The sequence below is a fragment of the Corvus moneduloides genome, chromosome 2 (genome assembly GCF_009650955.1).
Source record: "Corvus moneduloides isolate bCorMon1 chromosome 2, bCorMon1.pri, whole genome shotgun sequence".
Classification (NCBI taxonomy): domain Eukaryota; kingdom Metazoa; phylum Chordata; class Aves; order Passeriformes; family Corvidae; genus Corvus; species Corvus moneduloides.
In genome coordinates this window covers 110,913,280-110,985,368 of record NC_045477.1, presented here as the reverse complement: position 1 = coordinate 110,985,368, position 72,089 = coordinate 110,913,280, and positions in this window count along the sequence as shown.

The window sequence follows — 72,089 nt, the reverse complement described above, 5'->3', positions numbered from 1 at the left end:
GCTGTAAATTGTCATAATTTGAATAATTTTTATTTCTACCTGAAAGTTGATGCAAATGACAGGAATTTTTTTTTTTTTTTTAATAAATCTTTGAGGAAGCTCTAGGGTTGAACCCCAAAAATTCTAGAGACACATTAAGCTGCCATATATTTATATCTGTGAGCACAAGACTACTTGCACAAAAAAATAATGGTTGAGATGCTAGATTAAGCCTACATATTCTCAGAGTGACCATTATTTGCAGTTTTCATCCCGGTTTCTGGTTTGAGATCACACAATATTTGATCCCATCATCCTAACTGTTCTCATATTAAGTCTGAATATGGTAAGATTAGCTCACAAATCAATATCAAAATTGCTGAGCAAGAATGATCTGGATGAATTATAATATCCTTATTTTCTTGATGCAAAGAAACTACCCGCAAGATACTTTCACTTTCACCTGGCCTTTATGTGGAATTGAAATATGAATCTTGTTTAAAGGTCCCAAAGGAGCCTCATCTGATTGCAGTAAGACAGTATTTTTTTATCGTTGTTTAAGTACCATGACATCAGTGGGAGATAATTTTGGTGACCTCAGAGGATTTTCTGTACCGCTGTGTTTCAAACCAAGTCTTGCTCTGCTGTTGTTTCAAAGTGAACAAAGATGCTCCTATTCTTTATACAGCAAGAATTTCAGAATATGCTTAAAGGGGAGAACAAAACAAAGTATGGCTTTATACAGAAAAGTTTGACCACTCAATTTTTTTGACAGGGATTCCAGAGTCATTAAGCTGGGCTGACTACTCTGTGCTCTCTGCTGCATTTCTGGCATGCTCTGCCAAACTTCTACCCCCACTCCTGTTTAAACAATCAGTGAAGCAATTCTGGTCCAGGTGTCAGAGTCATGTAAATACCAAAACCCTGTGCTTTACACCAGCTGAGAATATTACCTGTACACGGAGCCCCACAGATGTCAATGACAAGGCAGAGGATACTTCATGCTGTTCCCAGGCGGAGGTTTATGCTGTCAAACCTCAGTGCTCAGTGTTTTCCAGACACCAGCATGAGATACTCCTGTTAACACTAACAAAAACGTCAAAGAGGGGAAAATAAAAGTGAGAAACTTCATTAATTTCAAAGGAATAAAACCGAGGATGACTTCATTATTAAGTTTACTCTCATCTTTTTGGAAAGAATTTTTTTATCCTTGAATAAGAATGATTTTTAGTGTTATAAAGCCAGAATCTGGGTTCCCTTTAAAATTCCTGACTGTGAGGCAATCTCTACTCACAGCTTGCTGACACAAATGAAAGATAGGATGGAAATAAATCTCAGGTGATGAGACTTTCTCTGACCTGTGTCTTGAATGTGTGTATGCTCTTTCAAAAAAAAAAAAAAAAAGATTGTGTGGATTGCATTGCTTGTAGATTGATAGATGCCAATGAGATGAGTCAGGCCAATTTCCTCTAACGGTTGTTTCGTTTTCATGCCAGTATCTGCACATATCTGCTCAGCCAACTGTCTCAGACAGTCAGGAACTGAATGCATTAATAATGTTCGTGCCTTTCATAAGACAAGAGAGTCTCTTCCTTCTCCGTTCCTAAGTCAAAAAAGATTCTTGTAATAGATATTTGTATAGGAAAAAATCAACACCATATAATTGTATATCTTTTCCAAGAGCTTTTTCATTACAATGTATTAAAAGAATGCAATATAAAAACAGCACTGAAATAAGGTTAATTTAAATGAAAACACATATCTGCAATCTGTATTGTTTTAGTTGGGTATAATTTTAAAAGAATATTACTGCAGATACAAAATGTTAGAAATACATACAAAACTCCTCTGGACCAGCAAATTCTACAAGAATTCTAAAGTATGCTTTAAACAACATGGGCTTTTCTCTAGAAACAACAGACAAGGTTCCTTTAGGTTATAAATTCGACCTTCTTCCTTACACGTTGTAAGGTATTTGATTACTAAATATGTAAATACATTGAAAACATCTATGACTTGTAGTAGCACAATGGCAGCAATAGAGCAGCAGAAATTTTAGCCAAGAGAGAAAAATCATTAAAGGAGAAAGAGGGGGAAAAGAAAAGCAGGTGAGTCACAGATAGAAAGCAAACATATCAACTGTCATGCACATTGCTTTACCTGGAAGGTAAATGTTTGTGGATTTAAGAGCATGTAAGCAGTTCTAAAATAATTAAACTGCCTTTTGTATTTCTTGTATTATAGAGCTATAGAGAGTTATTTCAGGCCTATTTCACTTCCTGTTGTGCTGGTTTAATTGAATAATTCAGATTATTAGAACTGAAAATGAAATGTCAAAATCATGGCTTCACCAGCAATAATCAACAAAAACACAGTTTAAAAAATAGTAACTCTAGTAAGTATTTCTTTCTTTGGATATCAAAAAGAAGTATCTAAAATATCAACTGTCAAAAACATTTTGTCTTTCTGCTAATAAATACTCTTGGGACCATTGAGTATTAGATTATCATAGGGTTGAAGGACTACATTAAAATCAGGTTTCACTAACAGCAGTTGGCTATTAAGTAGGATATTGTGGACTCAGTAGTCAAAGATAATTATGCATTTCAGTCTTCTGATTTTTCTTGCCTAAATTTAAGCTGTAGTTCAGAAATTCATTATCTGCTGCAAACTGAAAGCTCATCAGTATGACCCAGCCAGAAATATCTGATGTGTTAACCTTTGTGGCCTTCTTGGACCACTCATGAAAAGAACCAAAAAAATTAAAAAAAATAAATAAATAAATAAAATAAACCCCACCACCACATTTACATCCTTCCTTTTCACAAACCTACACCCTAAACAAATTTTTACCCTCCCTGAGAGACCCTGGCCTACTTTTGAGTAAATAAAATGAGATTGCACAGAGGGGTCATCTACATTTGGGTTTGATCTGTGGGAGATGGGTCAGGGCTCATGTTGCTCTTCAGTGATGCCTGTGAAGTCTTGGTTCTTATTGTATACTGCAAGTGCAAGGGCTGTTCACATAGACATAGAGCACATTATGGCAAGAATGACAGGATGGCTGAGGCCCGGAGCAGAGTCTGGGACAAGCTCTGCTCACAGATGCCAGGTGTGCAGAGGTGAGATGTGGGCTGGCATTTTATGGCAGGACCTCCTCTGGTCATTAGAAGAAAGCATCCAGTAAGGAAGAGCTTTGAACTAGGTTGCAACAGCAGAGGCTTTGGACTTTTTTGGGTTTCTGCATCCTCCAAGTCCTATAGAGCTACAGTCCAAGTTCCCAAGTACTGCTAAGGTGAGAGACTGACCAAGAGTGTCTGAACTGATGATTTAGTGTGGGCCTACAGTATCCACCTTGTAAATGTTCTACAGAGGTATTGGCATTCATTTTTTTTATTCTTTAACATTCTTAGACTTAATGACCCTTAGGGGTCCCTTCCAATACGAATTATTCTATAATTCAATGCCTCCCACCTAAATCCTTGTGAACTTGTTGCTATATTTATTACAAATAAGACTGTTGTAGACAGTTTCTCTGGACACATCAGAAGCTGCCAATGATCTCAATTTTGTATTTTATGTATCAGTGAAATATGATATTCATAGAACTAAATAATGGAGGACACTTTTTAAGCTGTCATAGATACTGGAAATCTATAAGAAACTTCCATTCTAACCATCAAGATGACTCCCATGACGGTATCAAAGAAAATTAGCTTACAGATGTAATCTTCCTTGTAAGATAGTAAAAGACCTTGTTACAAGAGAAAAAAAAAAAAGTTTGAAAGTCAGGGAGAATCTGAATCAATAGTGAAAAAAATTGCTAAGCACAGTTAGAACTGTAAAGCTGAAGCTCACTTTTATGTTTTATTAAACGTAACTCACTTGTACATTGTGTGAACTGCACATCAAATTTGAAATAACAGACCCATTAATCATACCTGAAAAGTTAGCAGTAGATTTAAAATACCTACCAAATATGATGATAAACTCAGGATTTCCTGTAACAGTCACATACTGTTCTAAGACAATTTGCAAATGTCATGAACACCAAATATGACAATTTCAGGATAGATTTATCATAGAAAACAGTATTTAAAGCCTCATATTTTCTTCTTATGATGTATAATCTGCTCCTTTTTAAACCTTTATCTTTAATAGACGTTGCAAGTTTTAGAGCTATGCCTAGCTATTGCTAAGTAATTCATCTAAATCAGACATGGTGTCTCAAACTACAAACAAAAAGGAACTCTTTTCCAGTGGCTTGATGAACTGTTAGGACTTGCTACATGGTGATTTTCTTTTAATTTCACAGAATCACAGAATATTCTGAGTTGGAAGGGAGCCACGAGCATCATCAAGTCCAAGTCCTGGCCCTGCACAGGATGCCCCAAAAATCACACCATGGGCCTGAGTGCATTGTTCAAATGCTTTTTGAATTCTGTCAGGCTTGGTGCTGTGACCACTTCCCTGGAGAGCCAGTTCCACTTCCCAACCCACTCTGGGTGAAGAGCCTTTTCCTGATATCCAACCTAAATGTGCCCTGACACAACTTCAGGCCATTCCCTCAGGTCCTATCACTGATCACCACAGAGAAGAGATCACATTCAAACTATCTTCAAATTCTACTTCAACTAAAAGGTATTTTTTTAGAATTAGAGAATATTTATGTGATCAAAGTTATCGAGGAATCCTGACATTTATCACGGTTATCACCAAACTTGTGTTGTGTGAATGTGTAAACCTGGAGCAGTGATATACCATTACATTAACCATATCATAGAGGTATCAGTTAAATACCAGCTCCTCCGTAGTAACAAGGATTATGTCTATATACTTGCAATTAGATTTTTAAATATATATAAATATAGAACATTTGAGATGTCAGCAGATTTCACTCTATCTCTACTGGCAGTTGGCTATTAAGTAGGATATTGTGGACTCAAACATAATTATTATACATTTCAGTCTTCTGAGCCACTAGCTGAGAGGAAATGAAATAAGGGAGAATAAAACCAAGTGCCATGAAGATGTGATGGTATATATTAAAAAAATTATGCAGTGAAATACTTTTATTTTTCTTCACAGTTTCAATCAAATTGAATGTCTTTGGAATTTCTGTCTCCCAAACTCATCCTTTCTAAGTCACCATTTTCAGACTGTTATCCTGCCTCTATAGTTCTGCTGAGGGGAAGATCTGGTAACTAACATTTCTTTCTCCTAAATATCTTCTGCAATTTCAGTAACGACATGAGAAGGAAGATGAGTAAAATGTCAGGGAATGACCCCTTGATGCACAAACACTTTTTTTAAGAGACATGGTATTTGAGGAAAGCTTATTCTTTCTTCATGTTGCTTTTCCATGATGAAGCAGAATGTTCCTGCAGCAGTCACGATGAACAAACTCCTCCAAAGTTCCTGTCTTGCTAAAGACTTGTTGTCTAATATGCAAGTGGTCCCTGTGGAATATTTTATTTCTTAAGACATTTTATTTCTTATTTCAAGACATTGGCAAGTTTCACCTTTTTAAAGACATACTTCTCTAACTATTCTATACATCAAATAAATGAATAGGTTGGCAACTCTTGGTGGTGGAGTTTGGGGACAGAAGCATATGTTATGCAAAGGAATTCCTCTTGGACATTTATTTAGAATGTGTTTGCACTACTTCCTTCACCCATTTATATTTTACTTTCTAGAATTGACTTAACATAACCCAAATCTTCAGAAATCTCTGCAGAAAATAAAAATATGCTACAAATAACCAGGAAATACTTAAAAAAGAAAAAGTATCTTCTAGGGACTTAGCTGTGCAAGTGTAAGCCCTGCTGTTGGGGAACAACCCAAAGAGTAGTTTGCAGCTCATTAATAAAAATGGTACAAATAGGACAAAAAAGAGAAACACTGTACTGTATAAAATAATTTTAAAATCAACACAACTGTTCTCTAATTCATTTTTCTCTCTCTTTTTCACTGTTGCTTAGCAGAACTACAAATCCGTAAAGCCTGCATTGTTTCCAGGTGCATGGCACATGACTGCACAGCACTGGGAGAACTTAGCCTGGTACCGATGAAAAAAATAGAAAACCTGAACCTCCATAATGAACAAAACCCCTCTGATTTTACTCAGATATAATTTCTCAACTGTTTTGGAGTAGTGAAATATAAATGATCTGCTCAGAATACCAGTCACCTCTCTTTCATTCTGAAGGAAGACTTATTTCCATTTTCCTTTGATAGAATGTCATTATTTTCTTTCATTCCACTGTTACTCCTCCACACTTGCTTCTGTCTAGTTTAATCTTTCTTCCTATTTCAAACCTGCTTCAGCTCTTTTGTTTTTTTATTTTTTCCCATCTCTATCTTGCTCTCAGAGATAAAACAGTACAAGACATTTCTGACTTTCCTTTATGTTTGGTTCTGCTTACTTTTGCCTTTGAAAGATGGTTAAGCCTTGATCTGAATTCTTTGTTTCTCTCTCTGTATCAACAACATGTTAACCTGTGCTGATGTTTTAGTTCTTTATTTTCTCCTTTCAGTATCATATTTGTGATGAAGTGTTTATATCACTTGCTGTGCTTTTTCAAAAATTTGTCTATTTTGTATATATATTATAGCAGTGGTACAAGAATCGTGGTGTGCATAGTACACATTGCTGTGCACTATTACTTTGATATTTGTACATTATTAGAAAATGTTTGAGATAGAGGTATCTAAAATAATTATTATAAGCCTGAAGAAAATGAACAATGTGAAAATCTCTAATGACTTGGACAATAAAAATAGACCTATGTACTTTTCTGAATTCATTTGAATAGCAGAGAAAATTACCATTTGCTCAGAATAAGGGTGGAATTCACTTGTTTATCCCACTGCATATTCAAATAACACTCATTATGGGAAGTTCTTTCCAAATAGGTTTCTGGATGATCCCATCAGTCCAGCTGAAGCTAAACACAGTGCAGCAAACCCAATACTGTGCCAGTAAAAGCAAACATACCTACGTCTCTGGATGGAGGCTGGAAAGAAAACAGGTGAGATTTACTAACCTACTACAAATGATGAAAATCATTCTTGCTGCTTGTTTCTAGCTGTATAATTGAAGCATATAAACTTCCAACATTACTCCACGCCAGCTTCTTTTATTCTCTAAATATATTTGGATTTTAAGTCTGACCTCTACTGGCTTGTTTAGTGTAATCCATAGTCAACAAAGACAGTTATTTACTTCCAAACCCTGAAGTGCAGAAAAGTGTTTCCAGTGTAATGAGGACAATATTGAGGATGAAGTATTGTGTTCAATTTTATTCACCCACACCAAAAAATTACCTCATACTGTAAGAGCTACACAGAACAGCTTCTAGAAAAATTCAAGAAATGCTCCTCTTGTATAAGAGGAGACTGAAAAACTCTCTACTGTTCAGTCTAGTAAAAATAAGACAACTGGGAATATAATTGAGCTCTGCAAATGCAGCTGAGGGGGTAGCTAAACACCAGGAAAAAAAGAAGGGCTGAGTAAGCTAAAAAAGCAGTGCTGACTTGAGAATCCAAAAGTGTAACTGCATGTGAATAAATTTAGGCTGCAAGCACGTCACAGGCTCAAGCACCTTCCAGCTTCTGGCTGAGCACAAGGACAGCACCGTGTTGGCAAGAGGAGCTCTAAAGAGAGCTGTGACCATGGTCTGCCCCTTCTGCCCTCCAGGGCTGTTGCAAGCTCAGTCTCTCATGCTGACCCTTGCCAGAGCTGCTCAGCACTGCTGCTGTACCTCACCACTCTGCAAATATCCCTGCAGAACCTCCCACATGGAGTCACCAAGGCAGGGAAGGGAACATTTTCATGGTGAAGTTTATGTTGAGCTGTGTCAGTAGGAATGAAGTCCCAGTGGCCTGGCAGGTTCTGTCCAGCGAGTTGTCCCTGTGATAAGTAACAGTGCAATGACAAATATCATAACCAATGGCTGCTGACAGATATTCCCAAGAAACCCACAGGGACACAGAGAGAACTGTGCTCAGAAGGAAGTCCTGTCAACAGGCGAGCAATGGCTCAGTGCCCACTTAACATTTTCTGAAAGCATTCAAATAATTCATAAATTTCCTGTATTCATTTTTTATGACTGCTTATACCTTCTACAAAAGGTGAATGATTGACATTGCAGGAATACAATCTCCATTTATCACTGATCCCCTGACCCCAATTAATCGAGAATAAGCAGTCCTAGCTCTTAAAAAGAGCAAACCTCAGGCACAGGATAGCAGAGACTAAACACACACTGTCCTCCTGCTCCCAACTTACCTACAATTTTCCTTCTCTCTGTATACCCTTGTAAAAAGCCTTCAGCAGGTCGGAAAAAGAGGCGTTTAGTTGTTGGTACATAGACTTCAGCAATGACAACGGTATACAAGTTGTTTGTGTACTTGAACTACAAACAAATACTTGCATTTAGTGCTGAGAAGAGCACACTGTTTCCTCTAGAGGTGAATATTATCAATTCCAAGATTGCATACACTAGCCCAGAGCCTTCTGCCTTCACTCTGGGTTTTGCACTTTAGGAGGAAGATCATTTCATTCTGCTTATATGTTCACCTTCTTTTTACTTCATCCTAGTGATTTTTCCTAATCCTATTCTGTGACAGCTGCCAATATTGTCTTGAGTCAAGTCATAACATGACTTGTGAAGTTGACAGACAATAGCTGCAATTTGCAGCTGTGAGAGGTGGCAACAAATATCTGGGGAGCTAATGGGAAAGTGAGAAGGTATTTTCAACCCTGTTTGTCAATGTATAAAACCACTAAAACAAGGATGTGCTATTCTAGTTTCATCATAGCATTTGGGGTGAAACACTATCTTTTGATAGCTGAGACAAATTTCTTCATAACTGTACAACCTATGCCTGTCCTTAGCAACCCCTTCAACCTTTTTCTTAATCCATGCTGTTGGTAGGGGATCTCTGCTGCCTCACAACTCTTAACAGAATAGATCATGGGGAAAAACAGAGGAGTAGAGCTCTGTCAGGAAGGGTGCTGCATGAATTTTACACACAAATGTAAAATCAGGCGAAAGGATGCTTAGGTGTGGCAGGGCGGAGAATTCAGAAATGATGGTATTTTATATCCATTATGTGGAAAGTGCAAATAATTACACTACTATAATGGAAAAGCACAAGGAAATTTGATTTCGGGGAGTAGTCCCCAAATATTTGTATTCTTGGCCTCTAGATCTAAATGAAGTATAGGTTATACCCATGGCTAATGTTAGAAGGAAGTGTGGGGGGGAGGGGGGAGGAATGAAATTATGACAATTAATAACCTGAGGTTATACAAAATGTTCACTGAGGGTGTTTTGTAACAAAATACACTGATGTGCTAAGTGGGTTTTGATAATCCAATTCAGATTTCAGTTTTCATTAATCAGAAGTGTGAAGCATGTAGTAGTGCTCTGTTCCAGTAGTATTCAATTTATTATTTTTATGGCTGTGTGATTTTTATTGTGACTGTTGCCTATCCCATAAATATCTGACTCTGTAGGGTAACATACTGAGCTGTTCAGAGCCCTTCCTCTGATATGAATTCCATTTCTTCAAATAGCATGAGATCTCCCTTGGTTTTTTTTCCTGTTTCAGCTCCTCAAAGCTGTGAAGAGAAAAAAAAATTTGTCTCAGAATTAGGCAGTTGCAATATCTGTTTTCAATGTAACAAATTAGACATAACAGGCACAGTCTTCCCAAGAGAAATATACTCCTAAAATGGAAAACAATATGTAATTCTCTTTATACACTGTGGAATTCAATAGTTCTAGCTCTGAGCTGAAGGGATGGGTATTTTTCCCCAATAATCACATGGCATTTGATTTTAGTAAATTGAGACAACATGGAAAACAATGATGAGCTTAGGAATGTACCTACACTCTTCATTCTTAAATAAGCTAGAAACTCTTATTGATACAATGCTCATTCCGGCTCAAACAAAATGAAAAGTTTACCAGAAGATGAAGCAACTGAGTGACTTTTCAGCTGGCATCAGTGGCAGCAGTTTATCTTCTGACAATTCCCTGAGAGCCAGGTAGAGAACATTTCTAGTTTATATTTATAACTTGAACAGAAGCTGTTCGTTTTTTGTTGTTGTTGCTCTCAGGAACTGTACCTTGCAGCTTTCCCTTTCTTAAAAAACATTTCAGCTGTAACTTTCTTCCTTGTCATTCAGTCTTTGACTACTGAGTCTTGTAGATGTCATAAGCACTTCTGAAACTGAGGTAGCAGAGTTCAGTTCAAAGGAGGAACTTCATGTTTTGATGCCTGTTTGAATCTTATCTAAACTATCCAGCTTTCTTAGCTCTCAATTTTGCTATGGAGACCTCAGAAGAATGATCTTTTCTCCCCTGTGTCAGACTGCTCCTTCTCATTTGACAAACATTCATGGTTTTGGGAAAAAATTTTCATATTTTGAATCTGAGAAATATTGCATTAGATTTTAATGTTCCTGCTTTTAAGCAGAGCTCATTAAATTAAAAAAAGTAATGAAAACCAATTTTTTTCTGGTGCTTTTAAATCAGAGAAGCTGGACTCAAAAGTTTAATTAGATAGTGTCATGTACTGCTCTTTTTTTACTCCATGTTCACATAAATTAACACCTTTTTTATCTGGACTTCTCAGCACATACTTGTCTTCACACTGCACTACTAAAGGAGAAACTCCTCTGCATTTGTGGGCAGTGTTTCTTTGTTTGAACTCAACAGAATAATTTACTTTTTAAAACTCCATACCCTTGTCCCAAAAGTAGAAGTGCTCTAACTTCCACAGCACAACCACAACTTGCCTTTTTTTTTACAAAAGGCGGGTACTGGTCATTATTCTAAATCCCACAATTCATTCTGTCTTTGTTTTGGAAACACACATGCTCCAGAAAGAAGAATTTTTTCTCTTAAGAGAGTTTATAAATGATCTGGGTAATCTAAGATGTGCCGGTTCTCAAGCTTTTCCATATGTAGTCTCATATTGCAGTTTTTTCCTTGTTTTTCATCTATCCTATGCACAACAGATGATGAGGATCTGGACCAACTACAGCCTGTTACGAGAACAGCAAGTGTCAATCAAGCAAATGAAAAAGAGCTATCAGTAAGTTTGACTATCAAGGTAAAGCTCTTAATGCTTCTAAAAGCTTAAGGATTATGCTGAATTAATGGTAAGGTCACCACTTTTTCTAAGTCCCATGGGTTTATTTGCCTTTCAGGTGTAAACATAAGTTGCAAAAGCCACCCTCTGTACAGGACAACTCCTTGTGGCTGTTGGGATGAGTTCTGTAGTTACTGAGGGCGCTTTCCAGCACTGCTGAAAACTTTGGGCCAGATTCAGCAGCATGGTAGGGCATACTCTTGAAATAAGCATTAAAAAAGGAAAAGGCCAGAAAACAGATTCCTATTTTTAATTTTCATTTAAATTTTTATTTAAAATCACATTAAATGAAGGGGAAAAAAATCCTATTATCCAATATCTATCTTCCTTTTTTTTTTTTTTTTTTGCTTTTAATAAAAAAAAATCATGACTGTCTAGCATTTTCACATATCGCACTAATATCCCCTGCACATGGCCATTAAAGTGACTGTCTTCAAGGGCTGATAGCTGTAGCAAAAATTGCTTTCGTAACAGTTATGGAGCAAGCTTTAACAGAAATATAAACAGCATGAAAATATCCACAAGCTGGTTAAAAGCTGAAAACAGGTTTACAAACTATACCTTGCTGGCCTATCCAGAGTCTTTTAATGAAATGTTTAGCTTTCTATGCTGACTTTAGCGTTTCAGCCTCTCATGAAATCTGGCTAAACTGAGTATGGTTATATTATGCACCTCTCTTTGGTAGCTGTAAACTGAGAGCTCCTACTGCCTTCATACATTGTAAAATCTGAGGAAATCCAGGACCTAATTAGGTTTTACTGACATCCATATAGTATTCCTATCTTCGTATAACGTTATTACAGTCAAGTGCAGTAGGTACATGGAGTAGTTATTAGCTATTGTCCTAAAAAAACTAACTTCTGCTGTCTTTTCTTGTTTGCCCTAATGCTTTGCAAGCACTAAGTGTACAACTCACCCAGGGGTTGGTCTGCTCAGCACCAAATAAGGTCTCTGCCACAAGGGTTTTCCAGATGCTGCCTTAGCAAATAATCATTAGTCTCAAAAGAACTAAGTGGATTATCAGAAGTTCCTTCAAATGTGCCAGGCAGAAGGGAAAAGCTCCCAACAGAGGCTCAAAAGGCCTCTGAGGACAAAGAGAAATAGTGACAGTGTTTTCTTCTCCCATGAACACTCTCAGAATACTCTTAAATTGCAGTCTCCAAGCACAGAAGGAAGCACCTTCAAGGAATAGAGTTTTGAGTTCAAAGCTGGGTGAAGTGTGAGGATTTCCATGGTAAAAAAAGAGAGGCAGAATTACCTGCAGTTGCTTAGTACAGAAAAAAAAAACAAAAACAAAAAAGCAGAAAGCATTGCACGCAGTCTAAAATAAATGCAGAAAGGGCATTTCTTGAAACGAAGATGAGCTCTCTCTCTGTTCCCAAGTGCCTGATGCACCAGTAGTGAGAGATTTCCTATTTTATTTTTTTTCATTTTTTTTAACAGTTTGTGGCAGTGGTTATCTGGACTGGCAGAGAGCAGGTCCAGCCCAAACTATATAAGAGGTAGCTGTATTCATGTGTATTTTCAAATGCTGTTAATTAGAGTACAGAGAGATTAGAGATGAGTCATCATACCTGTCATTCACACTCACCTTTCCTTTTTCAGCTTTCTTAGGAGCTTGGGAGCAAATGATAAACTTCAGTCTAGTCCATCTTCTTAGCAAGATGCTCTGTAAAGCTGCCAGGGGAAGCGAGTCCTCTCCATTCCTCATCTTATGTTATGACTGTGACCAGGAGCTTGTCCCTAATTCAACCTTGAGTTTACTGTGGAATCAGCTAGAATCATCTGACACTTTAAGTCAGCTGAGACCTCTTAACATTGGACTCTGAAATGGTTAGAAACACAGATCTTGAGGAGAGATAATGGCCCCTCTTCCAGAGATAGTATCCACTTCATGAAAACATGAAATAGGTTTGGGGTTGGTTTTTTTTAAATAATTTACTCTGACTAAAAGCACGTGTTGTTTCACAGTCATCCTCTTTATAGGCTGTGGCTATTCGTCTAAATTTTCCATTATTTTTTTGGAAATATGTTGTTTGAAAAGATTAAAAAAATTATCCCAGAAGGGTGAAAAAAGACTTCACAGATTTGTTTATCCAGAAAAAAACATGAACAAAATACTGGATTTTTTTAAACAAACGGCTAAAAGGGTGAGAGGGTTGAAATCAGTCTTCCTATCATCCAGAGATATCCCACTCATGCAGGGAACTCGTGTTGATTTTTTTTTCTGTTCTGGTGAAGTTAGTTTGATTTGTACAGTTCAAATCCAACCCACAGTTTGTTTGGTTTGGGGTTGTTTTATTTACATTCAGGAAAAGTATTTCCTGAAACTTCTAAGAGACAATACAAAGAAAAGAACCACCATAAAGGAAATGAGAACAAGAAATTCACTGGAAGAATAGTAAAGTTTCTTAAATCTTTAAGTTCATTCTGAGCAGTCTCGAAACAGGTCAGATTCTAGCAAGATATGTAAATTGAATACCCATCCTTTTAGAACAATCTAAATTCAGCTAGTCTAGTATAGCAAGTACCCTACAGTATTTGGGATTATCTGAATGCATGAAATTTGTTTCTAAAAAGTTAATACAAATACAAAAAAAATCTGAAATGTACTGTTTATAAATGGAGGTAACATTAAAGAGTTTACACAGGGTCCAGCCATATTTGCAGAAGAGGTCACAGCCACCAGCTCTCCACCAATGCACAGAATCTAGATTTGATCTGCTGTAGGGATTTGTTTCAGTGGATCCTCCTTTGAGCAAAATTCAGCAAGTTAAACCAAATGTTTGAAGTATTTCATCTAATCCAAATTGATTAACTTGACAAAGCTCAGGACGAGTGTCCCACACTACTCTGCTAAGCATATACACATACAATGGTGAGCCTCTACCTAGTACAGAGCCTATTTTTCCACTGGAACTGCCAAGCTAAAAGATTACTTCCATCTACATCCTAGTAAGACAATTTATAAAATTGTCTTACGTGGAGCAAAGCATTTTACTAAAATGGCTTTGGACTTTTGTGTGTTTCTCTGATGACATAGAATTTCACTCACAGGTAAACTCCACTTTGTGCAACTATGTTTTTCTCTACAGCCAAGCCATTTTTCCCTTGCTGAAAGAAGTTCAAACACATAATTAACAGTCAAGCCAAAAATCTATAGTTAGTCAGAAGAGGCATGGAAGATTTTACATGCATTGTTGTCAAATGCAATGGACCCTCAGATTTTCCAAACTAATGCCTGAATTTCCTTAAGGGCTTCCGGTTTCTTAAACACAAAAGTTTTAAATTATATATTTGCAAAAACATCAGAGATTAGTAGGCTCATTGCCTATACTGTTGAATACAAACTTAGATTTTTCTGCAGCAATAGGAAGAGCTTGTGAAGGAGTACGTATGACTTGCAAGCCACTTATTTCAGTGTAAATAGACTGAATAGAATAAAACTGAGTCATGAGTTTCATGTATTTTTAAATTCCATTTTAACAGAATCATTAAGACGTAATTCTGTCATTCTATAATTCTGTAAAAAACCACTTCATAAAGAGAAAAACACCAGAATCATGGAACACTTAAATGAATGACAATTTTTCACTGTTGGCATTGTTTTGTTCTTGAAACAGAAAGTCTGTAGGTTGTCTGAGTTCTCTTCAGCAGAGTGGCTGGAGCCACTTGCACTGCTGCAGTTCATGCTATTTCTGTGTTAGTTCAAGAACAATTCTGAAACTTTTCAATTGGGAAATCATAAGAAGACTCTAGACTTTTATATAAAATCTTATGCAGAGAGTCACAAAACCTGTCCACTTGCGAGCTCAGGAAAGGTTTTAATCTTTAGTAAACAGCACCATGTTCCTACTCCATCTGTGACCAGACTGAGCTAACTTCTCACTCTTGTCATTGGTGAAGTTCTTCTTCACCTAAAATCAGACTGAAATCCAATTTTTCCACAAGCCCTAAGATGATGGGTACATTTTCAAAAGCTTTAAGAAGAAAAAGTTTCTCAACTTCTGGCTGATGATTGTGTGTTTAGGATAATATTGAAGGTATATCTCTGTATAGTTTTATAATCTTCATCTGGTATCTTCTAATACAAATGGATACCAGCATAAGCAAACAGTGTTGGAAGAGTTTTTTCCTAAATTTTCTTTTTCCTTTTATATTTTTCCATGGCCTGTTGCATGATTTTAAGGAAAACATTCTGTTCAGATCTTTTTTCTTCACATGATTCTCGTGAACTTCTATAGTTTTACTGAAAAGATAAAGACATTTTTAAGATATTCTCAAGCACCAAAACACATAATAAAATCCATTCTAGCAAATCTCCTTCCATCTACTCTGGCTTCCCTATAGAGCAAATGCAAAGAATTTTTCAAAGAATAATCACCTACATTTGGTGACAAAAAGCAATTTGGCCTTACTGTCATTCAGATAATGTAGAAACAAAATCCTTGCTGCATTATCATTTTCCTTAGGATTCACTAACTCCTAGATGTTCTAGGATACAGTCTACCAGGATAATGTTTGGATTTGTGTGTAATATACTGAGATCTACTGCAGGATGGATGTGTACATGTAAGTCAAGACCAACAGGAGAATATCAGTTAGTGGGCCTGCACTTTACAGTGATATTCTGTGCTAGAGTATGCCAGTTTGTTTCTTATCTCAATTTCATAGTTTCAGCCCCATTTTTTCCTGAACCACCACAGGGATGGCTCCTCAGGCCAGACAAGGACAATATACAAGTGCTACATAGATCCAGAATAAATAAGCTGCTTTACTGAAGTGCTGCCCTAAGGCTATTTAGCCCTTCACCTAAGGGCAGGCGACTGGGCGAGCTGACCCAGGAACACTGACGCCACCAGCAGTTCCACCAGCACTCACTTGGCATGTCTGAATCACCCTGTGCTGAGATGCCAAGGCATATGGGACTGGAAAAAAAAAAAGTGTGTTCTGTTTTCCTGGCTGAGAACACGACAAATATAAAACCATCATCTTACCTATGGGGTGGGAGAGGAGGAGGGCAAGAAAGTGAATTTCAAATGAGTGACATCTTGGAAAGAGTTAGCAGAGCTTAAAAATACTTGCTTAAAGCTTGGGGGGAATTAAGTAAGGGTAAAATCCCTAAGGCCCGGAACAAACAAACCAGTGAGTGATGTAAAGGCAGGGCGTCTGTGCAAAAAGTCAATGTTCAAAGTCTGGCAATCGTCACGGCAAATTCTTAAGACTCATTTAAAGGTTTGGGGTGTTTTTTAGAACTCCTCTTCTGAAATTGAGTGTTTTTCAGAAAACAAGTGTCAAGGATGAGGATTTGTTTATTTTACATGGCTTTAATTAAACTGTGGCTATTTCTGGTCCAACATAGGATTTCCACATTTAAATCAACATGCTGAAGAACAGGACTTACCTTGTTACCACAGCTTCTCAGCCAGCCTTGAAAGCATAATAAAATACTTAGATGCCTGAGGTACAATCTCTTCCTTCCAGATCTGCAGCTTTTTTTATTTTCACAGGCATTTTTGTACACAATTGTAAGTAAAAATATGGAGATGATTAAAATTCAGCATTTGCTATTATATTTAAAGTGTTTCCTTGAAAGCAGAAATAAGCTTAAATCTTGAGATGACAAGCCAACCTCCAATCAACAGATAAAGGGAAAAAAACATGTCTAATGAGATGGTCACTGCAGAATTGTATGCATTTTAATATTTTTCTCTGTTCTCTGAAGCACTGGTAGCTGCTTCCTGTCAAAGACAGGATAACAGAACAAATGAATTACTGATTTAATTTGCTATGGCAGCTCCTATGTTCCTGACCCCGCTTGCCCTGCTTTTTCTCATCAGATAAGACTTCTGATGTCAGTACCATTGTGTTTTCTCTGGTGATTTCTTCATACCAACATACTGGTAAATTGTAGGCTTTGCAAGCTGTCTATTTTTGTCTGGGATACATTCATGCTTAAAGGTCTGGGACACATTCACATCTCTTTGTATATTCTTGTTTCATAATTGACACAACTCAGTTTTGCACCCTCCGTTTCTCTGTTCCTTCACTTTTACTTAGGTAGGAATACAGGATTTTAAAATGACAATGGCAGGATTTGATTATTCTTATTTTCAGTACTCTTTCTACTTAATGATATCTAAATGACAGTATGATAAGCATTCTGATCCATTACTAGTCTGTAGATAAAGTAATTTTCTTTTATTTTCTCTTTGGATTTTCTCATCATTCAGCAATGGAACAAGCAGTTACTTTGTCTAAGTTCTTTGTTTGCATTCCATATTTTATCTGCTCTGAGAATGGATTGAGTGCAGCCCTGAGGAGAAGGACTTTGGGGTGTTCATTGATGAAAAGCTCAACATGAGTGTTCACAGCCCAGAAAACCAGCAGCGTCCTTCCTGGGCTGCATCCAAAGCACCATGGGCAGCGGGTGATGGAGGGGATTCTGCCCCTCTGCTTTGTCCTCATGAGACCCCCACCTGCAGTGCTGCATCCAGCTCTGTGCTCCCAGCACAGGAAGGACATGGACCTGTTGAAGTGAGTCCAAAGGAGGCCACAAAGATGATCAGAGGGATGGAGCACCTCTGCTATGGAGACAGACTGAGAGAGTTGCAGTTGCTCAGCCTGGAGAAGACTTCAGGTTGACCTCAGAGCAGCCTCCAGTACCTAAAGGGGATCTACAGGAAGGCTGGATAGGGACTTTTTACAAGGGTATGCAGAGATAGGACAAGGGGGAATGACTTTAAACAGAAAGAGAGTAGGTTTAGATTAGCTATTAGGAATTCCTTACTGTGAGAATTGTGGGGCACTGGCACAGGTTTTCCAGAGAACTTGTGAGTGTCTCATCCCTGGCAGTGTTCAAAGCCAGGTTGGATGGAGTTCTGAGCAACTTGGTCTAGTGAAAGCTATTCCTGACTGTGGCAGGGAGTTTGGAATTAGATGATCTTTAGGGTCCCATCTAACTCAAACCATTCTATGGTTCTGCATGATAGAAATTAATCTGACTGATCAATCTTTTATATTTATATCAAACTGTCCTTTTTATCCATTACTCTTACAATGTTCTTCATCAGTCTTTATTTATCTTCTGCCTTATTGTTTACTCTTACTCTTCTATCTCAACCTCCAGTTCTTTTTTTTTTTTTGGTCCTGATAGTTTAAGACCAACTGTAAATTATTACTGCAATTTATTGCAAGTAGGAATTTACAGGCTAAGATACCCAGGTATAATGAGTTAAAAAGCCAGGAGTCTCTGTATCTTCATGAATGTTATCACAGCCCTTCAATTATTGCAAACACTACTTCTGGGGTTTCAAAAATGGATGGTTTCCTGGCAGTATCTTTGCAAGTATTACAGAGTATACTATTGTTTTTAGTATATCTTACCCACCTCGTCCATAATTCATTTAGAATAAAACATGGGTTTATTGTACTCAGTTTTGTTCTTTTCTGTTTGTTTCTTTACACTGAAAAGGGGCAGGAAGTTCAGGACTCTGTAGGGACTTTCTAAGATCCTCTTCTCTATGATGGCTTTACTTTCAAGTCAATGATGTGTCAGCTTTTTGGGCTTTATCCTTGTGGATCTTTTACAAAAGAAACATCTGTAGTGACCTCACCAGTTTATTTACATCATACACTTAAAATAAGGTCTTTCATTGGCACTTCTTGTTTTTTAATGAATATTTTTAAAAAATTATGTTAGACCTTCATTAAATCTCATGATTTCTAAATGTTACCAAAAAGCCAAGGCACTTCAGCTCAGAATTTTCAGAATTTTCTGTGATGTTTAGACAACCACTTGGGTCTACCAGAAAGAATCTCCCTCCTCTCTGTCAGTGATACTCTCATGTCTTTCTTCAGTGGGGGTGATTTCAATGCACTCAAATTAATAGCCTTTTAGACCTCTACTCTTATTTTGTTTGTCCATCTTACCAGTGAACAATGCCTCTTCATTCATAGGTTTAAAATTATCAAATAGCCCCTCAATGATTCCAAACTGTTTATTTTTATTTTAAAGCCATGTGAGTCCCGGTCAATAGGACTGTTCTCAGTCCATAGACTCTCTCTCCTTTATTCCCTGGTTTTATATTACTTTTCAAAAGATTCTTCTCATGCAAGAGAATTCTGGCAGGTGCTAACCAACAGAGTCCATTGATGTGAAAGCACAGTGAGGAGGTGGGAGAGTGAGATTTTGATGTGTTTAGCAATCCCAGTATATAATTCAGCACCATTAAGTTGGTTAGTGTAATGTTTAGTGAATTACTAAAATTTATCTCTCAGAGGTAAAGCATAAAACTAGACCAGTACAACCCATCTGGATGTCATTCTGGAGCTTATTTTCTCTATGCTTCTCTGCATGGAAATCATGCAGTGATTTTCATATAAGGTTTCCAATCTCTGTAATGTCACACTGTCATTCGAGACAAGGATTCTCTGACTCACAGGGCAGAAAAGAACCAGTATTCTGCCTCCTTTCTCTGCTACTCACCAAGAAGAGACCACCTGCACACAGGAGGCTGTGGGGAGACTGCCATGGTCTGAGTCCTCCGTGTCACTCAAAGGTCTCCAGCCTTGGAAAGGAGATGAGAACTGAAGCATTCATGTGGTGCTTTCCCTGGTCAATCTTTGTGACAACACAGAGGTACACAAACAGCAGTGGCTGGAATTCACAGCAGGTTAATCAGGTATGAGCACTTCCAGATAGTGGAAAAAACCTAAGCCATCCTTCCTATGGCTTTTTCTTACTCACCTGTAAGAACAAAATGATTTATGAGTCAGATGTCTCTGTGTAACTTAGAAAAACTCCGTGTTTGCACATACTTGCAGAATAAGAACATTTTCTGCTTGTATAGCCAGGTGCTGAATGCCAACAGGACAGAAAATCTTTAACACTACACTTCAGTAACTCTACTGAGACAGATTGACTGGTGAGACAGTGCCAATTGGTTGCCCTCTCTATGATCAAACACGTGTGGCTGTGATTGGCAACCTCACAGATGTTTGCAGTGGTCATTTGGGGGTGTATCAGTTTAGTACCCAGTGTTGTCAATAAATCAGTGCCTCTGTTCCTGCACTGAAGCAGCTTACCTTGAGATAAATACATCCTTTTTTCTCTATGAATTAGAAAAATACACTTTCTAAGGTACGTTTTCATATCAAATGTGATAGTTAGAATTTGAGCTGTACAGTAAGAATCACAGAATATCTTCATCCAGATAATATTTTAAATTTTTTTACAGATGACAAATTGCATTAATTTCAGTGAAACTATTGGGCACAGAAATTCCAACATAATACCATTAATTTGTTATTTATACCAAAGTTAACCATGTTTTGTGCCTTTGATGGCAAAATTCAAAATCTATGACAAAAATTGAAAGCATATAGCTCAAGAAAAAAATTAAATCAAAGATTTACTTTTTTTTTAGTTAATATATTCAGTTTGAGTCTTATTCTGTCAAAAGCATGCTTCATCATATAGAAAATTAGACCTGATAAAATCTGGAGTCATCTGTAACAAAGTGTCAGAGATGTTCCTGGTTTTGACACAATTTTAAGGCAAAAAAAAAAAAGCTGGAAAAATTACAGCCCTTTCTGAAAGTTCTCCGATCAAAGAGAGGATAACATTCAGTGAAGAAGATACTTTGAGTTGGCAAGTCTGTTAGCACCAGCTTTTGCTCTGGATCCTGACTGCCTTCTCAAGTCTGAACATTGCACATTGCTGGGCAGTCAGAGACAATCCTTTCCATTGCAGCAAAAGTTTTGTTTTAAGGAACCAAGGGGACTACAGAAGACAAGCACAATGACTTCAGAAGTCTTTGCTAGTGACCATGACTTGTCTACAACTACAGCAGAACATAACAAGATACAAGCACCTTCATACCTCACATCAGTGACCAAAATAGCCACTCCTCAACCTGCCCGAATCAAACAGGTCATGAGCCAGACACATTGTTCTTTAATGTGAGAGATGGGATCTTAGACAGTTTTCTTTCTCTCTTCTTAAGGGGACTGCCATCATTCCAGTGTTTCCATCACCCTACCTACACAGTCACCCTCCTGATCTTCCCGTGAATGGCCACCAGACAAGCAGCCTGGTTAGGATACGTGTATTGGGCAAGACACTAAGTCCTTCTAATTCCAGGCCCTATTTTCAAAGCTGTTCATATCAACTACAGTTTCATTTCAACAAGCTAATAAAATTCTCTAAAATCCCATATATCAGCAGGAAGTATTTCCCCCAGCTGCAGCTATCAGCAAAACAAGCTATTTAAGAGTTTATGGTACACACAGCTGAGCGATGAGAAAGTGTACACTGGTCCATACTAATGCACAGGCCTGTGTTAGACTGTGTAGCTTCTGACAAGGATTTGGCATCGTTATAGCTGCATTTTGGCAGTGTTTATAGATGAGGTATAATTTCAAAGTGGACAGAGCTGGGTGGACAATTTTACCTCATCATATTGATGTTGTACAGATGTATTGGTCTCAATAGCAGTCAAAAACCTTACAGAGATAGAGAATGGAGACAGAAAAGCAGAACAAATCATATTTCAAGTGAAACATAATTATTGTCCACATTACTCCTGAGCTCACTTTTTAACAAAAGAAAAGAAAATAAGGAACTGATCATCTTCACAGTATTCATTCAAAAGTTAGGCCTAATTTAGAATAAATAACCTTTTATCCATTCATTTCCTGTTTTATTTATGGGCTCTTTTAACTGGTTTCCATTTTGCTGTAGTTCTCAGATGACATCAATAGACCTCTGTCTGAATTACTGCCATTATCTGTGATTCCTTTTTGAATCTCTTGCCAACATTCTTTATCTTCAACTGTTGTTTATGTCCTTTCAGTATATTCCTCAATTGAGTTCACAGTTCAGAAAATCAAGAAGCAGCATCATCTCTCTGCCTGCATCTCAGAAACATAAGAATGTGCTGATGGAGTGCACTAATTGCTAGAAGGGCAGACCATATCATGTCCCTGTGACTGCAGCTCTGTATCTAATGTGTAAATGGCCTGGAAAAACAATGAGTGCATGCACCTCAACAATAAATTCAATTTTCCTGTCACTGAAAGAAAGCACTACCTGCACCAATACTTGGTGATTTTAAAAGCAACACAGTGACTGTGGCATGTATGCAAGCCCTGATTGAGTCGCCACTCTCTGAATCTGCAATGCTCTTCAATTCTTGTGAAATCATACTGCCATTTTAAATAGAATTGTTTGGAACTACTTCTACTGTATCCACTCAAGCAAAAAGGGGGAATATTAGCTAGAACACTTCACATATTTGTGAGGTGTTAAAATTCCCATCTCGAAAACAAAATCTCAAAAATAACAGTACGCACTCCAAACCAAGGGAGAACCTTGTTTTATTTTCCTTGGAATATTATATCTATCCATCTGAGAGAGGTTTCCTTCTCATTGCAAAAAATATATTTATTAATATCTATTATTTAGTAGTTTGATAGATTTAGTTTTTGAGTCCAAGTACAAAGTTGAAGCAGATGAATGTAAAAAGAGGTTTCAGCTTTACAGAGGCTGAATAACAATCATATATAGAGCAAAATAAAGCCATCCAAAATTATTAACTGCAGCAATTCATATATTCAGTTCATCTTGCCAGAGGTAGCAAGGCCATGTCCCATGTTTTGCCAGAAGAGGAAGATGTTTAAGTGATGGAACCACAGTGACTTCCTCTAAGAAGGACCAGCTTCAAACTAGCACTCCAGGCTGAAGAATAACACAAAATGTGTAAACTAACTACATGATCTCTTTCTAGCTTTTTCTCCCTGGACAACACATCCATCTGTAGAGCTGTGTTGATTCCTGGATAAAAGTTCATCACCACAATGGACATTGTAGGCTATTTTATCTGTACAAAATTTCGGTCCTTGAGTAATAAATAACCCAAGGTTGAATCAAGATTCATAGACTAGATATTTTCAGTTATGCTTGCTCACATTTGGAAGGGCACCACCCCAAAAGGCATGGAGACAGTTGACTAGCAATGTTCAGATTTTCCAATCAACTTATTTTTTTGCACAAGATACCTAACAGTCATCCTGTGCATTATTATAGGGAGACACTAAACAGAAAATATTCACCAAAAAGCAGTAAAATGCAACGAAAGCCATCCTTTTCCAGAATCTAAAGCTTTCTCAAAGTTACTTTCCTGTTGTTTTATGGGCAATAAAATCTTTAACACTCCATTCTTCCACAGATTGCTCTTTAAGTTTAAGTATGAGCTCATAACAATGAAATATTTAACAACAAACTGTTTGTTAATGGACCAGCTCTGTGGTAGACCTGAAGCTTGTAGCATATCTAATGAGAAGCCACTTGTGTAAAACTTTGAGACTGGTAAAGGGGGAGAAGGGTGTCTTCAGGTTTTCTACTAGCCTGCCACAAAAACACTCCATATTTGCAAAAGCATTTCTTAATGTGAATTTGCATAGCGGGATTCTTTTAATTAGCAAATTCATTGTCTTTCTCTCTTAAATTTTTTATGTTCTAGATTTTGTAGCATAGTAGAAACAAAGAAAAAAACACAGATTAGTTTTGTGTTTTATTAATACAATTTTTCTGTTGGTGCTTGAATAATGTCAGTACTTTCCTGAACAATTAAATATTGCCAATAGATGTATTATATCATGCTAGTATTTACACAGCTGTTTTTTTATAGGAAAACTCTATTCCATCCAGGATTTAGTTGAAGGTAGATTCCTTCAAGAAAAAACAAATGCCTTTAAACTTCTACTTTCTGTAATTTTGTCTTTGCAAGCTTTTAACCTCCATATTTGCAAAGAAGTAGCTCTCAAACTCATAGCTTCTTTAGGAGGACACCTTGCCAAATTCTTCTTGCAATGCTGATGACACAAATATAAAATGATGAAGAGTAGAAAAAGATGTGCCAAAAGCTCTTCAACTGTGTACTTTGGCTGTACAATTTTTAGTTGCTATCAAGTAGCTCAAGATACTCAGAGCTATGGTAAACATTTTAGACTTATTTACAGAAAAGCTTTTTCTTTCTTTTTGTATAGCAATCCTCCAACATTTATTTCCTCTAATGCAGTTTTCCATTTACATGATTCAACTTGAGCCACACCCTAATTTTAGTAAATCACTTTGCATAGAAGTATTTTAAAAGTTAAAGTACCTTGACCAATGGAAAAAAAATATAAATACTTTTTTTCGCCAAAAAGAGAGTGTTGATATTCATGTAGTAGTGTCCTCAGGTATTGCAGACACCTAAGCTACAATACTAAAATCATACTTCAAAATACATTGTGGGTAATGCTAGCACTGCATAAACAATCAACATGAACCTAGCAGAGGTAAATACCAGATGCTGAACTACATTTAGAATTAAGAATGTGCACTAGATCCTTCCAAACTATGTCTGTTCTTTTTATGTCTTATCTTGTTATATTCATTTTTAACTTCTTATTTTCCTGTATAAAATATGGTCCCTCAGGCTATATGGTTTACAGATAATGATAACAGATAGTGGACTGCTGTACTATTGGTAGGCATTCAGAAAAGAAGCACTATTAAATTATGTTCTGTGCACACCATGAAGCTCTATTATTGTAGGGTAATTTTTTCCATTCCCTTTATCTGATCTCTGCAGGACTCAGATAGCGTAAGTATAAAATAGACAAAATAATTTCTTCTATCTTTTATAAAGAAATATTTTTACATTTTAAACCACAAAATTTTCTAAAAGTGCACAGCACTACTGTGTCACACACACAGACACACACACACTCCTGATAAACAATGCTGGAAAACTGGTAACAACCTGTGAGGAGAAGACTTTTTTGTTTCAGTCTTTAATGGCAACCTCTCTTCCTGCACCTCTAGTGGATGGAAAGCAGGATGGGGACTGGGGGAGCAACGTCCCTCCCACTGTAAGTAAAGATCAGGTTCATAATCATTTGATGTATGTAGATCTATGGGACACAGTGAGATATATCCCAGAGTCCTGAGGGAATTGGCTGATGTAGTTGCCAATTCCTTCTCCATGACACTTGAAAAGTCATGGCACGCAGGTGAAGTCTGAGGTGACTGGAAAAGAGGAACTATTGTACCCATCTTCAAAAAGGGTCAAAAAGAGGACCCTGGGAGCTACTGACCTGTCAGTGTCACCTCTGTGCCTGGGGAGATCATGGAACAGATCCTCCCTGAAGCCATCCTAGGGCATGTGAAGAACAGAGAGGTGAACTGGTCTTCACCAAGGGCAAGTCCTGCCTGACCAACTCAGCGGCCTTCTATAATGGAGTGACCACATCAGTAAACAAGGGAAGGGATACAGATGTCTTTTATCTGGACTTCTGCAAAGCCTTTGACACAGTCCCTCACAACATCCTTCCCTCTAAATAAAAGTAGACACATATAAAATAAGAAGTGTATATTTATCTAAAATGTTGAGCCGTTTCAGCCATCCTTTCTTTTCCCTTAATCATCCTTTCATCTTTTAAAACCTGTGGTATAATGGATACTTTCTCCAAGATAGAAAGATCTCAGCCTCTTAAGTAAAAAACATACAAACATTCATAGAAACTAAAAAGTTTTATATCAGTAAAAGTTCTACTATGACAAGTGAAAACAGCCTGGATCTCAGTGCAAACTAATCTTTGCTCTGTTTCCCAGAGGAGATAGGTATGTATTTGGTGCATCTGCATTAGCATTTTAGTTCAGTTCTAACAAAGGTTTTGAATCCAGTTTTCTGAAAAACCCTTCAAATGTTCTTTGATTCACATTTCAGAGCAGTATCTGAGATGAAAACTAAAATCTTTTGCATGAATCTAAAATGAAAGATGCACTCCAGGGGTACCTCTAATGCTCTCTAACTACTCCCAGGCACTGAATCCATGGGCTTGGTTTAGAGACCACCTGAAGTAATAATCCTTCTAAATGCTTATGGAATGAATGTCAGCTCCTGAATGCCATTTGCTTCTCTGCAGATACAGTCCTGTTGACCTGCTCCACTTGTTAATGTAGACATCATTATACTTCTGTCCTATTCAAGCTCATTTGTCTCCATGGTCTGAGCAGCTTACTTTAAACGTACCATGTCTCTTCTCTGTGGTGATTTAGAACTGACATTTGACAGAAACCACAAAAAAAGCCTAGATGAATTCCTTTCTTGGTCACTTTGATCTTTTAGACAGTCATAGACAATAATTATGTAGCAAATTGGGATATTTTCTTACTAACTTACATGAAGCTTTTATAATTATTCTGAATAATAAAAATAGGGGTAGAATTCCATGCCTTCATCTGTGTTTTTATTTTTATCCCAACATTATAGAGTTGTCACCTAAGCATGTCTGAACAATCTTTCTTCTCCTAGCCCTTACATAGAATCATAGAATCATTAAGGTCGGAAAAGACCTGAGATCATTGAGTCAAACTCTTAACCCAGCACCACCTTGTTCACTACTAAACCATGTCCCCAAATGCCACATTCACATGCCTTTTGAACACTTCCAAGGATGATGATTCCACCACTTCCCTTGGCAGCTTGTTCCAATGCCTGAACACCCTTTCAGTGCAGAAATTTTTCCTAGTATCTCATCCAAACCTTCCCGGGTGCAACTTGCAGACATTTACTCTCTTCCTGTTGCATTACTTGGGAGAAGAGACCAAGAAGAGCTCTCACTGCAGCCTCCTTTCAGGAAAGCATCTCAGGGTTTCTTTTATTGCTTTTTTTAACCCAGTGTCCTTTTCTATTAGTCTGCTTGTCATGGTATGTTCTACTCACGTTACTTATACAATAACAAATCATAACCATTCCAAAACTTTCCAATAATTGGAGATTTGCAAAGTAGCACCTTTTATCTGTACATAAGTAGAAAAAAAAATTAGTTGTTTTTTTTTTTTTTGTCTGTTTTGAGTTGAACCTAAATAGGTAATGGCAATTTTGCTGCTATCATAGAAATGACTTAGAATAAAAAAACAGTTCAGACTTACTTTCAAGATTGTGCATGTGTTCCCAAAATCTTGAAAAATAATCACATTACTCTGCTTGGTCACCATATCTGCCATAAATCAAAGTATCCAACTGATTGGTCCATAACCAAAGGCAGAACTTCCATTTTTTCCCAAAATCACAAGTGAGATAGTAAAACTATAAATTGATTTTTAGGGGGATTTATAAGTGTGTAACACCTTATTAAAATTAAAATATGCATTTTTATCAGGCATAATTGCTGCTTTTATTCAAAGTGAACATATAGGGTAATGGGCAAAGAGGGATTAAATCTGACTTGATCTGAGTTGCTGCCACTTTTTCTCAGGAGAGTTTAAAGGAAATATTGTTTGCTATGTCATTAGAGAATGTAGTTCAATCTTAATGTCTAAAAAAGTTTTTATAGGTACTTAACTTCCTAGAGGACTTACATGCCTATTTTGTAGAGACAGTAGGCCAAAGCCTTTTCAAAGGTTGTGCAGACAACAAACTTGGATAAGAACTTCCATGTGCTCATAAAAAGTTCTGATGACAGGCACTGAAATACCCTGAGTCTGCCTGAAATTATATTCCATTCCTTTAGGAGTGTGCTTTCATTTATTCATGTACATTTTCAGGATTATCTAGTTTCACTCTTCACAGGCTGTGAACCACGCTGATGGAATCAGTGCATTCAGCTTTTAGTAGTTAGCAGTGGAGCATGAACCTCTACTGGAGAGAGGGGAGCACAAGCAGCTTTTTCCTTTTTATATCCATTTGCTGTGGAGAGGGAGGTTATACCCAGATATTGCTGAAGAAAACAAAGAATGTTAAGTCATGAACCAAAACAAACTGACTTGAAATTTAAGTGTGATTAACTATAGAGAAGAAATCACACCACCTTTATAAATCTTATTAAATAAGTTCTCAGTGTATCCTGATGGGGAAAAAATTGACACAGACACTGAAGGCATAATTGTGTGTATGCCTCTGATGTGCCTGGTGTGGGGTCAGTAGCTCTGACCCAGGAAGCTGTGACCGGTCTGGAGAGATGATCCCGTGAGGAATCGTCTTCCCTAGGCCTGGTGTCTTCCCTCAGCCATAGCTGGAGTACCCTTGCAGAGAAGCTGTCAGCTCTTTAGTGATTGTCAGCTCGTAATTTCAGCTTTTTGCTCTGCTGGGCAATCTCCAGGCCAGACCAGGAGGAGAGAGACGAGAGACCCGTATAGCAGTTCTGCATGAGGCAGCTTTATTAGCCCACACCCTGCATAGGGGAGACCAAGGAGGAGCTCTCTCTCCTCGCAGGGGCAGAGGGCTAGCTCTTATAGGGATCCAGGGGGTGGATGTCAGAGGATAAAAGCCAATGGGTTACAAAGGATCTACATAGGGTCTCCCAGAGGATTCTGGGTCTGTCTTCTTCTCACCGTAAGTGAAAAGTAGCTCCCTTTCCAGGGAGAGTCCTGCTGGGCAGTTAAGCAATCTCCTTATCTCAGCAGGCCTCTCTCCATGGCAGGGGCTGGGCATACCCCACACACCTCTGTGCTGATTTTGGCTGGGGTGGAGTTGATTTCCTTCATAGTAGCTAACGTGGAGACTGTGGTTTGGGTTTGTGCTGGAAACAGTGCTGGTAACACAGGGGTGTTTTACTTACTGCTGAGCAGTGTTATCACAGAGTTAGGCATTTCTCTGACTCACCTCATCAGCGAGCAGGCTGGAAGTACACAGGAGTTGGGAGGGGACACAACCAGGACGGCTGACCCCAGCTGACCAAACAGATATCCCACACCACAGAGCATCATGCTCAGCAATAAATCTGAGGGAAATAAGAGAAAGAGTGAACATTCTGAATGATGGGATTTGTATTCCGAAGTCACTGTTACATGTGATGAATTCTGGCTTTCCTGGGGATGGCTGAATACCTGCCTGCCCATGGGAAGTGGTTGTAAGGACTTAAAGAGCACAGTTCCTTGTCTCAAACACTGTTAAGGCCACAGAAGGACTTTGCCATGAGATAAGTACAGAAAGAAGTGACAGAATGGTGCTAACTCCAGGCCTGGTAGAAGCAAGGTATCTGGTCAGCACATCCTGGTTAATGCATCCAGACAAAAATTCCCACTGTGGCACACTGCAAAGAAGCAACTGCTCATATGCATATCACCTGTCAAACAAAGATCACCCCAAGTTATGGGACTGATGGCTTCTGTGACCACCAGTGACGACCAAAGCCACACCAATTTATGCCTCCATAAATACCTGGAATTTGGACTGTAAGTACACCACCACAGCAGGAACTTGAAATAAGATAAAGGTGGTACTATTGTCTGGGTGTTATCTCACACCTAGGGGGAGGTTAACAAATCATGGGGAGAAGAATGTATTGGACACCAAAAAATGCAGAATTTACAGAAAATTTACAGAATTTTCCACAAGGAAAGACAACTCAGCAACTGTGTTGAAATCAGCTCCAGCTGGGTAAAAGGTAGTTCTGTCAAAGGGGAGATCATGACCACCAACTCAGGGCACACTGACCCAAGAAACCTACCTCAAGAAACTCAAAAGAGAAAGACTGAGTGTGAGGACTAATCAGCATTAGAAGCAAAGAAATCATTTAACCAATAGAACTGTGTATCCAGTGAGCATTTATTTATTCTTTTGGTTGCTAAAATGTACAAATAGTGAACATTTTGAACAACCTCAGGACCCCCAACACTGGGAAGGTGGTGAAGAAGGACCATCGGGATGCTGTTGGATCCACGGGTGGTGACTATCTTCTGCTCGATCTGTCTCTCTCTCACTTCCCCACCGTCTCTCTCTCCTCTCTTTTCCATTTCTTTCTATCTCTCTACCACATTTTATTGTTATAAAATCCATACTATTGACCTCAGCATATGGTGTTATTTGCGCCTTAATATCTCTCAATAATAGGATCATAACAGTGGTGAATGAATTCCTTGTCTTACTTTGCTTGCATGTGCACTTTTTGCTCTACCTATTAAATTGTCTTTATCTCAGCCCACGACTTTTTTTCAGTTTTACCTTTCTTATTCTCCCTCCCATTCCAGCAGGGGGAAGTAGTTGAGCAGCTGTGTGTGGTTTAGTTACTGGCTGAGGTTAAACCACTGCAAACCCTCAAACTGACTCTTCTCCATGGAGAAGATGTAGTGTGGAAGCTAATCATAAAAGGTCATTGTCTTGAGGAGTAACTATTTCAGCTCAGGCTATGAACTGTAATAGCTCAGTCTGGACTTCTACATTTTGCACAGACAAGATGAGTTGCTGCAAAGATTTCCAAAGTTCTCCACAAAACCAGATCAAGTTAATGTCTCTTTTCCTTTTCCCCTTCAGACTCCATGAGTCTTTGTATATCAGAAAATGAAAACCTGTGAAACTACTGACAAAGCACTAGAAGAATTCCTGAGACAGTGCAAGAAAAATGAACTTTCAACCCAGTATAGGGACAATTTTTCATTTCTTTTCTTACCAATACAATCACAGTGAAAATTCTCTTATTATTTCACTAAGACATTAAATATAAGTAAATATGTATTTCTGGACCATTCCATCTTATACCATGATGACAAGCATGGATTTGTTTTCATCCTTCAGTCTGTGTGAATCTTTTTTTGCTGCTCCTTGTTTTATTCATTTACATAGCTACAAGATAAAAGCAAGAAAGATTTTCTATTAAAACCTTCAGATTTGTGTATCTCCTTAGGATTGTTTTGGAGATAAACATAGTTGTTAACTTAACTTTGTTTCCTAAGCAGATGATGGCCCTGATCTTATCAGAAACATATGCATGATTTCTTTGTTAGTTTACAGGAATAGACCTGTCACACAATTGCAAGCAAAAGCTTTTCCAGTCTAATTAGGAAGACACAAAAACATGAGGCAGACCTCCAGGAAAAACTAATTACACAAGTCAAGGGAACTGTTTAACTGGAGTGATTACAAGGATGCTAAATATAAGAAAAGTCACAAATTCAGTGTGGTATATTCCTTTGATGACATAAATACATTTTTTAAAAATGTTTACCCTGTAGCAATGCCATTTGTTATCTCCTTTTTGTTTAGAAAAAGGCTCCTATTTCTCTGTGGAAAACTTTGAAAAACTTGTATTTCAAAAGAGTTCTGCTTTCACATCATATTTGATGCAAAACTATTTTAATAAGGTTTTTTAAGTAAGCACATGGATAACAGATACACAAGCCTTATATTTGTCTAATTCTATCCTGTTTATGTCATATGTAAGCATATCTTAATAGATTGTATTGTTTTGAACATTCAAGAAATGCCCTCTATAAGATTCACATATAAAATTTGTAGTCTTGAAAATGATACATGATATTTTACAGAAAAAAAAAATTCATTATGTTATCTTGATACTAAAAGATTCTGTTTCTAAAATGATCCAAGTATCTTAACTCTACAATCAGCCACAATGAGTAACATGTCTTCTGTGACACATATGTGGGGTACTTCTGGGAAGTCCTGAAAAAACTTATATTTATGCATTAAGGCAAAGTTCTTCTCTTGCTTCACGTTTCCTCATCCCCCTAGTTGGACTAGTAAAAACAGAATGAAGTGAACTACTTTTTATTTCATCAGGAATTTGCAGGGGTTTCTTTGACTGCCGGAGCAGCAGTGTGGGAAACAGTCCTGTCCTCTACTCCCTTAAAACCAAAGATTGGCACCCTTCTCCTCCGTCTGCCTTGTCCCATGGTGTGCTGGGCTCTGACAACATGAGCAGCACCCCCTGTACACCCCGCCAGTGCCAGGCTGTGGCAACTGTCCCTCTGAGGCTGCCCACGCACACAGCAACCTCTGTTACCAGCAAGATGTGACTCCATAAGGCTCATTGGGGAGGGTTGCCTAGAAGAAAATACCTTGCTTAAAAATGAGAGCTGATATTCCAACTGGAGAATAACATAACCTCAGGAACTGAACTGAAAATCCAACACAAGCCTTTTCGATCCATGACCGAATCCAGTTTCCACCTGGTATCTGATAAATGTACTGCAAAACTGAAATCCTAGGCCAGTATGCGTAATCAGTCACCTGTAGGTACACAGTTCACAGCTTTACAGGAAGTTTTTGCCTTGAAAGATGCTTTTTCAAATAACCTTAACATAGTCAAATCAAAGCTAATTTCCATTACGATTAGGCCATCCATTTACTCCTCAGTGAAGTTCACAGTATTTTCATGCTAAATTTCACATTTCAAACTTAATCTTTTACAGCTTTAGGGCTAATCAGGGAGAGGTCAGTCACAGCTGTATATCTATATTTATATTTATATTTATATATCTCCCATAAAGACATACTCAGAAACAGCTGATAGATAAGAACAGTAAGCTCAGCAAGAGAAATGAACAGTCATCCTTGTTTTGTCAAAAGAGTGTACTTTCCACTACATTCTCCTTTTAAAGTATTTTTTAAAGCAGTTCTTTAGGACTTGGAAGTATCTGCCAAAACTCCTTTGACATTTTGATTTTCGTGTCACTTACCCTAGGCTGGGAATAAATCATAACATAATTTCTTAAATTAGGCTGACATATGGCACTCAACAGTTTCTGGTCACCACTGCTACAAAATTACATTGACTGCTTTGTGGTTTTAATACGCAGGTATCAAAAATGAATGCATTACTGGCATCTACTACACGCGGGTTTGTGGTCTCATCTCATCCTGAAGCCTGTAAAACCCTCATAACCTGATGGGCACACCTCCATGTCTTGTGCCAGCCTTCTTTGCTTCACCTCAGTAACAGTGGCCCAAAGAATAAATCCATGCTTGTCATTTTAGTGTGTTTGCACTGTACACAGGAAAGCTCAGAAGGGCTTTGCTTCCACTGGCAGTCTACCTGTTCAATTTTCCAATAAAATCTTGGCTTTTTGAAAAGCACTTCTTGAGCCATAAATGCATTCAGAGAAGGAGTAATAATGGTACACTGCCAAATAGCTTGGTTAATAAACCAGAGATTAGCAAGTGAACATGCCCTGCATTCAGATGAACTCCTACCGTTCTGGTTCATAGCATCACAGAATATGCTGAGTTGGAAGGGATCCATCAAGATCATCAAGTCCAAGTCCTGGCCCAGAACATGTGTCATGGTTTAAGCCCAGATGGACACCCCAAGAATCCCACCATGGAGAAACATGGACAGCACTGTCCAAATGCTGCTTGAACTCAGGCTTGGTACTGTGACCACTTCTCTGTGGAGCCTGCTCCAGTGCTAAACCACCCTCTTTGGTGAAAAACTTCATCCTGATATCCAACCTAAACATCCCCCAACTCAGCTTCATGCCATTTCCTCAAGTCGTGTCACTGGTCACGAGAGTGAAGAGATCAGTTCTCGTGCCTCTGCTTTCCCCCATGAGGTTATCCAGTTTTTCTAGAGCTAGGAAAAACTGTTCTATGAGCACCAAATTAAAACTTAATTTCTTATGGCTGCCTCACTTCTTGTTGCACTCGATGTCTATCATCTGTTCCTAGAGCTTTTCTCAAGTGTTCATTGTAGCTGATTCTTATGCTACTTCTCTGTGTCCAGCAAGATCAGCCACGCCTTCATTCAGGACAGCTGTGTACAGAATCTATTTAATGACACATTTTCATGAACAAACCAGCCTTTTAATGCCTTTTGAATCCTCTTCTGATTCATTTTTTTGAAATTGTCAACGGGATTTCAGACTTCTTCAGTGAGGTAAACAGACATGGTCATATAGGAATCATATAGGAAACTGAGAGAAAAATGGAACAGAAAAATGTCTATATCTGTAGTTATATAATTATAAATTATCTCTACCATGATTTCTAATTGGAATTAAGGCAGTAAACATCAGGTAGGAGGCATGCATATAGGCAGGAGCAGACAATAACATTGAGGCCATTACAAAGTCATGTGAATCTGTTATTATCATGTGTCTCTGTTATTAATGATCAACAAAACAGAGTCCTGCTCTCCTCCTACAGTGTTTCCATTGACATCTGCTTCTCAGCAACTAAGCATATTAGAGTCTGAGTGCTATTTTGGGAGGAACTGGTTTCCAGAAGGAGGGGTGGACCTTGGGTGAAACAAATAAGGATGTTTTCCATTGCCAAACCCCAGAACAGAATTTAATGTAATTAACAAGCAATATAATCTGGTGTGTACAATTGAGGAGAGTTCTTCCTCCTACTCTTTGGATGGCTGTCTATTTGCATTACAAGGTCCGCAGGAGGAAAATGTCTTTCTGTTTGCATTGTGTTAAGCACTGAGGTGTCTCATTTGAGCTGGAACTAAATGTTGCCAAAAGACAAATATGTCCTTTGCTGTAATATTAAAGTTCTCTGTTTCTAGCATATGTTTGACCCATGGAGAGCTGTGGGCCCATTTCTGTCTGTATCAGGGCTGGAGTGCTAAGAGGGGCTTGCTTTCCCTGGTCAGCAGCACTTGCTCAAGCACTACTGCAATTTCTTATCTCCTCCCATGTAATTTCCTGGCATTTCATATATTTCTTTGCTTGATACTTGAAAGCATTCATGTTCATCATATTAACCTGCACTTGTACCCACTTCACACTAGTAGTATATTTCCCAGTAGGGAAAGGCAGAAACTGTTGCTGTTCTTGGGGCCAGTACCAGCACCGTAAGTCCTCAAGAACTCCATGTTCTCCCTAAAAGCGAGATCTTTCTGATCAGAAGTCACTGGGAAGGTATTTGTGTCATCAACCTTATAGAAATTTATCTAGTATAAGTTTAAATTTAATTCTTTGCTAGTAGTTAGATGGCAGATGGTACTTTCATAGTTGACATCCTCAGCGATGTTGTGCAAACAGCAAAGTAAATATAACTATTATCAATTTTAGTCTCTGGAGCAAACCAAGAAGAAGTAACTCAAATATACCATGAGGTAAGAAAAACAAAAAAAATGATAGAGACTTCATGTTCAACTTTTTCCAAGGTACTTTTTTTCCTATTTCTAAGCCATAGAGGAAAAGGAAAGAAATAGGTATTGGTGATCGAGTGAGCTCTTAAATGAAAATTGTATTTACTTGTTATTTTCCTTCCTTGTCTCTGTTTCATGAATTTTATTTCTCTGATACCAAAGCATAGATATCTAAAAAAGAAATTTTAAATTTATTCAGAGAAGTCTTCTTTGGAGACACAATAAATGTTGCTTTCAGGATTCACAGGGTTCTGATTTTCTTAGTATAAGTTTTTATTTTTACCATAGTTCACAGATATACAACTTTCACAGAACAGGCTTAGCAGTTCTGTGTGAAATGTAAGCTCAGCAGAGCCTTTAGGTCTTCAGTCCTTGGTAGGCAGCACATGAATAAGCTATGAGACGAGAATGCTCAGACCTTGAAAATTATAAAAGTAGTTTGATGATGAAGTTATTAGTAGAAAAGAAGGAAACCCAGGTGTAAAGATGTTACAAATCCAATAAGGAAGATGTTACAAATATAATAATAAATAATCAAATGTTAATAATTGTTACGATCTGGTTTAAATGCAGAAAAGCAAAGCAAGCTAAATCTCTGTGCATAAACCAGAAAGAACTTAGAAGGTTCAAAATATTCCCAGAAACGAAATTAAAACTAAATGAGGTTAGATGTTGATGCCAAAAAATGTATGTATTTTATTTAATAGTAGAGAGGAAAAAAAGGGGAAAGGAAAGGGGAAAGGAAAGGGGAAAGGAAAGGGGAAAGGAAAGGGGAAAGGAAAGGGGAAAGGAAAGGGGAAAGGAAAGGGGAAAGGAAAGGGGAAAGGAAAGGGGAAAGGAAAGGGGAAAGGAAAGGGGAAAGGAAAGGGGAAAGGAAAGGGGAAAGGAAAGGGGAAAGGAAAGGGGAAAGGAAAGGGGAAAGGAAAGGGGAAAGGAAAGGGGAAAGGAAAGGGGAAAGGAAAGGGGAAAGGAAAGGGGAAAGGAAAGGGGAAAGGAAAGGGGAAAGGGGAAAGGGGAAAGGGGAAAGGGGAAAGGGGAAAGGAAGAAAAGAAAGAAAAGTGTGAGTGGGGGGGGACAGGGAGAGGTGACAGGGGTTGCAGATGGAACCATATCACCTATCCAAGGGTCCCGATGATGTCTTTTTGCTCCCCTCCATCTGGTCTCCTGGTGGTGAGGGTCCCTCCTTGCCCCTGTGGCCGCCCTCAAACAAGAGCAGGTCCTTCCTGCCCTGTCATTCTCAGCATCACAGGAAGAGGAGCAGAGAAGAGCTCAGGGCAGGGCACCCAGCCAAGCACATCAGCAGTAAAATGGGCAGAAGAGTCAGCTGTGCGGCACCAAGACTGCCCCATTTGTGGTGAAAGCACAGCCAGGCACCAGTAACTTTTTTACCTATGATCCAACTTCAACTAACAACATGCATCATCCATCCCACCAGAACCAGCATTGCTGAAGACCCTTCCCACCAGCTTTCATGATGAGAAGAGCATTTGTAGAGGAGCTAAAAATAGACCCCCAGCAATCAGAGCTGAAAGACATTGGCAAGTCAGCATCAGAAAATCCAAATTCCACCTGCTTGTGCCCCATCCCTTTTCCAGGGAGGACTGCCCACTCCCAGCTATAAACTATAATATTTCAGTCTCTGACAATAACTCAAAAAAATTATTTATTGAGTACAATTTTAACCTTCATCCCTAGGCTGAAAGAAAGATAAGGGAAAAGTACCCAAAGAAAAATTCCATATGCTATGCCTACTCTTTCTTTCTGTTGACTTCCACTACTTAGTCATCAGATATATCATAGAATGTCTGTAAAGATTTGGAGAGCACAGTGATCACACTATGCATGAGACCTGGCACATATACATGATACATTTGCCACTAGGGCTACAGCTCATCTCCATAATCCTCATAAATTTTGGGAAGAAAGAGCAAGAGAGGCTCCTATCTGATGTAAATTGGCAAAGATCTATTAAAGTCAGTGGTGCTGGGCTGATTTACACCATCTGAGGAGCAGCCTTGCTCAGCCATTGACTAAATACTGCCACTAGTGAACAGACTGAGCCAAATAAACTGCAGCTAGGACTTGCCACAATTCACTGGATTCCTTAAGTCATTATTCTAGTGCATAGTACTATTATAGATAAATTTAAAGGTAGATTTATCTAGGAAATGCCAGCAAACTTCAGATATATAGGTATAGATAGCTATAGATATAGACAAAATTTCTTAATCTAATCTTAGTTACAGTGCTGGAAACCCAGGTGGATTCTGCTGACATGGAATTGATTTTAGCCACAGTATCAGAAACTGGAAAGAAACACTGGAAATAGCTGGTGGAGAGAAAGTGTTTTGCATCCATGTTCTCCTGTTTTCTTCTGGAAAGACTTGTTCTCTCAGTATGTTCCCCATGCTCAACCCCTAGACACCCCACATACATCCACAGTGATGAGACAGCACCACCACCATGCCTGCTTTTCCTGAGGGAATAATGTCTTGTAGTGACATGACAGATTTCCAGCAGAGGGAAGAGTCTGCCCGTATCTTCTCTCTAAATGTGCAGGCAAGCTCAGAGTACACTCCATTGCCTTCAACTCACTTCTTCAGACATTTAGCCTATGGCTTTCAAAAGAAAATCTCCCTGGCTTTTCTTTGCCTCTGTTCCACAGGCATCTCCAAGCACCCATGGGTATCTCATCCTTTTCTCCCTAATCTCTCTGCAGGCTATAATCACCTCCTAAAATACAAGAAATTTCACAGAGGTTTCCTCACAACAGTGACTGTTACCAAAGCAATGCAGGTTTTGGGTCACACCAAATTTCTTCATTTCTTATCATACCATTTCAGCAAATGGTTATGAAATGAACTGCACATATTTATGCAACCACAGTAATCTCACTTTAAAAATTCAAGGAGTTTATCTGTTTATTTTCTCTGGGTAACCTATTTTTCCCTGGCTGACTACTGATCCTCTCAAGGCATTTAGCCAGCTTCTGGCTCCAGATAGCATTAGTTTCTAAATCACTATACACCATTAAATCCTCACCATTTAACTCTTTCAAAGTCTTGATTTTATCAGGCATATTTTCTTCATCATAACTGTTTATAGGTAATATTTCCAAGTTCGGGAACATGTTAGACTTAAACACAGCCCAGCTCTCACCTATTTACATATCAAAAATAGATTTATTATGTCTGAGATATGTTACTCAGGCTTCCCATCTATCTGTCTCATTTCTGCTCGGTTGAGCAGACCTCTGAGCATGTAGTAGAGTGTGTTAAAGAGTCAGCAGCACTGAGGGTTACATGGGTAATGCAAAACGCCTGATGTGGCCCTATCCTCACACAAGGAAAGCTTTTTGCAGTCCACATATGCACTTACCTTTCCTAAATGATCCCAATTCTGGTTCATGTCTCCTCTGGGTCCAAGAGAGGAGTTGCAGATTTTAGGAGACAGCAGAGCAAACAGACCAGCAGATACAACTCCCTTTAACTTATTCAACTCTACTGAGCCATTTAAATAAAAGCAGCATTTCACACGAACCTGCCCACCAAAAATCCACCTGTGATGGGCTTGCACACCAACACCTGACCAAGAGCTGAAGACTAATAGTTGTATGGGAAAGCTGAAGGATTGAATGACTTTCCAGAAAGCAAAGAAGGGTTGATTGGCTTTCACGGTTTCCATACTTTCTCTATCAGCTGCGGCTCTTTGGACTCTGAAGCTGAACTGAACTTTGTTTATTTGATATCTGTCATCATCACCAGCATTTAAGTTTCCCTGTTGTCCCACAAACATCCACTGGGTTTGGGATGTGCAGCCAAACATTTAGCCTCCTCTCCAGTATCTTCAGCCAGGAATTTGTCTCAGGTGTCAATCATACTGGTGACAGGCATTAGGAACAGCTGTGCTGTTTTTCATGGCTTTATCTACATAACGTGCTGAGGAGAGGCCTTCCACCAGTAAATACAAGTGTATGGTGTATACACACAATATACACTACATAAAACTATATATAACTTTAAATATATAGAGATAAAAATATGTGAGAGTATAACTCATAAAATACACCAAAATATTATGAAATGCCATGATACACCTGAATCCCTCTAAGAATTGATTTTAACTGTTAAAAAGCTAAAATGCTATGATCTTTTGGGAAACTTCTGGCCTAGAAAGATATTATTGTATTAGTTTTAATAAATTTCAGATCAAATTTAGATGGGCATGGTAAGAAATAAATGTTAATTATCACAGATGAGCATAAAAAGAATAATAATACAAGACAGAAAAAGACAATGACCTGATATGATATAGTTCAGGCTAGTTATGCTGCCAAGAACAAAGTATTTAATTAGTGAGGTCCATAAAAGATGTCCAAATATTTTTTTTTTTACTCTACTTGTTATATGCCTAGCTTATTAAGAACAATCCAATGGAATGTTCTTTTCAATTAGTAAAATCTTAGATTGTAAAAAAAAATTGGTTAAGGGATTGGAAATATTCCACATTCTATATAAAGGAACAATTCCCATTTTTTAGAGAAAAATCATTCCAATTTTCACCAGTTGTAGTGGTTTGGTTCAAAATATCCATTACTTACTTATTTTCCTTCTGTGAGATAAGAATTAGGAGAAAGCAAACCAGGCACAAAACTTAAAAGAATATAAAGAAGTTTATTAACAGACCTAAAAGAAAGAAAGAAAGTCAGACTAAACCTTCAGAACACTTTTCCTCCCCCCACCTTCCTCCCTTCTCCCACTGACCATGTAAAAAGACAACTCTTGAGATGTTCAGTCAGGTTACCACCTCTATAATAATCTTTTCCGGTTCACTTAGGGAGAGGAGTCTCTCTTGCTCATGCTATGGAGACATCTCCACAAGACACAGACCTCTCATGGCTTCAGTGTCACAGTGAGACAGCCGGCCGGGTTGGTTCTCTGCTCACATGTGAGAGTCCCTTCCCTCGACTTACAGCTTTTCCCACAACTGCTTTCGAGGGTCCAATCTTGAGCTAATGGGGTACCATTTTAAGGTTGAGCTGTTTGGAAACAAAGTTTCTCTTCACCTATCTCTGGGAGCATCTTCAGCTCCAGGAACAGAGGCCTTCCTCCTTCCCTGGGAGCAAGGGTCTTCATCAATTTCATCTCTCTCTGTTCAAGCTTCTCATCAAATCACAGCTGCTTCAACAGTTGCTTGTTTCAGCACAGGTACTTTTGCTCACAATTACAGTCATTTGCTTGTTTCAGCACAGGTACCTTTGCTCACCATTGCAGTTTGAATGCTCCACCCCCCATGCTTCATGAAATTACAGCAGGTACTCTGATGTATCACAGTCCATCACCATAGCTTTACAACAGAATTTCAGCTTCTAGGTTTGAAGCATCTCCTCTTTCTCCTCTCTCGGGGTTTCAGCTCTTCCTTCATCACTGACTTTGGTGTCTTTATTTTATTTTCTTCACGTGCCTTTACCTTTCTCTTTCCTTTAACTCAGGCAAGGATTGATGTCTGCAGGTTTCATCTCTTCTGGAGAATCTTACAGCATTAAAAGGGTTAATCTCACCCAGGCCCCACAGCTGAATTCGCCTCTCACTGTTGGTCACATGAGCTTTGCCGGGCAGTGGCCTCAGATGAATTTTGGCTGCACTGGAGGGCAGGGGAAGGCCTGGCCTGGCCGTGCCACAGGCGGCCTGCATGGAGCAGGGCTGCGGGTGGAGCAGGGCCGCACGGCTCCAGGATGGCTGTGTCCCGGCCGGCTCGGGCCGAGCAGGGCCCGGCCCAGTCCCGCTGGGCCCCGCGGGCCCCCAGTTTCCTGTCCAAAAGCTGGAAGCAAGAGAGCTTTCATGGGGTTTGTCCATCCTTAAATGTGGATCACAGAGGCGTGTCAAGCTTCTTAAGTGGCTTTAAAAAGATGCCAATATTCAAACTAGCCAGTTGATTGGTTCAGTCGGGTCACAGAGGAAGCTGTAAGCACCTCTGCAAAGAATCACTTCTGTGGCTGGAGCCTTCTTTAACTAAAAACCCAAATTATGCTAAACCATGACACCAGTCTATTCAGTGCCAGCAGGGTTTAAAGGTATTCAACCATGTGCATCTAAAATATTGAAGTTGTAACAGAAAGTTGGTCAGCTCACAAAGAAAAATCTCTTGTCTGCAAACACAAGATTTAAAGGGAAAATTAGGCGTATATTTTGTATCTCAAGTAAAAAGCATGAAGACAGACACAGTATAGTAGAAAATATATTGTTATCCAAAGCTGTAAAAATCTGTCCTGCTCAGTCAGTCATTAAGCTGAGATTCTGTATGTATAAATTCCATATTCTTGCCAGCAGATCATAGGCAAGTTGGTGAACGCAGAATTGCCTACCTACCTTTTCGTCATACAAATGAGCTGAAGTGCCCTTGGCAAAGAATGCAAAGTCATGCCAACAGAATACAGATTTAATACTGCTGTAACAAGGTATTTTATTAAAGCTGCAGTGAAGTGTCTGCATGGAGAGAAAATTCTGATGACCAGCATGTCAAACAACAAGTACTATCTATTGTTCACCCAGTAAATTACGGTTTTATTGTAATGAGGAAAGACCCAGCAGAACACTAGGAAAAGTAGTTTTGCTTTAAAAATCCACTGAAAATAAGTATTTGTGGGGACATATGAGACATATTTCATTAAAATTTTGTTTCTGAGAAATTCTTAATTGGGAGAAATACCTAGCAGCCAGGAGAGTCTTTTATGCCTCTTTCTCATCATTATATAAAGTGATAAGACTGAAAGAGCTGCCAGACTGAAAAAAAAACATAGAGAGAGCTCTTTGTCTCCAAGACAAATGTCATTCTTATTTTAAGTCCTCTCTAGTCTATAAATATGAGTTAAAATCAGATTGGAGGAAAACAGAAATACCTTCTCTTTTTTTGTATTTTCATTTATATTACATCCATTAGACATGCATTTCATTTCAGTTTTCTAATTACAATTCTCAAACAGGCTTAGAAAAGTAGGTATTTAATATTTCATTTTCTGAATTTGTCTTTAAAGGAGAAGTAATGTTGACGGAAAATCCTATTCAGCTCTGTTAATATGTAGAGTATTCCAAAGTCACAATATATATTTTGATCAATATAGGAAAAAAGAAATAGCAATCAAAATGACAAATTTCTTGGTATGCTCTTTTCAACTTCTTTCAAAAGACATGAAAACCTGTACACTTGTAGGTTGGGCAATTTTACTGTTTCAAAAAGTATTTTGTACTGTAGGTCTTCAATCACCATACTACTCTGAATGTCATATGAGGGTTATCTTTGCATATTTTACCAGGAATTTCTCTGCATAACTTTTGGGTTATCTATCATAACAAAACAAAGACAAAAAATAATGAAGGTAGTAATAAAAAAATAAAATCAAGGAAGCATAGCCTGTGGCTCATAACAGATTATACATGTGCATATACCCAAAGAGGAAAATTATCTTAGAGCTTTCTTGTTTCCAAGACCTTCCCCTCTCTGGCCCTCATAGCCTACTCATTTTCCTTCAAACCCCTGATGCCTCACTGCTGAAACGACCTCAGTTTCCTGAGGATCTATCATGGGGACAAGACTTTTGCAGGGATTAAAGTTATCAGAGGTGCAGGCTGTACATGTGAAAATATATCAATTTAAATAAGATTAAAAATATTAATCCCTGCAGGCATTCAGAGCTGCCTGCTACATGATTGTTGGTCTTACTATTCTCACATGAACTTCCTAGTATACAGTAATTGCTTACTGTGCTACTGTATAAATAGCACTAGACAGATAGTTTAAAATAAATATATCTCTTTTTGCTTTGGTGACAATTATAGAAATCATTAACAGTGCCTAGTCTCCTCTATTGCTGTGAAGCATTTGAACAAGAAAAATAATAGTATGAGATAAAAATAGTCTTTAATTATCTCTAAAATGAATTTGCTGCCCCATAAACCGTGATGGCCTTTCACACTGACCAATTACCCTGGTCTACTGCTGTGAGTACATATTTTGGAAAGTCAGGATACAGAAGCTATTATAGAAAGAATCAAGGAGCAGGTACAACGTAACCTCGTGGTACTTTGGATAAAAACAAGTAGAAAATGGGGGGATAAAAAAACCCTTGCCAAGACTCTTATTTTAGCAGTATTTGTGACTATCTCTGGTCATAAGGAAAACTGGACTGTCACTGCTCTCTATGTGCATGTGGAAAGCTCAGCAGCACTCATGTTTCTGCACAAGTATTGCTCATAATTTGTCCTGCTTTTCAGAAAAGTCAGGGAACAAGAAAAAGTTTCTAAAATGTTGTTTCAAATACAGATGTTTCATATTTTTGAAATTTATTTTTAAGATTTTTTTCCTCAGTTTTCATTTGTCAGCTGTCCCTCATATGTGGTGTTCCTACACAATACATATTTATAGTAAAGCAAGCATGCATATTGTACAGACAAGTGCTTTTAGTGGGAGAAAGTAATAAAATCTTTGTCGCTGGCCTGAGTAAAATTGGGATTTTATCCTGAATATTTCATTCTGGCATTTAATTTCTGACTGTCTATGCTTTAAAATTTAAAATGCAATATATTAATTAATCCCACTAATTTAAAAACTCCAAATATTTTAGCCTATTATACCTCCCAGAAGTTTCTTTTTTATATTATCCAAAAATGTGTTGACTGTAGGATGTTATTTCAAGAACATCTAAATTTACATTTCTGACATAACACTTCTGCTCTTAAAATCAGCACTCTACAAGAGTAATGACTAGATTCAGAAACTATTATAAAGGGTCTGAATTAGAGGGGGTTTCCCAATACTCTTTTAAAATAGTAAATAAAACTTGTGCTTACACATATAACTTAAAGAAGCAACTTTAGGATCTACAAATGAATAAGCTACTGCACGAAGTTGTCCTAGTGTGTCTGCTATTTATTGACACAAATGTTTCATGTCACTCAATTAAAAATTTAAACCAAAGAAAAACTTTATTTTCAAACAAAAATGTCTCATGCATTTTATTCTAAAAGGTTCATTTAACAGGATGTTGAATATTCTTAAAGAAAGATTTGAGAGTGGTCTCGAATACTCTTGAAGCATTATTATAGGGCTTCACAAACTCTGAATGTTAAAACCAACACATGCAATGGTATGAGAACCCAAATTTGCTCTGCATTTCAGTCTGTAAGAATATAATCAATGCACTACTATGTCTGACCAAGCATCCATGAATGCCTAAGTTTCTGCCTAGGGCAGTTGCAGACAAGATTCTGGTTAAACCAATCCCTCAAGCTAGGCCAGTGCTTGGGATCCCTTCTCCTCAGCAACTCTTGCATTAGGGATGCTAAAAGGTACATCTCTGCTTAGACATTTTTTGATCCATTTATGGATAAATAGTCAAAGAATTTGTCTACTTCTCCATCAAACTACTTATCTGCTGCCACATCCTTCTGTGGGCAATAGTTTGCAGATACCATAATCCTAGAAACTATTTTTGTCATGTTGATTTTCTGTGCTAGGATTTTTCTGGAAAGATGACAGTTTTAGAAAGTCTACACATTGACACTGCACATGGAAAAGTCTAAGGATTCTTACTGCTGTGGTAGAGCTGCTCGTTACACTGCATTTTTATCAATAATTTTATGTTTGTTGGTATGTTTGTTTTTACTTTTGATCATTGTTGGTTTGACAGGGTTTATGGTGTAAGTACTTTAGAAAAGTGAAAATCATAAGAAACCAGAAATGTCACCAGAGTAGTGGTAATATAAAATTGGTACAAATAGTCACACGGTATCCTTGAGATACCTTCAGGTCATAAACCATGTGACTGTAGAGAATTTAGACCAAGGTAAATTAATTTTTGAACATTAAATTACACTTGCCAAAGAGAATTTAAAAAGGCTTCCTAAAAATTAAATCCTTTTCACAGGAGTTATTCCCAGTAAAAAAACCATAATAATTTGCTTGAATCACAATGGTCTTTCTTACTGGAAAGACAAAAAAACACAACTGCTGACAAAATAACATTTGGGGCAAACCACAGCACTCATTGTTCCCAAGGAGTCAATAAAACTGGGAATGACTGAGACAAGTACCATGAAAAAATATGGCATTCAGAATGTAAAATTTCTCTCTTCTTTCCTTCCCATGACTGAATTGAATTTAAAAATTAATAAAAAGGAAAAGGAAAAAAATGAGTTTGCCATAACAGGAAAATAAGTAAGGTAACAATGACATGGTATTGACATACAGAAAACATGAGTATTTGCAGAACTCTGTAATATGGTTTCTTATGAAAACTGAAAACATATAAGATTCACTTGTTTGGAGGTCTCACTGCAATGAAACTGAGCTGAGATTTATTGAGAATTACATTTGAATTCATGAAACTCCCAAGAAAATATGGAATTTCATTGGGGTTTGTAGCTATAATGAAAAATTATAGGAGCAGTTATAGAGTTGTTTGGGGTTTGAATGCCAGTCCAGTTGCAGTAAAATGATCATGCCAAATTCACAGTACTAAAGTCATGGTCTCAAATAAATTCTACTTCTATTTTAATTTTATTTTTCACAAATCTGCTTTTAAAGAGATAATAACCTGCAAATAATACTGGCAGTCCAATATGTTCCTCCAAATTTGTCTCAATATACTTGGCAGCATAAGCAATCCTGGAAAACAAACCCTGTTGAACCGCAAGATGGCTTTGTGTGTATCCAACAAATGTTCCCTCCACTCTCACAAAAAGAATGGTCTCCCAAAGTTTCCTAGACCAATGAGCCCACTGCAGTCAGATTGGAGGTGAAACTTCATTTTTTCAAACAAATGGTGCAACTGTGTTTTCTTTTCATAAGCTTAGCTGGAACGAAATTAATAAGGTGAATGCTGGTTTTATCCATGTGTCCATGACACATGGACAGCACAATTCGGAGGCTTGCACAGCTCATGACCTCTTGCATAACAAAACTGAGTTATTTAACTGCACAAATTTTTTGAACATTCATATTAACATTCCTGTAATGTGATTCTTCCCACCTCACTATACTAAATAGCTTTTTAAGATAAAATTTGCCTTGAAATCTGAAGAAAGGCTAGCAGTATCCTATACCAATATGGAATGGAGACATATATCTAAGAAGAAAGTCCATTTTTTTTAAGTGGTTTACCTGTTTGCAAGTCTGTCCTCTGATCCTATGTGAATCACAATCTCTGTGGGTTAGTTCATCTGAAGAGTCTGTGGATACTATGGTGCCTACTTCAGAGAGCCAAAGTCTTTGCAAATACTCAGTATCTCAGGCCCTTCACAGCTAAGGACTTAGTGCCAGGAAGGCCCTTCAAAGTTATGTTACTAATTTATTTCCCAAATTATATGATTTAATGTTTTTGGTTTTATTCACCCACATTTTCTCCATTATTCTACTTTACAGCCACATCCCATTTTAAAAAAGTATCATTTTTCCTATCTCACTGCTACAGTTCAAGCAGAGTGTTGATGATCAAAAACACAGTGTAAATCTTTTTCCTGCTTGTGCTTCTTGTGAGACATTTGATAGAATTTCTGCAATGTTGTAATTCAAGATATGCAGTCTGTATCACCTCATAATTGCAGTCCAACAGTGCCATCCTCTGCTCCTTGCAAATAACATTTCACTATAACTCCAAGGATAATCTTAAGATTTAAGAATTCTTATAATCAATAAGCTGTATTTTCACATTGTAAGCGTACTGAACGTTTAAAAAAAAAAAAATCTACTCTTCCAGGTGTAAGACCAAGGCACTCTTTTTCTGATTACAAAAATATATTTTAAAAAACCCAAAACCCAAAAACTTTATGCATTGACATTGTCATGGATTCGATTTATGAAACCTCTCATCTGTGTTTAAAAATTTCATTTGTACACCAATATATGCAATTAACTCTCTAGAATGTTTCTGTACTATTAATTGGACCTTTAATGAACCCAAACATGGACGAGAAACTTATTTTCCATAATGTCTAGAAACTTAAAGAGAAGACCCCTATCACTCCAGAAAAAGCTTCTAATTCAAATTTAAGATAAAATAGAATGTGATAATCAGGAATCATGGCACAAAGACTGATAAACCCAGTACTTATCTTCAGTGGTCTAAAAATACACTGACAGTAGGGGGTGTAAGGAGCAATACAGAAGTGAATTTTTATACATTCCACTATTTTAAATTTGAGTGGGGAAAAACCTTGAGGGCACTTGCAATAAAATACAACAAGTCAATAATAATTTTGCTGATAAAATCACAGCATGTGAAAATTAATGTCAGAAGATGAATAAAGTGTGAAGGTTCCAGATGAAATAGAGAATGAGGAAACAATGTAGACAGGCACACAAAATTATGGCCTTGGTTTGTTGAGGTTTTTTAAGTCAATCTACTTAAGTTCTCTTTGTACTGTTACAAATATTTGTGGGACAGTCACCTGATCTCGTAACTGCATTAATTTCATCATCTTATTCATGCAACCTCTCAATCTTTTCCTACAAAGAGGTGTGTCACATATAAGGACATAAAAGGAAAACTCCTAAGAGAGAAATCAAGCCCTAGAAATTATGCCCAGAAGTCACAGAATGGTTTGGGTTGGAAGGGACTTTAAAGATGATCTACTTCCAATGTCCCTGCCATGGCCAGGACACTTTCCACTAGATCAGGTTGCTCAGAGCCCCATCCAACCTGGTCTTGAACACTGCCAACAATGAGACATTCACAGCTTCTCTGGGCAACCTGTGCCACTGCTCCAGCACCCTCATAGTAAAGAATTTCTTTCTAATAACTAGTTTAAAGCTGCCCTTGTGGCGGCACAAGTGGCTGCAGCCACCCTGATCCCTGAAGGCAAGACCAAAAGCAGCTTCTGGTGGTCAGGCACCAAAGTTTAACCACTCACCCTGCAGTTAGGGTAAGAACCCATAATCCCCAAGTTCTGTGATCTGCATGTTCTTATATGGTTGGTTCATGTTTTCCCCTCCCTATTTTATGAATGAGTTGTAAATATTCATTTCCCTTAATTAACTATGTATGAGTTCTAGAAAATTCTGTAATCCTCGGCACCCCATTGGTTCCTTCCCTAAGTCCCTCCTATGTGTTAATCCCATTGGATCTCTCAGCTTCAACCCCACCTCCTTCCCTTTATCTCATTGGCTGCATCCCTTATCCTTGCCTTTCCTATCCTCACTGGAAAAATCCCTGGACGCCCTCAGGTTTTTGACTCTTTGTTCCGGGTACCTTCACAATAAACCTTCTCCGTGGAATCCATACGAGGAGTCCCCTCCCTTCTTCTTTATCTCCGCCTGTGTGCCCTTACATCCATCTCAGCTACAGCTCCCTCGGGTGAGGAGCTCACTGTATATTATTTGTGAGTAAGCTGCCTTGAACCAGAGGGGTGCAGCTAGACCTCCGGGCTCTTCTTTGACTAGCAACCCTCATGCCCTCCTTCTATTTAAACCCATTTCTCCTTGTCCTATCACTGCATGCCCTTGTCAAAAGTCCTTCTCCAGCTTTCCTGTAGACCCCCTTTACATACAGGAAAGCTGCTAGAAGGTCTCCCTGGAGCCTGTTTGTCTGCAGGATGAAAAACTCCATCTCTCTCAGCCTGACTTCATAGAGGTGCTCCAGCCCTCTGATCATCTTAATGACCCTCCTCTGGACTCACTCCAACAGCCCTACATCCTTCCTACATAGCGGGATCTCTGCATTTGGAGGCTTTGGAGACTAGCTGGAGAAAACCCTGAGCTGACTTAAGTGTTGAGGAAGAGTTTGACTAGGGATCTACTGAGATCCCTTCCCAACAGAACACTTCTGTATTTCAGGGATTCTAAAATATCCAATCAGCCTTATGAAAGTCACATTTTGTGAATTGGGAGGATTTAGAGACCACTATGCTAAATTACTGCAATAATCTTTTGTGAAAAACATAAACTGAAAGAATTTATATGTAGAAGACAAAGGGTTGGGAGAGAGTGATAGAATATCAACTACAGAATCAAAAGCCAGCGATACGAGAAAATCTTAATCTTAAATGAGATTAAAACTTCTAAAACCAAAGTGAAATTGAAATTAAGGGAAGAAATGGAAGCTTTAAGAATGGTATAAAATCTGAAACAGTGCTCAGTCTTTGGTAGAAGTTAGCACGCACTTAGGGAATTTAGCACTTCTGTGGACACTGTATTTCCTCTTGGAATCTTGAAATTATGGAGTTCCTTCCCATTGACTTCAATGGGCCTTTCATACAGATACAGTGTAACAGGCTATTTTGCACTAACTGCTTAATCTACTCTGTACTTACAAAAATGTAGCATGTTATCGTTTACCTGCCTTTTTCCATCATGTTGCCAATACCAGGTTGGCAACTACGATAATATTTTAAATTACACTGACAGATTGTAGCTGCGCTTGGCTTGTATGTCATAAAAGCCATACAGATTGCAGATGAAGATTCACTTTCCTGCTTCACCTGTTGCAGTTTATTTTGTCATTATTTAGGAATTATGTTGCTGACATTAAATAGCAATAAATTACCCTCGTTATGCTTGGTTAAATGATTCTTGAGAGTATAGGTGAGGTTCCCACCTTCTTCTAGCACTTCTGGATACACTGTGTATTTATTTTATGTTGGTAGCATAAAAATACTCTGTGATCAAAGAATTCTGTACAAAAGCCAGAAGATCACACGTAGGATCTTAATTCTCAAAGCAAAACCAAGCAATTCAAGGACTCTGAACTCAGAGAAAAGGCAACCATGAATAAGATCAGGCAAAACAGAATCTTAAGGATGTCTGTTTCCAGGACACAGGAAAATTCACCGTGCGTAAAAATACCACAGGTTTCTGTCATAGGAATTTCTGACCTTCAGCACCTGGGGATTCTGAAAGAGAAAGAGAACAGAAGTAGTGCAGGGGAAACAGGCCGATGTGAAAACTACTTGACTTCCCTGCTACTTGGACTATTTGGCACCACTGCAACAAGGTGGCAGGACGATCTCTTTTCCACATCTTTAACATGCTTTTTCTTTCCCAGCCTGCACATCAAATGCAAGTGGTAAAGGATGGGTTCATGTACTAGGATTATTCCAGGGTGGATTTTCCTGGAGCAGATCCACCCCACTGCACTTCTCATTTTTGGACTCATTAGGAAGAAAAGCTCCTCCTCCAGAACTCCCGTACTTACTCCTGGTCCATTTACATTGCATAGATCTTCAGAGTTACAAATCTGACACTGCCCTTGTCCTCTTCAGAGTAATCCAGGTAGCAAAGATCTGCTGTTTAAACTGTTTTGAGTTTAACCAGTGCCCTTTGACTGACAAAGATGCAGAAGCCATTGCCTAAATGACTAAGCTGAAAGGACATCAAGGCAAGGAGTCCTCTAGCACTACCTGCATCTCTTCCACTGCCACACTAATATGCAAAAAGAGGGCGTATGTCCAAAGCTTATTTTGAAGAAATTTTCCTCATAGTACAGAGATACTTGGGAATATTTTCTCTAGCGATATGAAATTGTTACAATGTGTGGAAGGTATCTTTTCAGCTTTATACCGGCTAGCGCTTGTATTTCAATGCCTTAAAAAGCCTCGAGCAGCCTTGAGAGGTAGCACAGGCGATCTAGCACTTTAGTAGCTCTAAAATCGGTACCTGAATCAGCTGCAGAGCAAATACCATCAGCAGAAGCAAAGAGGGAGAAATACAGCTCCCTGCTCGCTCAATTCCCTGCAGTTAGAAGCTTTCAAATGAGACACACAACCAGAGATGTTCACAGGAAAGTCGCTGAGCTGAGAGAGGGCGTTTGCCTCCCCTCGACCATCTTTATTAGGAGAAGGGGAAAGGGGAGGACTGGGGGCGGACCCGGGGTGAGCGGCCAATCAGACACTGCTGAAGAGTCTGAGTTACATTTGGCTTTGCCTGCGCTTGGAACAAAGGAGCTCGGAGCACATGGGCAGGAGCACGTGTCTTTGGGAGGGGGAGGGGAAGCTCAGAACAGGCAGCAACAACAATGCTTTAAAAAAAAAAAAAGGCATTTTCTAAAGAAAAATCTTGTTTATCTTTAGTTATTATCTCAATAAAAGTTACTCCACACACGATGAATAACTACATGCATTGGCTTTTGGTTCATTCTTATTCACTGTGTAATTTCACAGGTTGAAGGGGTTTTCAGCAAGATAACTGATTATTTAAATCCTTTTCCTTTGACAGTCCTCTCAGAAAGTTCTGAAATTATATGATTAGCCTTGAAATTAATCATTCTAAGAAATTTTTTTAATCCCCTGCTGAAATTTATCAAGTTACTAAGCTGAACACCAACACTGAAATCATCTATATACAAAAAATATCTTCCTCACATGGTAAATTCACATTAATAGAGATTTTTGTTATACAAGCATGTTATGTGTGTCTTTCTCTTGCCGTCATGGAAAATTTCAAATATTAATTGATAGCACAGTAGTGATTACAGTGGGTAACATTATTTAAAGACATAATTTCAGGGATCAAGCAGTGAAACACCATTAAACAGTAACATAATTAAATGTGAAGATCTGATTATTAACTGCTTTTAAGTATGTCTATACTAAATATCACTAAAATGGCTTGTTAGCATATTTATAAGACACTATTTATTCTCTTTATTGCCAATTATATTTTAAAATTATTTTATATTTTATATTACCCACCATATAAACTAAATGTCACCCATCATTTCAGTTTTCAAAAACAGATTTCAGAGACATTTAATGCTGGTGCTCAAACAGCTTGTAATAGATCATCTATTATTAAAATTTTTGGAATTTTTTACTGAAATTTTATTTCTATATTCAGCAACCAAAGCTGTATTCATTAAAATTGTGCTTTATTAGTATCTGCATTTAGCTGTGTAGCAAAATGTTAGAGTCCAGAACCTGGGCTTTATGCCAGATTAGTGTCCTATCCTGAGCTGAGATTGTTTAGGGAATTTACTACTTCATGAAAGGAGTAGTGAGAATCTTTGAATTAAGGAGTTTTGTTACCTTGATTTTTTTCTCCATTTTTCTGCTCATATATTTTCTACTCACAGATTCTGAGTGTTTATTATTTGATTAACCCTGGACTGAGGTATTTATTTATCTTCTGACATCTTGACCAAAAAATGTAGATAACATCTCTCGATTGGCTGCACCACAGCATGTGGGGAAAGGATTTCCAAAAGTATTGCATGCTGGTATTGTTTCAAGTTGGTCCATTGATTCTGACAGCGCGTGTGTTCGGGGATTTCTAAATTCTTGTGAAAATACCACCAGTAACACTTTGTGAACATCAGTCACTGTGACAGTAGGTTATTCAGATATGTATAGACACAAACCTTGGTGTTAAGTACACAGTGCAGTATGTCAAGGCCAAGAGTTCTTCATTGCATTTCCCAATCCCAAATAATTAGTTTAGTGCTGTATTATGTACTAGAAGACAAAAAACTAGTTCAAAAGAAGAGTGCCTGACAGATTTAGTCTGACCAATACAAACATGTATATTCCATTGTTTTCTGACCCATACCTTTAAAAAGGAATTTGAATGGCATAGTGAAGAAGAAAGGTTACAACCACAGTGTTCCTCTGGTAAGTCTCAGTCGTCAGTACAATCCCCACTGCCATATAGAAGCAGAAGTGATTCTGTCTAGTGTTCAGAAAGAACAGAAAGCAAGGTGCTTGGCTACCTCATAGGTCACCTTCTTTATAGCTCTGTGTCAGCTCCTGGACTGAGCCATTACTGCCCCATGTCAGGGAAGTCAAGGGAGATCTTCTTAACCCACATAGCCTGCTCTAAGAATAATAGTCTAAAAATATTTAAATATTCATTTGAAAGATGAACCGAGTTGTTTAGAAATGACACCTTTGACACTAGTTATGCCTGCATAGTTCTTGAACCATATTTTAGTTTGTTAGAACAACCCAAATCTGCATATCCCTCATTGATTTTATTAAAATTGGTGAGCAAGCAAATATTCATTTAAGAAGGCTAATTACCAAGTTAAAGTATTGCAATTTTATTTTGCTAATTAGGGATGGAACAATGCACTAGTAAAATTAAGGTCATGATTAAAATAGGCTCAGTAAATCTAAGGCTTGAGCCACGAAAGTGGAATGTATGTAGGCATGCTGAACTGTAAAATTGCCACTGAAATGTGTCACTTCCCAAGAAGGATCCATCTCCTTGAGCAGGAAGTCAAGCAAGAGTGGCAGGAACCCCGCATGGATGAACAAGGAACTCCCGGAAAAAGCTCAGACATAGAGGGGAAGTGTGCAAGAGGCAAAGGCTGGGACAAGTGACCCAGAAAAAGCAGAGAGGCTCTGTCTGAGGGTTCAGGGACACAGCTAGGAAGGACAAGTCTATGCAAAGTTGAATCTCATAAGGGTTGGGAAAAGCAGTGAGAAGGACTCCAGGAGATACATCAGCAGCAGAAGACATGTCAGGGACATGGTGTCCCTTCTGTTGAATGGGTCAGGAGACCCGGTGACAAATGACACAGCAAAGACCAAAGTACTGAATATCTTCTTTGCCTTTGGCTTTCAGCAGCGCCAGACTCCTGAGACCAAAGGTAAAGATCAGTTCTTACCAGAGCAGGGTCAGCTTAGGAAACATTTAAAGAGAGTAGACAGACACAAGTCCATGGGACCTAGTGTGATGGACCCACATGTGTGGAGGGAGCTGGCCAATGTCTCTACAAGGTCACTCTCAATTGTTTTTGGAATGTCGTGTTGATTGGGGGAGTTTTGTGAGGACTGAAAGAAAGAAAGTGACACTCCTATTCTGAAAAATATAGAAGAAATACCTGAAGGACCACAGACTGGTCAACCACATCTCAGTCCCTAAGAAATTGATGGAGAAAACCTTCCTGTAAAGCCTTTCCAAATATATGAAGGACAACAGTGTGATTTGTAGCAGTCAGCATGGACTTAAGGGAAAATCATGCTTAACTAACTTGATAGCCTTCTACAACTGGATGATTGGTGGGTTAAGAGAGAGCAGTGGACGCTGCTGCCTTTTACTTTGACAAGGCTTTTGGCAGTCTTCCATGTCATCCCTACAGACAAGCAGATGGAGTAAAGTCTGGCTAAGTGAAAAGTGAGGTGGACTGACAATAAAAAACAGGGAGGGGTGGCTGATACACCAAATGGGTGCACAGCTGAATTGGAGGGACCTCAACAGGCTAGATAAATGAACAACACGTGAATATTATGAAGCTCAGCAAAGAAAAATGCCAGTCCTATCCCCAAGAAGAAATAAACCAGACACCAGTATAACATAGGGGCCAATTAGCTGAAAAGGAGTTTGACAGAAAACATCTTGAAGATCCTGGTTTGACCAAGCCAGTAAAGTGCCCTTGTGGCAAAGAAGGGCAATAGTACTTTGCATTAGGCAAAGTGTTGCCAGCAGATCAAGTCAGGTCATCAGCCTTTCCCCTCTGCTCAGCACTGGTGAGACACATCTGGAATAGGTTGAACCCTATGAACTCAAAGGTCTTTTCCAGCCTAGTTGATTCTGTGAATGTTGGGTCCAGCTCTGGAATCCTGAGTATGAGGAGGGTCATTGACATACTAGAGCACATCCAGTGCAGGCTCATGAAGATCATTAAGGAACTGCTACTGTTACATGAGAGGATGAGAGTGCTGGGGCTGCTCAGTTTGGAGAAGAGAAGGTTCAGGGGAATCTTATCCATGCGTGTAAAACTCTAATGGCAGTAGTAAGGGAGACAGAAGCCAGACATTTCTCAGTGGTGCCCAGTGACAGGACAAGAGGCTGAAAACACAAACTGAAACACAGGAAATTCCATGTAAGAGTAAGAAAGAATTCTTAGTGTGGGCATGAAGAAACACTGTCACGGGTTGTCCAGGAAGGTTGTAGAGTCTATCCTTGGAAATACTCAAAATCCAACTGAACATATCCCCCGGCAATCTTCTGTCACTGAAGCTGTTGGACTAGACAGTCTCCAGAGGTGCCTTCCTCTCTCAGCCATTCTGGGAACCAACAGTTCTGTAAATTACATTATTTTTTGAGTCCTACCTTGCAAAATCCTAACAAAGGTTTCTTCATTCCACTCTAAGATCCCAAACATTGTTTTAGCCATTAAATTACATTGATTTCCATGGACGAAGAAGATAGCATTGCAAAATGCAAGAGGAAAGCTCTCTATATCTAGAAGAAAATAACTCTTATCAAATTAGGAAACACATATTTATAGGTCAGGATTCATCTGACCTTTACTTGTTGTTTACATCAACTCAGCAAAAATCATATCCTTGAATGCCCAATACTCTCCTATTAGCTATACAGCACAAGTTGGCTTTTGATTTTGTCAGAGTAAGTGTAATGTACTTTATATAGTGATATATATTTGCAATTTTTCCAACCTTATCAGTGTTGTATTTACAGTTCACATATGACATTTCCTCTGTCCTTGCCACTAAAAGAAATCCTACAAGCAATTATTTCCTTATTGACCTGTCCTAGTCAGCTGGAAAATACCATCTATTATTTTCTCTTCCTCACTCTGTCACTCATTCACACTCCCCTGATTGACTGTAGAGCTTTATTTTTATTCTTTCTAGATTGACTGTAGAGCTTTATTCTTATTCTTTCTACTTGGTGTTATTATGTTATTAAGGTTTTAGAAATAGCAACTTTAAGTAATTGCCCCAAAGTAAATAGATGTACTAAATCTGCTTCATGTGAAACTTCTGAAGCCCATTTACAAAACCTAAAGTGCAATGAGTCATCAGACTTATTTGTTTGGTTGTTGAGTACAGTTGATTGCAGATCATAGAGCTGGTGATGGTTGTACAGCTCCCCAAACAGTGTTCAGAAACTGCGTAGCTGCCTGTAGTAATACGAGATTTTAAATACTCCATTAAAAAAAACTATCCATGCTGATGGATGCTAGCCTCAAAATGTATTGTTTATTTTGAATTTTATTTTATCCAGAAACACAGGGATGTTCCTGAGTGACAATTTAAAATGTTCCATTTCATTGGGCTGTCAAAGACAACTATGAATTATGCACTGGTGCACTTTTAGTATATAATCTACCTATGCGGGGTTGAATTTTCATGCACTCATTTATTAATCAGAAAATCCCTTTATATATTACTAGTTAACCCCATATTACTCCTGTTCAGAAGGGAGGGATGACATGTTGACATAATAGAAGACAGACCAAATTAAAGAGATGCTAAAAGCATTGACATCTATGCAAGATCATAGGCACATTTGAATCTGATAACCATCCTTTTTTAAAAAGCTACGCAAATTCACATTAAGCTGACCGAGAAAATGAAGGAAAACCTCTTTCATTTCTATGTATTAGAGACAGTCTGTAGCCCAAAACTAATTTTGAGAGTAAAATTACTTGTGTTAATCTTCCCATCTTTAGACCCTGAAACCTTGTTCCTTCAAGTAATTATATTGAACCTACTCAGAAATGTTTTTCTCCTGCTAATTTCCAGCAAGAGAAGGCAATAAAAATGGAATAATTAACCATAAACAATTTTATTTGCCTGATTATATTGAAGCTTCAGATGGACTGTTTTAAATGGCCAGGCACACATGGATGCATTTTGCTTTTTAACACAGCCCTGAAGGGCAGAACCAGTTTAGGGTTTTTACCCTAGCATGTTCAACATTTCCCCTTTTTCTTCTTCTGATGCTTTTTTTTTAATATTTCTTTTTCCTCATTCATTGCGTTTATTAGAATGTTTATATCACAGTTAAAGGAAGAGACACAGTCAATTTTAACACTTCACCGCTCCAGGATTCTCCAGGAAGGAAACACAGGGCTATTTGCCTTTGAAAGGGTTTAGATTATATAAAGAGATTCGTAATGAAAAGTGTGCCCATGATGCAGTGGGAGTCACAACAGGCTGACAGTGACAAATTAGGAAGGATAGAAAAAAAATCAGATACCTTCATTATCTTTACAATTACAGGTCCTTGTGTTTTAAAATAAACAATTGAGATGTAAAAGATTGAACAAAGAAGGATTATTTTATCACTTTAAAGTATCGTTTTTGTAGTAAACTTTGAATCTGATCTGATTCGTTTTCTTCCCCCAATTAAGTTTGCTTATCCAGGAAATGAGTTTCATACAGTCTAAAATGTGGAGATAAAAGAATCTGTACTACCTAAACATGTATTCCCATCTCAGTGTTATCCCTTGCTGTTCATTATCCAGATTACTCTGATTCTAGTTCTTCTGGTTATTCTTTTGTCGTCTTCTTTCTTATACTCTTTCACCTTGTGCATCTCCCATTCCTCCAGTGGACATAAAAAGTGCCAAAGATCGTACTAGATCAAATCTATTTTTTTAAGAAGAACAAATCAGCAAGGAAAAGATGAGATACATAACGATTATAAGCTCAACTCTGCTCCCCTACCTCCAATTAAATAAAAAACTTTACAATTTTGCAAGCCAGTCATAATATATGATACCTACCTTCAGGTCTCACCTTTTTTTTTTTACAAATACCTGAATTGGGTCACAACGTGCTTGGACTGAGACCTTTATGTCTTTAACACGGTCTGTAAAAGATTTTTATCAGCTTTCTTGGCTAGTATTACCTTAAACCCCATTGTTTTAGCTGGGGTTTGCTTTTAATTTTCCCATCAATTCAATCAGACAGTCAGAACAAAACTCAAAGAGCTGGAACCAAAGTTAAAAATAATCCATGATAATTCCACTGATCTAGTCAAAACTGCCACGCTGTCCCCCTTGGAGTATAAGCCTGGTTTGTTATGACAAGAGGAGGTGGTATTAAGAGTAATTTAAAGTTAGGGAAGACACATTTTCAAGTTTTGAAGTATTACTTTACACTTGAAGGAGGGAGGGCAAGGAAGAATGCAAATCACTGTCAGCTCAGGAGCCAAAGGTAAAATGCAAATTTTAGTCAGGGTTGGCTTTGTGATATCAATTGTTCCATTTTCTCTTTTGTCTCCAAAGCCAAGGTATTTTTAGACATTTTTCAAAAGAAACACACTCTGGATAACCAACAATACAGTATAAGAGTGACATGTTTTCCCTAAGCACAGTTGTTATAAGGCTACTCCTACCCAGATATTTGCTGGTTGTGCAGCTTCAGCAAGAATCAGAAGAAAGTAGTATTCAAATATATGTTTTGAGAGAAGAATTGGAGGTTGATTTTCACTGGCTCTTCTATTTGTTCTCAAGTGAGGAAGGAGAAGATTATGGTGAAAAAGACAAGAACTGGGACTAATGCTTTTAAACAGAGTAAAAAATAACCTTTTTTTTTTTTTTAACGTTACTCATGAGAAAGAGACCTGTCACATTCAGCAGGAATAGCCACAACCTATCTACTTAAACAAGGGGTCTGTTTTGCTGACCCACTCCCATGTCCTCTGAGATCCACGCAGACTTCATTGGAAAGGTTTCACTTCATCTGTCTGTGAAAGAGAAGGGGACATTCTGACATCTGCCAGCAACAGGGGCAAAGACAGATGACAATGTTTGCCAAATCCAGGAAGAGGCCTGGGATTTTTACAGGCAAGGTAGCTGTAGCTGTTTCCTTACACCTGAAAATACCTTCCATTCTGTATTCACAGCCATGCCTCTCTTTTCTTGTCTAAGCATTTGGATGAGACAAGGTGTATCTTCAAATTAATGTCAGTGTCTGGCCCAACCAGCTTTCCTGGTGCATATGTAATATTTAACAGAAAGCTGGTGTCTATATTGCTTAATCTAAGTAGTCTGTTTGAGAGTTTAAAGTAGTTTATTGAAATAGAAAAGAGCTTAAGTTCTGTTCCTTCTGAATATCTGTTGTGTAATGACCATTCCTACATTTCCAAGTCAAACTCATAAACAGAATTATTCTTCAGGTTCCCTTATATTGCTCCCTCTTACTGAGGATTTGGTCAATTAACACTTCCCAGTATTACACCTTTAAAGAGTCAGGGAAGTGTGAAATTGCCTTATAGTAGTGACAAGGATGAAGAAATCTTCCAAAGTCATTGCTACGGCTCTAAATCTGGAAACAAATTTAAATATAACATATACTACAAGCTGAAAGAGAAAGTATTTGAGTTATTTACTCCAAATTATTTAAAATCCATGTATATAAAATTATGTTGGAGTAGCAATCTGAGATCTGAGTTATGCTTGACCTTGTCTCATAGTTCTAAGAAACAGTTCATAAAATTGAATTTTTCCCACCAGCATTTTATTCAGTCTTACCTTTTCTACTACTTCACTGTGGTTGGGAAGGGGTAAGAGAGAAGGCAGGTATGTGGACCTGGGATAATGGAATAATGTGAGTGCTGCTTATACCTTCCTTACTAAAACTGTTGCTGCATAGCGAGACTGGATTACTAAAATGCCTGCTGTAGGTATATACTGATGTATTCCAATAGGAAATCTGCTTCAGGAAGTAGCAAATTCAACACAATGTCTTTTGATATGTAATTTTCCACTAGGGACAAAAGTAACGCTGTTATTTAGCCACAATACAGGTACTTCCAAGCCACAGGTCTGCTTTTTCCATTATGGGAAAAATGAATGTATGAAAAGAACCTCTACTTTTCAGTTCACAGAATAATATAATAAAAGAATCAATCACAGAATCAAACCAAAATGGTTCAAAGCCACAGGGCAGTCTCGGCCACTAGAATGGAGGTAGTGACACCTTTCAAAGAGTAAATACTCATAGAAACAGAGTGAGAACAATAAGGAATCTTCTCTAGCCTGGCAATAACAAGGACATTGAAAGACCTGTAGACTAGCTCCTCATCTCAGCAAGACATACACATTTTATTCAATACCTCTAAAAATGAAAAAGACATCTCATCTTCTTTTTCTCAAGGTGTATTCCTTCATTTTCCTCAGATTTTCACCAACAAAAGTATGCTGTTTTCTCACAAACCACTGATATTTTGACATTAAGCTGTAGGGTTTGAATGGGTGAGATGCAAAATTAATGCAGTTTATTTATTTTTCTATCTAATTTTTTATTTATTTTCAGGCAGGCAGTTGGAGCAATGGATATTAATATGGAATTATTGCAAAAATCAGGTAAAATTTTAGATGTCATTCTATTAAAATTGCAGCCATTCATGGAAATTTGACAGGGAAAACACAGGAAAAATCTAAGCTAGATAATAGCCAAAAGAAAATTTTATCTTTTTATGAGACTCTTAGTGTTATCTCCTTAATCACCTGGCCAAAGAAATATTTGAGACTAAAGGCAATAAACAGAAGAAAAGGTAAATAAATAACCCAATACATGAAACTCACCAGCTCTGATGGGAAACTATGCTATCCATACTTGCAAGATATTTTCTCAAGATCCTGGATGTGGGTAGTTTTGCCTGGTATGTGAGATATGATCAGAAAATCTATTTAAATATGGTGAAACACATCTAAAACACCTGTGTTTTTTAAGACCTTAGGCATATATTCAGCTGAGTGCTGTGAAGTTGCAGTGTGGATACTAAGTGTGGGATTTATCTCACCTGGCCCAAGAGAGTCAAGGTGAGGAAGACTACAACAGCAGTAGTCACCTTTGGCTCTGACTTTTTGAAGAGAGCAGCAAGAATGTTTTCTAGGTATTAATTTGTGGGGTCTTTATTTAGAGGTCTAGAGGTCTTTATTTACTCATTTGAATCCCACCAGAAAAGACAGAGTATGTTTTCAGAAAGCTTTTTCAGGCTTTGCAATATTAATTGAAACCAAACCAACTCCTTATTTACCTTTTGCACAGCATGGTACTTTTGTATAGCAACTCTGAATTTTTGCCTATTTATTTCATTTCTGTTGTGATTTCTTTTTTATTGTGAAGATTGGCCAATTTAGAGTAAATTGCCTAGCTAAAGTAGTCAAGGAAAATGGATGTCAGAGATCAATTCATCCAATTGCATTAAATGAGAGACAAGATTTTCTTTACTCATTTAATTACACCAAATAACATCTGCAAGACATACCTACCCTTCAAAATGAAAAGACATATATGGAGTACTGGGATTCATTCCAGGACTAGCATCAAAACTTGAGGAATTTCAATCAAAGTGAGAAAAGTTACAGCACTGCTGCAAAATAGGATTGTGTGCAGATATTCTGTGATTTGTTCCCTAGTAGATACAGGAAACATCTCTTTTTCTTTCCAAATGGATTCCTAAAAGTGATTTTTAAAGCCAAAACAATTAAAATCACAGCATGTTTTCTACTGAGGCTGTTTCGTGTACAGAAAAAAAAAAAGAGTTTAAGAGATATTGTAAAAAAGAAAACGTAGAAATTCAGAAAGATCCATTTCCCTTTCTCAAGCTCTCCACAAGGCAAGGGGCCTCATTTTCCTCCTCCTCAACCCAAATAACAAATATATATCCTACAAAAATATTTGGTATTCAAAATTCCTCCTTCAAGCCTTAAGCAGTTTCTCTAAGCCTACTTCCCTGGAGTCAAAAATATGTTTTTAATGGTGATTTTATGATGTTATTGGAGCAGGCATAATGAAATAAGAAAACTAACTTACTAGCTAGGTTTGGGGAAGAAATGTATGATCACTTTGTATTACAATTCTGAGTGCTGAGTAGATGTTAGAAGCGTTAAATATGATGTACTCAGTTTAAACACATCAAAAAAGAACATTCATAAAAAGCAACCATTTTTTTGTTCCCTATAGCTGATGTTTTTCAACAGTTGACCAATCATTTGAATATATAGATGTATATATTCTAGCATATAATACGTATATTTATATAGTAGTTCCAGGCAGTACCTAGTGGCACCTAGGTACAACATGCAGCCATTTTACCTAGCACACTTGGCTCTTAGTTATAGAATATGCTGATTGGAAGGTACCCATTGGGATCATCAAGTCCAAAGCAACAGAAATGTGAAAGATCTATAGAGTATGTGTAAATATTGGTGTGGGTAATTATAAAGAAATGTGAGTAAAAAATTTTTAAAACCCACAACCAACACTGCAATGCTTTTAAAATGTTTTTAGTGCGATGACAAAGATGCAGCATTGTATATCCAATTAAATGGAGACTTTATGTTCCCCTAAGGACCCAAGCCTGTTCAATGAGTTTCATTTTATATGGAAATGCACTGTGCTAAGAACAGTTTATTGCCTTTTCCTTATACTAAGTCCATCAAAGACCTAATGGACCTATGCTTTCTTTTTACAAAGAACAGTGGATATCATGAAGCTCCCTTCTAGAAAGCCAAAACCCCAACTTCCATCCTCTAGATTCAGTGACCTCTCTTCTACAGTGCTTGCAGCTGTAGACACAATCCCAAATCTAATTTGAAATGGGTTGCAGATGAAAAGGAAAGAAGTATTACCAAGCTAAAATCAATTATAAATCAGACTGTAAAAAGCCTCTGAGAGTACCAGTTTGATGGAAGACTTTTCTTTCTGTAGCAGTATTGCAGCAGAACGTCTTGCATGCTACACTTTTTAATATGCTAGATTTCACTGATGTGAGTGATTTAATAAACTGCCCAAAACAGTAAGGCAGAGATGCTGCTTGCCACCGTAGGGAGAAAAGTCATGTGGCCAAAGCTCACCTGAAGTTGAAGTTGGCCAGAATTGTGGGGAACAATAAAATGAGGTTTTTCATATATATTAATGGTAAAAGGCAGTGTAGAAATAACATCAGCCTGTTACAGGATGAGGATGGTCACCTCATAAACAGGGACATGGACAAGGCTAGAGGGCCAACTGTGTTCTGGGGGACATCAGGCACAGCGTGGCCAGCCAAGCAAGGGAGGGGATTGTCCTGCTCTGCTCTGCACTGGGGCAGCCTTGCCTTGAATACTGTGGGCAATTTTGGGCGCCATTAGGCAACAAAGACATTGAGCTGTTATAGAGTGTCCAAAGGAGGACAACAAAGATGGTGAAGGGCCTTCAAGGGAAGCTGTGTGAGAAGCGACTGAGGGCACTTGGTCTGTTCAGCCTGGAGGAGACTGAGGAGACACCTCACTGCAGTTACAACTTCCTCATGAGGGGAAGAGGAGGGGCAGGCACTGATTTCTGCTCTGTGGTAATCAGTGACAGGACCCAAGGGCATGACGTGAAGCTGTGTCAGGGTATGTTTAAATTGAATATTAGAAAAATTTCTTCACCCAGAGGGTGTTTGGGCACTGGAACAGGCTCCCCAGGGAAGTGGTCAGAGCACCAAAACTGTCTGATTTCAAGAAGTATTTGGACAAAACTCTTGGGCATATAGTGAGACTCATGAATGGTCCTGTGCAGAGCCAGGAATTGGATTCAGTAATCCTGATGGGTCACTTTCAGCTCATATTCTGTGATTCTGTGATTTCATGCGACTGAGTGGAGCAGTCCAGCTGGGTAACAAAGTGCTTCTTATTCCAGTCATTTCACTAAATGCCTACAAATTTGAGTCATTCCACAAAGTGTCTGTCTGGAAAAGTCATTTTGCAGGGACAGAATATTTTAATCATTCAGTGAAGTGACTGGTTTCACAACGTTAAAGCAATGTGAACAAAATGTGAGACTATGACCACAATTAAGTAAAAGCATATTAGTGACAATTTTGAACAGGTAAGACTACTATCCTCAGTGTATGAATATTTAATTGGTTTTAGGCATATGTACTTGGGTGTATACATAAATAAAATCCACCTTAAAGCTGAAAAAAAAAAATTAAGGAGGCATTTCTACAGAACATATTAATGTCATACACTATGAAAGATTTCTAGACATTTAAACTCTTAGCCCATAACTGGATAGTTGGCTTTTAGGTGAGGAAAAGTGATAATTTTTGTCACCTCCACTCCATATTTAAATGTGTGCTTTCTATGTGACTGAAACAAGATGGGGACATCAAGAGACACGCGTACCTCGCATGATGGGATAACACCCTCATCTTCCATTTTATTGCACTACTTGTGTTCCACCTTCCTAAATGTCAAATCATAAGGATGAAAATCCTAACTCCATAAAATAACTCTTAGATACCTTTGCTAGAAAGATGTTATTGCCCTTTTTAATAGGACATTCCAAACTCAGATTCCAACAAAAAAAGCTTTTATGTAAAACATAACATCCAGCACATACAAAATCACAGTGTTGAAACTGCACATCAAATATTAGGTTTTCCAACTGGAAGTAAGGGAGAATATTCATTATAAAAAAGGCTTTAATTATTTGAACAAGTGGCATTAATCCTTCTGGAACTATGACACATTAAGATCCCATGCCAGCAAAACACTTAAGCATGGTCTTCTCTTTAAGACCAAAAGTAGACCACTGAAGTATATATCTGACTGCTTACGAAAGATTAAATTAAGATAATGGTCTCAGTGAAAATTCAGAAATGTTTTGTTTAATACTGCCTATATAATAATAAACTGGATCATTTCAGCACATAAATGTAAAAAAGTACAAAATGTAATGGCACATGGCAACCACTGCAGTATTGCTGCAGAGCCAACGACTTGAATGCAATAGCTCTTGTAGTCAAAATTAAATGGATTCTTAAGCTGTTTTATAGTCATTTCCTCACTATGCTGTCAGAACATGCAGTGAAAATAAGACAATAAACCTCAAATCCCTCATTCAACCTTGATCAAATCGTGTGGGCAGTGCTACCAGGGCTGATGTAGAAGTTCCCAGCCCATATTTGGAATTGTACTCTGAATTTAATTTTACTATCATACATTCTATGCAGGTGTACAAGAGTTTTAAATGTTCATAAACTCATAGAAGATATGCTGTACACAGTTTTATTTTTTTTATTCATAATTACATTAAAACTGGTTTATACCCTTATTGTTCATATCCTGCCCACTCTGCAAAGAAAGAGGTGGGATTTCTGAACCAGTGCTATTCTGAGGCCATTCAATTACCATGGCACAGTAACACATGCTTGAAAGATAAAAGGTAGGATTATGAGAAAAGTGATATTTCTAAGCAAAGGAAGTCTGATAGATACCCACTGTGAGGATTTTCAGTGAGGCATTTCATGATGTCTTGTAGAAAACTCTTGAAAAATCTGTAAATGGTGGAAGTTCCTAAAGGAGATGTATTCTGAGTAAGAGACTGACAATAATGAGGAATCCCACACAAGTGAGAGACAAAATGTCCTGCTCAAAAAGGATACATGAGTTTTTCACAAGCAAGAACCATTCTTGCTTAGAGCTTTATAGATAACCTTTCAGTAAAACATAGGAATATGCCTAGGACATTTTTGGTGACATGAAACTGAAAGTTAATATCAATAAAAGGAAAGATCAGGATATGATACTGACAAAAAATTTTATTTTGGCTTACAAAGAAATTTGTTTATGAAGACAAGCAACACACTTAGCCTGGAAAATACAAGTTTTTCTGCATCTAAAGCAGTGAGGTTCTGCACCACAAAGCTGCTACCTGGAGGGAAATTGTGCACCCTTGTGTGAGAGCTTCGTGTCCCACATATGGTCATATAAACATCTCTTTCCACCCATGTGCAATAATTTTGTAGGAAAAAAACCTCAAAAGGCAGCAAATGTAAACAGTTTTACGTGCAAGTTTGGTAAGGTCCCCAAAATGACTGTGTGGCAAGGTGCCTCTGGTGAATATGATTGGGTTTTGTAACAGATCTAACTCAATTTTGCATACTTTTATTGTTCCTTACACATTTGATTCTTTTTCAGATCATAATTTTAGCATTCTGGTGCCGTATGTTATTTACATATATATAAATTCATTTTAAACAGTATAATATACTCAGGTATATTTTATGTTGTTAGTCAGCTTTATAATACTGCAGGTATTTCAATATCCTGATTACACCATCAGGTAAGACTAAATAAAACTTTTTCTCCATTTCCAACTTACAATATAGGATCAAATACAATTAAATCAGGGACAGAAAGGCGTTAAAACTATTAACTCAGCTTGGGTTTATTTCACAAAGCTCAGTTCAGAAGTTTATTTTGTGTTGTGTTGAATAGGTTTAATCAGTACAGTACAACTAGTAAGAAATTAATTGATTTTTAAGTCCTGTAAGCAATTCAGATCTCATGCATAGGCATTATTCTTAATTATAAAAGGTTACAGTTGAATTCTTTCAATATATGTGACTGTAACACAAAGTAGGCTTTAAAAAGTAGGTCAACTCTTCATCACAAGTACAAAGCAATGTTCTTCATATTTCAGTAGTGTGAAAACCAGAATAATTTGTGGTGCAAAAGTTAAATTCATGTAAACACAGCTTTTCTAAGCAATTTGATTGTCATATCTCCAAACATTTTCCATGCAAACACAGTATGCATTCTTAATGGTTATTTTATAATAGTTTTTTATATAGTCTTTCATCAGCAGATAAAGCAAGAGTACCTATGCCTGTACTGTTTTCCTCATAGATTCCTCTTGAAGAAACTCTGTTTTAAAAGCTCTAAATTATTAAATATATCCTTACATTAAATCTGACTTGCATTTAGCTGAACTGATTTTCTCAAAAACATTATAGGTAGAATTACGTAGTCCATTATATACTTAGTAACTGTTTTCATTGGTTTTTTGCTTGCTTTGTTTGATAATGTTTTTGAGCACTCTGTGGTTGATCTTGGTAGCAAGAACATTAATTTAAATTTCTGTTTAAAAGAGTAAAGGTTCCAAAAAGCTACCTGCAAAATATAAATCAAATTAGAGGAGTGGTTTTTCATACAAAATTTCCTAAAAAATAATTTCATTTTTTCCATATCTTAAACATATTTCTTCAAGTTGAGTTTACAAACACCTCCTGGAAAGCCCACACACATTAAATTCCCCCCTTTCATCAGTTAGGATCTCATTCTTCCATTTTCTGCAGGAGATGGAGATCAGAGTTAATGCTGCTTTTATAGTTTTTATCCACCAGAGACATCAGGGATTGTTTTTCACCTTTACCATGAAAGTCTGTTGAGGAAGCAGTGTCTTACACTAGTCCCTCATAAGTTGGGAAGCTCCCTTGTATGGAGCAAAATATCAGGGATCTTGCTGTATTTTGGTTGAGTCACAAAGGGATTTACCTGCTGTAATCTTCTTTTCCTAATATTTTCCTTTTGTTTCTACACCTAATTTGTTAACTATATATTGCTATTAATAAACACTATGGTTTATCAGTTCTGTAACAGCAAATTTCTGCAATCCTCACAGCATTTCCTCTTTTATGCAGTGCGTTCAGGGAAATTTGCCAAAGATCATACAGACAGAGCAACACAAATGAATTGAACTCAAGAGTTTAGACTTTCTCTTAACCTAAATCTCATCATTTTCTATTCATTGCAGACGCAGGTCCTTACCAAAACTCCCAGTGAAATCAGTAAATGCCAGCATGAAATAGCATTCCACTAATTTTTAACTGCAGTGGAAAAGCAATCAAAGGAATAAAGTCCAGAAAGTAAATGAAGCTGTATACAGTGAGAGGAAGTGTAGGGCTCCATCAGCAAAGCAGTTAGGACAGCCTTGGATGGCACATACACCACAATAGGATAGTGACATATTGCACACCTTTGTGACTGAGGAGAAGGATGACATTTCCTTGAGTTTAACTTTTGGGTTGCTTTTGAAAACTAACCATTCAGCTGTACCTACAATTTAAAAAAATTTTTTTTAAAAATGTTGATAACTAAGACACCTACTAGTGTAATAGAACTGAGGCTGTACAGGATGAACCATGAGGGGTGAAAAGCAGAAAAGCTAAAGAAGCAGAATGAGAAAATAAAAGCAAATGAAAAGGTGAGGGCATCTGTCATGTGCTATGTGGTCAGCTTGCCAACACCAGCTTCACCCCCACTAATACAAGCAGTAGAATTATACAACATATAAGAGCTGAAACTGGGCATGTTGCTAAGCCAGGAACCAGGAACAGGAAAAAGTCAGTTCCTTCATGGAGTTTGTCCACTATGTCTTCACTGAAGCACAGAATCACAGAATGGGTCAGGTTGGGAGTGACCACAGTGGGGTTATCTGGTCCAACCTCCCTGCTCAAGCAGGGCCACCTCAGAGCTCAGGGTACAGGATTGTGCCCAGGTGTTTTTGAACATCTCCAGTGTTCACAGCTTCTCTGGACAATCTGTTCCAGTGACCTGTCAACTGCACAGGGAAATTCTTCCTCAGCTGGAACTTCCTGTGCATCAGTTTCTGCCCATTGTTGTTTGGCACCACCAAGAGGACCCTCCAAAAGGCTCCGTCCTCTCAATACCCTCTCTTCAAATACTCACAGACATTGATGTTTCCCTCTCAGTCATTCCTTCTCAGGGCTGAACAGGCCCAGCTCCTTCAGCCTTTCCTCATAAGAGATGTTCCCAGCAGCCTGAGCAGCTGGGGAAAATTGGCTAAAGGGAAGTCAGAGAAAGAAGATGGCTGAGAGACAACTACTGTTCACTCGTATTCAGCTTATAAGAAGAGTATTTGAGATGTTTTTGCATTTCACTTGAACCAGATGTTCTTAGATTTCATTTTTAAACAATGCCTTACCCTTTCTCAGATTTTCCTAGAAAGAGCATTCATTCTCTTTTGTCATGTCTGATGACTAATTTAAACTGCTAATAATTTCAGGAAAGAGTTAACATGTGTTACAAAGCTTTTAAGCATTGCGTCTGTGACTATCATGAATTTATAAGTCATTTCCCAATCTGAAATTGGGAAATCAGTAATTCAAAGAGGAAAAATGCTGAAGTGCATGAAATTAAAAAATAAATAAAATAAAAAATTGAAAATTAAAAAAAAACCCACCACTTTTATTTAGATACTCTTTTACCACACTTACTAATCTTGATTGTAATGCACCAAAGAAACTAGGTCTGCTCTCTCAAATTCTCAACAAAGAACCTTGTTAAAACAGAGCCATAGGAAGTGTGCATGGGGAGGCAGAAGATCAAATCTGATCATAATCCTTGCTTTCCTGCCTGCTTCAGTGCATCCCAACATAGTCATAAAAATACCTCTGAAACGTGGCAGATTTTTTTCACTGCAAACCTTTTCTGTGGTTTTTTTTCACTAATGAGGAACATACAAGGCACATATAAACTCAACAGACAAATGAAACTTAAATTGCAGAAAAGGAAAATCTTAAAACTTTAATGCATTATGTTATGCCACAGGTACTTCATCAAGTTTTCCTCAAGGCCTGTAAATCACAGGTTTGTTATCACAGCAGTCTCTATAGGTAGCCAGTCTATTTTTTTCACCAGAGAAGGAAATGTTAAAAACAATAAACCAAGATTTTTAGCTGTATTGTTTGTTTTTTCTCCATATCTACTTGGAAAGAAAACAACCAACCTACTATCCTTAGGGAAAATAACAACACTGCCAGAAAATATATTATGTGAGGCAACAAGAAATTTGATCCACTATCCAAAACTGGACTATTATAAACTGAAGAATTATATACATCTTATTGACACAGTGGTTTACAGGGATTCAGGTTATCAAACCACTAAATTTTTACATGCATGCAATGACACCAAGCTCCTAGTTTGTTTGAAGACCTCCCTGTCAAAAGTGCTCAACATCTATCATGCTAGAACTAAGGAAAAACTAAGCTAACCTGTACCAGTAAGATAATAAATTTTTAAAAATAAAATAAAATACAGTTGAAATTAAAATAAAATAAAAATAAAATATAAAATCCCCAATGTATTATTCTATCAATTATCAATTTGGTGGGTTTCTCAAAGGAAATGAGCTTCAAGTTTGAAGACTTTGCCAGGTATGATATGTCTGATATGTTTATATGAAAAGAGAACCTGGGCAGCACTTAGCCTCCAAACTGTCTTCCCAGTCCATGGGTGCCTGCCACCTAACACCTGAGAGAGTCCTTTCCAGTCCATTATACACTCAACAACAGAAGTTTATTTGTTCTGTCTTTGGTCTGAAAATATAGTAAAAAGTCCATTTCTTTAACTGTCTAATTAGTGGGAGCAATCTCCCATTCCCATTCCCCCATTGTCATCATATACATAAAATAACATTTCCCTTCCCTGCCCAGTGTTTTCAACTCTAAGGAAAAAAAAAACCTCAGAGAAGAGAGATGAGGGGTTTCAGTACACAGGGAAAATGATCAGACACTATCAGTGAGATGTTCATTCTACATTTTTTCTCTTTAATTCCTATTTATAATTGACAAATTAACCTTGGAAAGATGTTGTAGAAAGGAGAATACAAAATATGAATAACAGAAAAAGGAAAAGAAAAGCAATTATGTAGTATTTTCACATTTGAAATAAGGTTGCATAATAGAGTCAAACCAGATTAAATCATTTTGTGCACCTTGCAATGCTTATATGCACTTCCTCCTCTGTCAAAAATCTGCATCCTCTCAGCTCACTGACCTTCATGCTAGACACAGAGGTCACAGCACGAGAGCAAGGAGAGAACTGAGCCAGCACAAACAACCCCGCTCAGCTGCCAGAGGCTCTTCAGCCACAGAGGCCGAGTCGCTGCTGCAGCCAGGCAGCCTTGGTGGGCTGCAGGGCCTGAGGTTCTCTGCTGCTTGGCACACAAAGCCATGTCTTTGCTGAACGCTGCTGATGTCAGGGCACATCCAATAAGGTGAAAAAACTCTAGATGTATGATTAAGAAGGTGAAATAGACAGTAAATATTTGAAGTATTTGCGTACTTTACAAATATAAGTCTTTGGATATTCAACCTTAGGGAGCCTACATTGGTCTTTCCTGCTCGACAGATGAGGTTTTACAGTATTTTTTACAAGGTAATGACCTGAGTTTTCAGGCACTTTCTAAATCTATTTCAATACACCTGTGTGTATACTACACTGTAATGTCAGTGGAGGTAATTATTTTCACTCTTCAATGTCAACATAATGACAAGGTGTTATTTTATTATCTGTATAACTCTATATAACTCATTGCAGAATTTAATAATATATTATCCATTTGACTAAATTAATTACCATTCATTAGCAAAATATATAAACAAATGAAATCAGGCACAAAATCACACCTATCTTACTTACAGCTCTCATTTTAATGATGTGTTCTGCTTGTTGTGATTATCACTTGGTAGTTGGGGAATTAACCAGTTCTAGACTATTAGTATGAGTTACAATAATAACTTCCAGCACTATCTTGATTTACATCTTCTTTATCTTCTAGACACAAAAATAGTTTTGAATAGTTCCAAAGAGATCTTAAAATTCCCAAGAAAAAAGTTAATAGCTTTCTGAGCACTCTCCTGGTTTACCTGTTTTTCAAACACATAGATTTTAAGGACACCTCTTAATAGAGTAAGAAGATTCGTACATATATACTTCAGACTATATTATGTTATTTCATACATTATAATCTTCCAGACTCTTTCTGAATTAATGAATTCAAATATTATGAAAAATATTCTTAAAGTAGTTGGTTTGGTTTTGGCTTGGTTTATTTGGGGTTTTTTTGAGACAAACATCAGTCTAAAGATATATAAGTTATGCTATATGTGCTATTAAATTTAGATATCATAGATGATATTATATATGCCATAATGCCTTTTACAACAGCATGGATCAGAAGGGCACATACGAAGTCATCAATTCAGAATGAAAAGTTTAGCAATACATTAAAAAATTATACATAAAAGATTTAGCTTCTCTGCTGCGTTTTCAGTAGATGTTGAAAGCTGAGCAAAAAAAGTCATATGATCTGAGTTCTCATTCTTAATAATGACTCCGCAGAAATTCATGTCTTAAACTTTATACTCTTATTCTGAACAAGTAATAAATATATTATGCCACTTAATTAAAAATTCATAAAACCACACAGAACAAATATCCAGGGGAGTAGTAAGGTTAGTGTGACTAAGATAATAAAAGGTAAATACATAGTTCAAAGCCCCTGGAGAGAGAAAGAATGAAAATTATTATTATTTAATGAAAATGTTTCTTATCCTACTCAGGAAGATTATTTAAAAAAAAAGGAACAAGGCATGAGAGAGCTGAGCCAAAGTACGGGTCAGCGCTGATGTGCATGTGTGTCAGAATTTCACTTGATCAGACTCTTCAGTGAGCATAGTTTATTTATCTAGCATTCTTTTTTCTCACAACCCATGCAAATTAAGCTACAAACAGTAGT